Source organism: Quercus lobata, chromosome 1, assembly GCF_001633185.2.
Source record: "Quercus lobata isolate SW786 chromosome 1, ValleyOak3.0 Primary Assembly, whole genome shotgun sequence".
In the NCBI taxonomy this organism is placed as follows: Eukaryota; Viridiplantae; Streptophyta; class Magnoliopsida; order Fagales; family Fagaceae; genus Quercus; species Quercus lobata.
The window spans coordinates 3363479-3435567 of NC_044904.1; the positions used below are offsets into that span (position 1 = coordinate 3363479).

At 34.3% G+C, this 72089-nt stretch overlaps 4 protein-coding genes and 1 long non-coding RNA gene across 7 annotated transcripts; 3 read left to right on the plus strand and 2 right to left on the minus strand.

The window, feature by feature from the left end:
- Positions 1-5000: 5000 nt before the first annotated feature.
- LOC115974822 lies at positions 5001-7672 on the plus strand. Its single transcript, XR_004088016.1, has 3 exons — positions 5001-5174; positions 6160-6246; positions 7361-7672. It is a non-coding gene; the product is annotated as an uncharacterized LOC115974822 (long non-coding RNA).
- Positions 7673-16559: 8887 nt separating this feature from the next.
- On the plus strand, positions 16560-19421 carry LOC115993707 (putative two-component response regulator-like APRR6). Its single transcript, XM_031117665.1, has 3 exons — positions 16560-16695; positions 18502-18651; positions 18754-19421. The coding sequence occupies exons 1-3, from the start codon at positions 16560-16562 to the stop codon at positions 19419-19421; spliced, it is 954 nt and encodes a 317-aa protein (XP_030973525.1).
- Positions 19422-21522: 2101 nt separating this feature from the next.
- On the plus strand, positions 21523-23442 carry LOC115993717. Its single transcript, XM_031117676.1, has 2 exons — positions 21523-23127; positions 23279-23442. Exon 1 carries the CDS (start codon positions 21523-21525, stop codon positions 23107-23109), a length of 1587 nt encoding a protein of 528 aa, XP_030973536.1. The 3' UTR covers positions 23110-23127; positions 23279-23442.
- Positions 23443-24007: 565 nt separating this feature from the next.
- On the minus strand, positions 24008-41380 carry LOC115974828 (amino-acid permease BAT1 homolog). Of its 2 annotated transcripts, none has more exons than XM_031095360.1 (8): positions 41142-41380; positions 40399-40659; positions 27173-27191; positions 26825-27044; positions 26542-26723; positions 25810-26099; positions 25590-25719; positions 24008-24467 (listed from the first exon to the last, which is right to left on the minus strand). In XM_031095360.1, the coding sequence occupies exons 1-8, from the start codon at positions 41279-41281 to the stop codon at positions 24120-24122; spliced, it is 1590 nt and encodes a 529-aa protein (XP_030951220.1). In that variant the 5' UTR covers positions 41282-41380; the 3' UTR covers positions 24008-24119. The 2 variants fall into 2 exon arrangements, with proteins under 2 accessions (XP_030951220.1, XP_030951228.1); XM_031095368.1 differs by lacking the exons at positions 40399-40659; positions 41142-41380 and adding exons at positions 28381-28641; positions 28771-29334.
- Positions 41381-48329: 6949 nt separating this feature from the next.
- Positions 48330-53665, minus strand: LOC115974839 (amino-acid permease BAT1 homolog). Of its 2 annotated transcripts, XM_031095382.1 has the most exons (8): positions 53230-53665; positions 52840-53100; positions 51558-51576; positions 51212-51431; positions 50943-51124; positions 50212-50501; positions 49994-50123; positions 48330-48739 (listed from the first exon to the last, which is right to left on the minus strand). In XM_031095382.1, exons 1-8 carry the CDS (start codon positions 53325-53327, stop codon positions 48392-48394), a joined length of 1548 nt encoding a protein of 515 aa, XP_030951242.1. In that variant the 5' UTR covers positions 53328-53665; the 3' UTR covers positions 48330-48391. The 2 variants fall into 2 exon arrangements, with proteins under 2 accessions (XP_030951242.1, XP_030951249.1); XM_031095389.1 differs by lacking the exon at positions 53230-53665 and having other exon boundaries at positions 52207-52926.
- Positions 53666-72089: the final 18424 nt, after the last annotated feature.

A 72089-nucleotide genomic window follows, 5' to 3' on the forward strand; every position in this document is an offset into this window, starting at 1 on the left:
CTTGTATTTGAGTAGATCTAGGATGTGTTTAATACTTCAAGAAACATTGTTTCAAGATCAAGTGATAAAATCATGCAAGTCTGTCCAAGATTCAAGCTGAAAAGTGCCTGTAATTAAAGTTTGACAACTAACATCTATTGAGACCTGTAGAGCTGTTCCAGTCAGTGGCTAGACAGCAGCTCGACAGATAGGTATCTGTCGAGGTTTATGAAATTTAGTTTTTCAGGACTGTTTTTCATTCAATCTGTGATTATGTGTTAGGGCTTTCCTTTCTCACAACCCTAGATATATAAAATGATTATTTTAAGGGCCGTTAAAAGTGGAACAAGTTGCACAAGTATTGAGCAAAAGTTTGTTCAAGCAAATTGTGACCGAATACAGAATTTGCCCTAATTCATCTTTCTTGTAAAGAAGCTGCTGTATTTGTGCACCGTAGGGTTTTGTAACCAAGGAACTTCTCAATATGCATCGTGTGATGAACTGAAGAACTTTGCAGCCACAACCTTCTTTAGTTGATGATTGAAATCGCATACTGGGATCCGCGTAATTGGTTAGTCATGTACTGTGCATTACAATGAGAGATTGTCACTACAGAACAAGTTCAATTGGGTATTGGGGTAAGGGTTCAACTGTAAGTTGGTATAAAGTACTGAGATTCCTTTACTTGTAACCGCTTATTGTGATAATAGTGGATTCTTGGGAGTGGTGACCTTAAAATCACCCAGTGGAGTTTTTGCTGTGTTGGTTTTCCCCATTTGTAAACAAGTCACCGTGTCAATTTATTTTCCGCTGCATACTTAATTTCTTGGTGATTTGTTTGTGTTACCACGCGTTTGCATGTCAATTTGATTAATTAAAAACTTGGCTAATTAATCAATTAATTTATCACAATGGGTCAATTCATTTTTTTGGCCTATCAAGTGGCTTTTAATACTCTGCCAATATGGCAACACAATTTGTATTAGTCAGATCAATACTAGAACTTGTGAGGATATGATATATAATTAAATAGTACTGAAAAGCTCCTCCTTAAAGCGCACCTTTTGTAGCTTGTACTTAAACTCTGCATTCTTGAACGATCTCCAAAGATCCACTAGGTTTGCAACATCTTTGTGAAGCAACTCTAAATAGATTTCTTCTTCATCCATACAATTTGTAAAGCTTTGCAATATGATATTTATGTTGCCTGCAGCTGAGGTATCATTGGCTCCTTGTGAAGTAGAAGGCAACATCATCGACTTGAGGTTGATAGGTATCAATTGTTTTCTTCTTCTTCTTGGAAGCATCATCATTGACATCTTTGGTGGAAGCATTATTAGTTTTGTTCGGATTTTTGGTATTGGATTGAGATTCAAGCTTATAACTAGTATTCAAAGGAGTGTCAGCATGAGCAACAGTCTAGTTCTTTTTCTGATTGAAATGAGTCGAAAAGAGGTCTTTTAAGCTCCTTAGGCCTTAGCCGATTATGTCATTTAAGTTGGGGATTCTTTGCTGCTTGAAGCTTGAAGGCCTCTTACTTGACTTTGCCAATTGAGTTAAAGATTCTTTACTGTTTGTTTATGAAGAGATGTAAAGTAAAGAGTTGTTTTGAGCAGTGAGTACACTTATTGACAATAAAAGCTTCTACCTTTTCTTTTCTTATAGCATTTTCTTAAAGGAGAAACACTATGAAAGCCTATGACCAATAAAATCTAATAAGTAATAAATATCCCAAAAGACTTAAGTGAAATTGCCGACCAAATCTTCTATGTCAGCTACTCTCTCTCTTCCTCCCTTCTCTCTCTTCCCGTTCACTCTAATTTTTAATCCCAAAACATTAAGGTATCTACTTTACAAATGCATACGCTTTTAGAAAATAGGTCCTTCTTATATGTTAATTGTACAAACAACTATAGGAAAAATTAAGAACTGAAAATCATCATCAGTCAAGAATCAGCGTGAATGGGAAGAAAGAGTAAGGAGGAAGAGAGAAAGTATCTAACATAAATATTTGGCCAGCAATTTCGCTTGAGTCTTTTGACATAGGCTCTCATAGTGTTTCTCCTTCAAGAAAAGGCTATAAGAAAAGAAAAGGGAAAATACTTTATTGTCAATTAGTGTACACATTGCTCAAAACAATTCTTTCTTCCCAAAAAAAAAAACTTTTTACACATCTCTTCACAAATAAATAACAAAGAATCCTTAACTCAAATGGTAGAGTCAGGTAAGAGGCCTTCAAGCAACAAATAATCCCCAACTCAAATAACATAGTTAGTTAAGAGGTTGACACAAGGGAGTTGATTTTGTATCATACTGGTTGATACGGCCGAAAAATTTCACACCGACACCTACATCAGTATAGAAATACAGTTGATTCGTGCTGCTTTAAATATCGAGATCTACTTGGTCATTTCGACAGTATCGGGGAACATATCAGAGTTCAGTCGAAAAAAAAGTGATTTGGCCAGTAACAGAAAAAGAAGTCATATGAAAAAAAAGAAAAGAAATATAGCACACATCACACTCATCATTGCCACATTTCCAGAAGAAGCCCCATTTTTTTAATCGTCCCTTCCTTCTTCTTCTTCTTCTTCTCTTCGTGTTGCTTCGCTCAGACACTAAACTCTATTGGTTTTAATTTTGTGTAGGAGAAAATAGATTGAACTTTTGGGTTTCCTTTTAACTTTGTTTTTAGTGTGTTGTTTTGTTAAATGTGCCTACACCTAATTGACACACCATGTGAATTGATTGTAATTCAAATTTTTGCACATTACGAATGCTATAGCATTTGTCAAATATTGAAATAAGTGCTTTTTCAATAATAATAATTATAATTGTACATTAGCTTTTGTTGATAATATTGAAATATATAAATTGTTGTAGTAATTTACTAATTTTCAAAGTTGTTAACGAGTTATGTAGGTTTTGACTAATAAACATATATGTATATATATATACACACATAAGTAAATATTTACATATAAAATTAGCAATAATTCCAAAATGATACATCAGTATTAACCAGTACTGAAATATATCATTTCTTTCAGTATAACTAAAACGTTTTTCGGTACAATATTGGCTTCCTTGGGTTGACGTTTATCGACTCATTTCAATCCCCAAGAAGAAGAACCAGATTGTTGCTCATGCTAATGCTCCGTTGAATACTAGTTATGAGCCTAAATCTCAATCCCATGCCAAAACTCCGAACAAAACTAGTAATGCTTCCAAGTTCTAAGATGTCAATGTTGATACTTCTAAAAGGAAGAAGAAGAAAACAATTGATACCCATCAACCTCAAGCGGATGATGTTGCCTTCTGCTTCACAGGGCGCCAATGATATCCCAACTACTAGCAACATAGATATCATATTACAAAACTTTGCAGATCGTATGAAAAATGAATCTATTTAGAGTTATGTTATTGCAAACCTAGTGGAGATCTGGAGATCGTCCAAGGATGCATGGTTTAAGTGCAAGCTACAAAAGGTGTGCTAGCTTCAGGGAGCAGCTTCTCAATGCTACTGAGATTTCTTTGACCTACACTAGTTAGCTCCATATCATGTTTACCTCATTTATTGTTGACACGTGTCTATCAAATTTTTTGACTACATAGGAAATAAGAAAGGGTGAGGGGTTACACGAAATCTAAATCTTCCAAAATAATCTATTGATAATAATTTATCAATTTTTTTCTATCAAAAAATATTATTCTATTGATGACTCATTCTCTAATGGAAAACAAGTAGGACTTTCATTTGACTGAAGCATAAAAAAGGAAGAATTGTTTTTGCTCTTTTTTTTTTTTGGTGATTATATATAAGAGCTCCTCAATTTCCCTTATATTTTTGCTACTTAAACCCCCTCCTTTTTTCCCCAATCAGGTTGACATGAAGCTATATTTAATTATGTTTCATATCCTCATGGGTTTTGGTATTGATTTGACTGATACAAATTGTGTTGTCACATTGGCAGATTATTCAAAGCCACTAATTGATTATCTACAGAACTTTGCACCTTAGTGGTCCTGGTAGGTACCATTGCTCTAACATAAGATATTTGTATTACATCTTAGTTCTACCGAACTTTTTATGAAAGAAAAAAAGTTTTTAATTCATAGGAATGGAAAAGACAAATCTCCTACTTGATTCATGTTTGAGAAATAGCAAATGAAAGGGTTATATTTCAATCAGTCCCCAACAAAGGTATGGTACAATTTAAACACACACACACACACACACACATATATATATATATATATATATGTTTTTTACTGTAGAAAGCACTGTAGTTGCATAATTTTGATAGAATATTTCATGCTTTATTTTGAAATTCATATATGTATCTTATGTTTATCAATTCTATGTGCGCTTTGATACGTGGACAAGTTCATGTCTTGATTCCTGTTTTGATCACATTTATTGTGACTTTCAAAGCTTAGGAGACCTAGTCTAGTGATTGTCCCTTCTTAAGTCTTGCCATGAGTATATGTTGTTGGCTACCTCATTTGAATTGAGGTCTTGTTTCATTTAGAGCCAATTTCAAACAATTGTTTTCTCAAAAGCCTTTAATCTTCTCTCAAGCTAAAGTTATATGTTCCTACATGGTACATTCTTTTATTTTTTTAGTGGTTGCCAAGTCTACATATTTTTTGTTGAATTTCTTCATGTTTAATAAAATTCTATTTATCATGTTGCCTCTATATCAAATGAACAACAACAATCACATTGTGGCTAACTGGAAGGTTGAAAAAAAGGGGTTGGGAAGGGGGGAGTGTAACACCCCAAATATAATATCTAAATTGGACTTTTTTTTAATTAGTGTGGTTAACTATTTTATGGATATTTGGGCATGTGATAGTATTTAGTCAATTTTGGAATGGGCTAATTTAAATATGGGAGAAACTTTAAGGGTAAAGTTGTAATTTTGATCCCAAGATATTTTGGAACAAGTGGTCCACAATGCTCCCATCAACACAACCCCTTTCTCTTATCACCATACGTATGCCCCTTCTCTCTATTGCTCTATTTTCCTATCTCACTTAGCCACCGAAGCCCACACAAATTCACACTCTAGCTCCCTCTATTTCTCTCACTCCCTCACCGGTAAACTAGCCATCCACCACCACGTTTGGCGGATTTCACCGGAGAACCCAATTAGAAACCCCATACACTCCATTCTCTCAAAGCTTTAAAGGTAAAACTCTTAATTGTTTGGTAGCTTTTCAGGTTTTTCTAAGATTTCTTTCTAATCTAAGCTACATGAGCGGTATACATGTGATTGAGTACATGGGTTTTTGAATTGGTGGATTTATTTGTTAAATGGTTAAGGGCTTTTACAAATGATGATCATTTGAGGTTTCTTCATGGTTAAAAACTTGGGTTTCCTTGGGCAAATCGTATGAGTTGATTTTGTGGAAGTTTGAGGTTGATTTTTTTTTTTTTTGGTAAGAGTGTTAATTTTGAATTTCTGAAATTGGAGTGTGAGCATGTGCTTTGTTTTTGCATACCTAGTGTTTGATAAGTTGTTTATATGAGATTTTGAGTTTGATTCCTTGTTCTTAATATGCTTTAAATCTGGTGGTTTTAATGTGGGTGAATTCTCAAATAATTTGGGCTAGTCTTACAGCTATAGCAATTTTCTAAAGCTGTCATGACAGATTTGAGTCAGCCGCAATGCATGATTTTTAATAAATTACAGAAAAATCTTTTTGGGCTAAATTTTCTATGGTACATTGTATACATATAGGGGAATGTTCTCTTAAAGTTTTGAATTAATCGGATAATTTTCATTGACCAAACAATTTTTACAAATGGCTGCCCTGTTATGTATTGAATATGAAAGTAAGACTAAAACGCTGAGAAATTGTGGAATTAATCCCATACCTCGGTTGATCTTATCTTGGCTTAAATATACTATTTAGTACTCAAAGAGATTCATGAGTATGTTATTTTATCTTATGATGCACATTTTTGCGGTAGTGAATTTAAAATGTTTTGGTTGTGTAAGCACTATGAGTTTCTTGGATGCTTGTTTGGTTCCTGCTTGGGAAGGGTACTTGTCTTAGGATGGGCAAGCTAGACTTTAGGGCATTTGGTTTGATTTTAGGGTATTGTTACGATTTATGGAGATACTTTGTGAAAGGCCTTGTTATTGATAGGACTGATCATTATGTTTCTAGGTTCCGATATTCTTGGTGATGGACCTAGTGACTGGATTAGTTGATTTTGTGGTGCCCGGTTGAGGTAAAATTGGTTGGTCTTCTGAGGTAAGTAGCTTTTCAATGGGATTTTTGGAAAATAACCATGTTTTATAAATGTTGTTTTTAGGGGTCAAACATATTTTGGAAAATTATATATGGATATATGTTTTCTTAAAAGTATTGTGTTGTGATCCTATTATATATGATTATATATGAAAATGCATCATATTTGGTATTGCATTTGGGGAAATGCATGAATTGTTGATATGGAAAAAAATGAGCATCTTTTATTTAATCTTTGATAAGGAAATCTTGGATGTTATGGTATATTAGAAAATTTAAAGATGCTTATCTTGTCTTGTCTTGTCTTGTCTTGTTATGTGGGAAATTGTTAGAAAATTTTTTGACAAAAATGAAGTTGAAAACCTTACAAACCTTGTGGAAGTTAGATTTTTTAAGGTTTTTCTGAAATTACCTGGATATGAACTATGTGTTTCAAAGTAATGTAACCTGTGAGTTGTTTTAATACCATGCCATGTGTGATTTTCCGGTGATCACCCGATTTGGTTTTCGTAGTCTTTGTGACAACGGAATCAGATCTAGGTCAGTGCCTTTTCACTTTGGATGACGCGTTCTTCCCTGCTGCCCATGGGGGGAAGAGGTTCCTTGATTGTGTGTGGGTGAGGCTGCTGCCCATGGGGCCAAGAGACCACATGCAAGAGAGGTCCTATTTGACGCGCTCTCTCTGCTGCCCATGGGGGGAGAGAAAAACCTTGAGGGTATGGATGAGGCTGTTGTCCATGGGGCCAAGAGTTTGCATACCAGAGAGGACAATTTCATGCCAGTTGTGAATGGGTGGATCCCCTGACCGGTCTATGTGCCAGTATGGTAGATTTGTGATAAAATTACCGTATGTAAATTTTATGGCTTTGGAAATTATATTGTTAGTGCTTACAGATTATAATATATAGTTTCATGGTATTATTTTGAGAAATTTTGTGTTTCATCATTTAATCATTCTTGTTACATTATTACAAAAAATGATCTTGCAATATCCAGTTAGCAATTTCCCAAACTAAAACATGTTTTGCAAACTGTTTATAATCATGAAACTTGCATTTCCCCCACCCCCATTAATTATGCTACTTACTAAGCTTTAGCTCATCCCACTCTCCAACAGTTTTTCAGATAAATTCTCTATACCTCGGGCATGGAGCTTGTTTTATTGGTGGTGATTGGAGCATTATGCTAAGTGAGAGATTTATGCTATGATTGGTTGGTGACTCAATCTTGCAAAATTCAATGAGATCATAATCAATTCGATTGGAGGTTGGATACTTCAGGTCTGTTAGCCTTGGGTGTGGTAGGCCTAGATTTTCTATTGAGGTTGCATACCTTAGAGAGGATCATGATTTTGTATTTATTTTATTTGGAACGTTGGATTGTTAAGTGTATTTGGAGACATATGATTGTAGTTTGTTTTGCTTGTAAATGTGTCATAGAGCTTTGACTTGTATTGTGGAGAGATCAATATATTTATTTATTTTATCAAATGGAAGAAAAAAAAAATCTCCTATGTTCTCACTTTTAATGGTCTTCCCTCACGCTTTGGATCCTTTTGGGTTTGGGGCGTGACAGGGAGGCATCACAGTTTCAAGCTTTTTACTTCTTCACTGCTTTGTCTATGTCTTGATGTAGATATCAATTATAAATTTGATAGAAACACAATAGTCGGTCCAAAATACTGAATATGTTAAGTTTTTTATAATTTATTTTTTAAGTTCATTCAAATGACTGACTATCTAACACAAAGGCACACCACAACTCCTTTTTCCCTCTCTCTTGTGTGTATGTGTGTGTGTTTGTTTCCGAAAAAAAAAAAAAGGGTAATTGTCTCACATTGCTTAAGAAAGTGTGTTGTGTGTAGTATAACTTGCCCCACCATCTCTTAAAAGTTATCATGACTTTTAAGTGGAGTTGTGGTGTGCTTTTGTGTTAGAACCTCTTTCCCTCTCCCTTGTGTGTGTGTGTTTGCTTTTCAAAAAAGAAAAAAGAAAAAAGAAAAAAAAGACTAACTATCATATGGCTCTTATTTAAAGATGTTGGTCTTTGGGACCCTTGAACCATCTAATAATTGGTCCCAAATTTCTATGCATGTTATGAAGTAACACTATGTCTCATGGCCACTTTGTTTTCCTTTTCTTGATCTTTTAACTTGGTATAACTTAAGTGACTGGCACTATCATTTGAATACCTGTGGAAATATTTGGCCAGACTCCTTATAAGCTCTCAAGGAGAAACAACATCTAACTATTAGAGGCTTATTCTATGCTCTTTAGTGTTGGAAAACTTGGTTTAAAAAAAGAAAAAAAAATCAAAAGTGATATATATTGTGGAATGTGATAGTCAATTTGGAATTGCTCAATTATATTTATGTTTTTATTTTGAATCAGGTTATTAAAATTTGATTAATGTAAAAGAGCGCATCCATTATTTATTTTTTTTAAAAGTAAATTCTTATTTCAGCGGTTACAAATTGTTGAAACTTATCTTAAGACAACCTTTACTTACAATTGAGTACCTATAGATAAAAGTAATAAGCATACTTTATTCTATATTATATTTATGTGTATATGTTTCAACAGTTTTTAATAATATTTCGACGTTAATAACCGTTGGTAAATGTGTAACACTTTTTTCAACTATTATATAGGTCGTAAAAAAATGTTCACGACAAAGTTTTTAGTGACGGTTCTCGATGGTCATTTCACCATCAAAAATATTTTTTTCAACGATTTTTAGTTTTTTTTTTTTTTTTTTCAATGGTTTCAGCGTTGAAAATAGCCAAATATCTTGTAGTGTATGTAAATAACATTGATGCATAACAAACTATGACTAGCCCCTATTCTAAATTTTAAAAAAAGTAACAAAATGAGTAAGTATGTCATTTTCTTTAGAATGCAAATGTATTTATATTTGAGACTTTGACGGTTATGAAATGTGTGACCTTTTCCATAATGCTAGGAATAATTTGAAGTGTACAGTGTAAACTCTCTAATTGTTTTATCTCGTTATTTCATTTTCCTGCTTAAGGAATTTTAGCCATGTCACTAGTCACATGTATAAACTATGTACTAGTTCTCTTATCCTGCACACACCAGGTAATTATTGAGAAGAATTCTTTAGGGGTGGCCCCAAGATACTGTCTAAAAAAATGAAAAGATTTACAACCACAGGAAAAATATAAGCGAGAGAGAGAGAGAGAGAGAGAGAGCAATCTGTTCTCCATTATCATTAAAGCCGTAAGAAGGCAATTGTTTTCAAACTATAGTTTTTTGTAGTATTAAAGGGAGTGGAGCATTGCTTGTGAAAAAAAATGCTAATCTTCCTCTCGATGTTTGCATGAGGAACCAATATTTTCAACTTCAAACCTGACTGACAGTTTACACATCTGGAACTATCAAGTTAAACAATCAGCTTTCCAAATTAGAGAGTCCTGACTTTAGGGACAAACCTCATTGTATAGTAAAGTTTGCAAAAGAAGGGATTCAATGGAGAGACCAAATAAGATTACATAGTACTAATGTATTGCTGGAAGTAACACCAGGGAAGGCTGGGAGATATGGTAGTTTAGAAGAATTAACCATTATGATTCAGCAAAAAAAAAAAAAAATCATGAATGATTACAAAAATAATAAGAAAGGCACAACAAGAAACAAAGGAAGTTTGAAAAGAAAATTGAAAATATTGTTCAACACTATGAGAGTAGATGCAGTAGTCTAAGATTATAACTATATACAGCCTTACCTCCAATTTTTTAGAGAGGTTGCTTCCTGGACTTGAACCCAATCTATCACTATGATGGAAGACACTTGCCAAAAAAGGAGAGATATCAAAACTACAATGCATGCATTTGAATCACACCTAAAGATTTACAAGGTAGGGTTCAAAAATCTATTAAATCAAGATTAGGCGATGAATATTACCCAGATCATGGCCCCGAAAGTCAGAAGGGGAAAAAAAAAAGATTTTGTACTTAAGCAGTAGTAGTTGAACGATATTTTGTCTTTCATATTTAGCTTTCTGGTCAATCATCAAAAAGCCCAAAATCTGAACCAAAAATACTATTTGAAATTTGAAGGGTATGTGTGAGTGCACACACTTATCACTTTAATAGAGGAAGTGCTAGAATATATGCACACAAAAAAGGAATTTAAACATTAGCAATAGATCATTCGAAAGAAAAACTGCCAGATTCTAGTAAACTATGGGCAAAAGTTAAAATTTTTTTCCCTGATATGTAAACAAAATTGAAAACAACTAGGAAAAATATGATTCACCAATGCCTAATAAACAAATTGAGTTATATGCAAAAATTACATACCCTTGATAGAGCCAAGACATTCCGCCATCCAATTTAATCAAAATATCTTTAACATAATAACCAGTCCATAAGGGAAAGCTTAATAGCCCCTTTTTGGTTGCCCAGGCCTAAAGTAAGCCCTACTTCCAAGCCTTCAACCTTACCCAGGAGCAGCACCCATCAAATTCCCTTTGTTCATGGGCACATGAGAAATGAGCAAATAAATACAAAAGTCAAACCAGACAGGCTAAGAGTCCTATTAAGCACCTTTTTTTTTTTTTTTTTTTTTTTAAATTTCACAAACCAGTCCTACTGTCCTAGATAAATGAGGATTGTGGTAGGTTGACTCTCAAACATGAACCCAAAGATAAAATCCCTAAGATAACCGAATTCAGGGAAAAAGAAAGCAAGTACATCAATATTGTCAATATCTTTCAAATTCATAAGACAATTTTTTTATAGGTAGATAGTGGGAAGAGGGAACGTAAGGTTAGAACCACAGATATGAGGTGCCACGAAGGATATCATTACTGTAGGACAAATTCATAGGCAACTTTTATAACCCAAAGTTCTAGGGGAAAACTTTCGAATTCATAGCCATAGAAGGCATTTCCTATGTTGAAACTCAAAGAGAACCATCCAATTACTCTAGGAACAACAATTATTCATCCTCAGATTCCAGGTAATTGCTACTCAATATAAAGGGTAACTAGCTAATGCTGGTAAGTGGCATTATCATCGCGATGATAACCAATTTGAAAGTTCCCAATAATTCCAACTATATAACACACAATAAAGCAACTAAGTTCCCTTCCAAGTACATTTAACGAATTAAACCATGTGTGATGTTGTAAAAGATTTGCATGAAATTAATCTATAAGGAAAAAAGATCTGATATAAACCCAAGCCAACTAATAAATTACAAGAAAAAACCAGCCAAACAATTACCATATACCAAAACAGAAGCACAACCTACTGATACCAAATCATGCAAAATAGTGTTCCAATCAATTTTGAATTTTCTAAGTTTAATAGATCACATATCACCCATTAAACATATACAATAAGATTTAGCCATGGATATTAGGTTCTCGATCCAAACTGGCCATTTGGTTCTTGATCAAATACAGAGATTCTAAAATTGAAAAAAAAAAAAAAAATATATATATATATATATATATATGAATAGCACCAAGCTCCAACAATGATAGAATAAAGATGAGAAAATGAGATCACAAGCTAATGAAGAGAGAAAGAGAGAGAAATTGCTTTGTAAGCTTCAAAAATTCTGAGTCCAAGACAAATTGATCAAAATAAGTTTTTGAATCAATCAAATAGATGAGAAAGCGAAAGAAATTGCATGGAATTCAGTAACATTTTCCATTAATAAAATATCTAATTTATTTTCTCCACGTTCATTAACCGTTGAAATAAAAATTTTCCAACATAAGCATTTTTTCAACCCCTTTTTTTTACATTACTGAGTAAAAATAAAGTAAAATCTTAGGAGAAAAAAACACCTTATCTCAACACTTATTCCTTACTTTTACTCCACAGTTGAGTACAATTGTAAAAATTGAAGGCTTCTATCAATGTTTTTTAGTGATTGTATAGATAAAAAAATGTTGAAAAAACTCAAGTTATTTGTGGTCCTTGAATCTTATCAATATTTATTGCACCTCATCGATGGTCCTTTTATGGTGTCACAACATAACATTTCAAAATAATGAAGTCCTCTTTGTTGAGTTATATATAGACCAGAAACCTATTGAAACAAAATCAAATTAGTATATTTGACACTCATCGATTTCAATCAATTGATTTGAGGTTAAGATGCAATAACGAGGTATAACCCTAGATGAAATTCTAAACACGTACGTGCAATCACAAATGCAGCATGAATGGTTAAATGGAACAAGAATATCTAACATACGAATAAGTAGCAATTATTTTTGAAAATAAATTACGGAAGTTGACTATATGAATGCAGCCCCAAAAAAAAAAAAAGTTTGACTTACCTCCTGTACTTTTTTAACTGGATATGTCATTTTATTTTAAATATACTATGGCAAGTGGTAGTAAGTAATGTAGCAATCTCTCATTTAAACAAAATGAGATTTATTTTAAAAAAGTATTGGTGGTAAGTCACACCCAACAAATATTATGAGGGAGATGGATTGATGGGGTACACAAAGTCCATGAGATACCTAATTAATTAAGTGACTAACTACTTTGACTCATTAATTCCAAGAGAATATTATCCTTTTTAAGGAATATAATTAAGCATATATGTAAGGTTATTAATTATGGGAAATGCTAACGAGTGCCCTTAGGGCACTGGTTAAGAATTCAGTTAAAAAAAGTTTTTATGGGAAAAGAAAAAAAAACAATTAATGTTTTGATAGTTTTTTTCATTTCCCATAAAAGTGATGTCAAAATTTTTTTTAAATGAATTGTTAATGAGTGCCCTTAGGGCACTTGTTAGTAGGGCCCATTAATTATTTGTCCTAGGTTTCTATTAGCTTCTATAGCCATTTTGGGAATGACAACAAGAACACGTATCAAATTAAGAATGGTCATTTTTAACATTTTATCTGTATCTACTGCTAATGATTGTAATGAAGCAGTTAATGTTTTTTTAACCAAAAAATAAAAACTTTTATTTTGGCTGAATTACTAATGTTAGTTAATCAAGACCAAAATCCTTATTTATTAAATTTTAATTTGGGTATCTATATATAATAGATTTGGGGTTCATTCCTCACCTACACCAAAAATTGATCGATGCCTTGACCTGATGATAAAGAGCTATTATCAACAGCAGATATTATAGGTTGAAATTCTTTCCAAAAAAAAAATAAAATTGAGTACCTATATACAAAAAAAAAATAGGTTATTCATTAACCAAAAGACATCAATACTAGTTGATACAAGGATAGGAAACAAATTGAAAAAGACTATAAAACAAATTAAGTGCAAAAATTCAAAAAGTATATAGTTATAACATATACCATATCTGAGAGAACTTATGTGCTTCATATATAACAGAATTTAATTTTAAATATTGTTAACCATCTTGTTCACCCCTTGCTTTTAATTTTCAAGAACATCTTAAAGTTTTTGGGGGTTAATTTTACCTTTTCATTATAATATTACACAAATAAAAATGCCTGCATTAAAACGTTATTGCCATTTTTTTAAAAGTTATTTAGTATAACTGTATAAGTATGATGTTTGTTAATAATCTACCTCAAAACTGAGTTGTCCTTCTAAACTCAATCAATTATATGCAATCATTAAGTTACTAATAATTGTAGGGATGAAGGGCCCATATATAGGTATTGGGTTGTGGGTCGTGCCTAAGGATGTCAAATAGCCCAAGGACAGGTAAATATTAACGAATGCATACAGATTAATGAGCCATGGAAAAAGTCTGGTCATAAGGAGCTGGGGACATTGTCTGAGAAGAAGCACCTCCTCGGCAAAGCAGAGTAGAGGTCAAATGGTCTGACCATCCATCAAGAACAGAGTAATGAGCAACCGTGCTTGAAAGGATAAACGCCAGAGAGGGATGAGACAAAAGAGAGTTGGGAAATATCTGAGAAGAAAGTTGTTACTATCACATTGAATGCTCTGCATCTAACCCCTTGATTGCATTAATGTGAAGGTGATACCTGAACAGTAACTTTCAACCTTACAGCTACCTCCAAAGATTTCAGGAAGGTGCTGATAGAACAAATATCAAAGAAATTAGCAATCAAGCCCACATGTGGAAGGCTGAGATAAGAGAAATGGAGGGAATATAAAAGAGAAGAACCCCATTAGAAAGGGGATCATCAGAAAATCTAAGAAAAAAATCACTATACACTCAAGAACTATAATTTTGTATAAGTCTAAGAGAAATATATAAAAACATACAATTCTCGGAATTGGTCGATGAAAACTTTTCTTACTCAAAACTGTTGGTTTTATTCTTTCCAGCAACAACTAATCTACCAAGATCCTTGCCCATTTAACTGATTGAAAGTTCATCTTTTCAAGCTCACTCTCTAACAAATTCATTGTTTTGTGCTCTTTAGGCCATTGACCCACCATTTGGGTTTTGGGAGAAAAACGTATCCTTACAATAATAATAATAATAATAATAAGAGGGTTGAACATTGATATTTAGTATAAGTATAATGTTTGTAAATAATCTACGTCAAAACCGAGTTGTCCTTCTAAGCTCAATCAATTATATGAAATCATTGCCAAATGTTTTGTAGCTGAATTAACACCTTCTCATGCACAAAGTGCTCGGGGGTCTAGGGGGGAAAATGTTCGAACTGCGGGGTTAGCAGCATGTTGTAATTATCTCTAAAAAAAAAATTATATGAAATCATTAAGTTACATAATAATAATAATCATTATAAGAGGGTTGAACATTGTTATTTAGTATATGTATATTGTTTGTAAATAATCTACCTCAAAACTGAGTTGTCCTTCTAAAGTCTGAACTCAACCAATTATATGAAGTTATTAAGTTAATAATAATAATAATTATTAGAGGGCTGAACATTGTTTGACTATGTATATATTTATCTTGCCTTACCTACTAAATAGATGAAGTTGATATTACCTTTGACAATAGCTACCATATATAAATATGTGCCTGTTTGGTTACTACGTTTTGTGCAAAAAATTATGTTTGCAATTCTAAAATGTGATTTAATGTGTTTGATAAATTTACAAATTATATTTTTCGGGTCCTATAACATAATTTTTCTACTTTTTCGCATTGGACCAAATGAATAGCAAAAGTAAAAAGATATTTTTTTGTGTGCATAATTTCACAATTTTGAACCAAATTCATCCTATATACATCTCTGCCTCAGTCAATACTGGTCAACTTGTATGGCCAAAGTCATAATTTTTATTTCAAAAATTAAGACCTAAAATTTAATACCTTCCATCTTAAAAGAACAATTGGGAAAATAAATTTAAAACTTAGTCTTGAAGAATTTAGACTACTTTATAGTCTTTATTTGGTTAAAATTAAAATGCATGGAAGGTGAAACAATATTCCCAATATCATGGTCAAACAATTCAAATAGTAAGTTTATCAATCGCATAATGATCTATTCCTATCATGTACTAAACAGATATGAAATTATAAATCATGAGCAAACAATTTTTTCCTTGTTTAGAAATTAGAATATTGGGATGAATTGCATTTTATTTATTTATTTATTTATTTTTGGCTTTGTTTAAAGTGCTAAAACCCACGTTGTAGGAAATGTACGCAAAAAACAGTGAACTGTTTGCATGTAGCTTTTTCCGTATACTATGGGCAAGGCTGGTTTTTCAACTGTCAACAGTTCTCAAATCTTTGACTCTTCTCTCTAACACACACGAGTGGTGAAAAATAAATATTGTTTCCCTTTTTACCCTCAAAGTCTTAATCTCAGTGATGGCGTGTCACAAACCCAATTGGCTGTCGGAGTGTGGCCCACAAAGGCATTTCCTTTTTTAACTACCCTCGAATTTTTCTTAACTTTTGGGCCCCAATAAAATGTTGCATAGTGATCCATACTGATTCTCCATTTAAACCAAGTTTTGAGAGCTCCAATTCTACAATCTACACCTCTTTGAGTCTTTCTCTCTCTCTGGTTAAGCTTTCTTGGTCTAATATATCATTTTCTAGTTGTTCTTGTTCTTTGTTTTGTTGTGAGCTTGAGCTTCATTCTTAGTCTGAACTCTAAACAAACCTGTTTGGTGTTCAAAGTTTCTCAATTCCCAGTCTTGAATTGGCCACCTTCACCTTGTTGTGAGAGCACCATTTCTACAATCTACACCTCTTTGAGTCTCTCTCTGGTTGAGCTTTCTTGGTCTAATATATCGTTTTGTAGTTGTTCTTGTTCTTAGTTTTGTTGTGAGCTTGAGCTTCATTCTTGGTCTAAACAAATCTGTTTGGTGTTCAAGTTTCTCAATTCTCAGTCTTGAATTGACCACCTTCACCTTATTGTTGCTTTTGAAAATGGATGGAATGGGTAGTGATGAACTGATTAGTTCTGTCCCTAACTTTGCTCGCGGTCTAGATATTCTTTTGGTGGATCATGAAACTGCTTCTCTGATGTACCTTGCATCACTGCTTGAACAATATACATTCAAGGGTATAAGTAAAAATATATTAATTCATCCTATATTTAATTTGCTTCAATCAGAGTTGTTATTCTTATTTATTTTATGTATATTCATTAGCAAAAATAAATAAATAAATCAAAGTCATGGCTTTATTTTTCATGTTCTTTTTGTCTGTTATCCTCCTGATTTTGGTTTTTCAATCGGTTTTAATATTTTATGCTTCATTTCTGAATTCTGATTTAGAGGCCAGAACTTTATCTTCATTTTCTATTGCAAAATACAAGAGTGATAAGTTAACCACACCTATCATATACATAAAAATCATAGAGGGTGGCCTTTGTATGAAATGTTTGAGTGTGTATTTGTATAAATATAAATATTCATATGTTGGTGCACGCGCGAACACATAAACATAGAGACATGTATATGACAATTAATAATTTTTTATTCTATATATTAAATTAATAAGACAAATCTTAGCCCAACTCTTTTCCCCCCATTTTAAAAAAAAAAATTTATCTAAAGATTAAGGCTATCTACAACAAAAAATCTCAAAAAAAGTGAAAATTTTGACTAATTTTAGAAAGAATTCTTCATTGCAGGTAAAAATGCTCAGGCATAGATGGATTCATTGACGACCTGGTTATTTAAAAAACTTAGTTCTCTCACCTTGTTAACCTTTATTCCCCCAAGCCTTGTCAAAATTAGTTAAAGGTTTAAATTATGTTTACGTTTTAGCCTAGTAGTTTAAAATTTCTCTGTAAAAATAGTGTCCTAGTTTATTGCTGACTGTTACAGTTAATTTGATGTTTTAACCCTATAGCTTTATAATTTGTTTGTAATTCTTTCTCCAAATTTGATTTCTTTTTCCTATTCTAGTTTTTCTATAGGAAGATGGCCATAATCTACTGTCTACATTGAACATCAAATATATTTGATTTAATTGCTATTTCAATTTTACATAATTCTTCATATCATTTTTTTTATCAGCACAATGTAGGGAATTAACACGAAATCCCAATCTGTACGTGAGAAACAAAAATAGAGAAAACATACGCCAAAGAAAAATAATCACACGCACAAGATAGTATTTACGTTATTCGGTAATTTGTTTACGTCCACGAAATTGTGGAGATTTTATTATTATCAGGGAAAAAAATACAAGTGCTGCAGTACAGTTTTTTTCTCTCTAAAAAATTACAACAACAAACTCTAATCACCAAAACTGCATTTTCTACATTCTATGCACAAGATTCACAATGAGCTACAAAATGGGCCAAAAATTTTTCCCGAGGGCAAGCTTGGGTCTGTTAGCCCAAGCTTTTGCTCCATGGACTAAGTCTCAGAAAATCTTCCATTAAAAACCACGTAACATTATTTCAGATCAGGTCGGGTTGTCAATTGAATCAAACACAACTAGGCTTCACAAAGCCCAACACACAATTCTTTGTATCATTGATCTTAGTACTTTTACATTAAAAATTAGCCTACAGGTTTATTATGATTTAGTTGGAGAAAAGTAATTTGAGTCTTTGTCAAGCATATAAAGAGGTCATGCAAATACCTTACCTAAGAGAGAAAATGAAAAATAAAAGCTTCAACATACATTTATCCTCATTTCATTTTGTTATATATTCATATGTACATAATTTGTTTATGTAAACGTTACATCTTAAAATTTTTCTTAGTCTTACATAGACAGAATGAGGATAATTTATATTTTGTGCTTGGAATGTATTTTTATTCTTACAATTTTCTAGAAAATTTATTATAATGAATATTCATTGTCACTTTGTTAATCTAAATGTCGTCAATATATTTTGTTGTACTTTCAGTTACCACCACTGAAGTAGCAGCCGTTGCATTGTCTATGATTCATGAAGACGAGCATCGATTCAGACTTGTCATAGCAAACATGAAAATGCCAGATATGGATCGTCTTTCTTTTCTGGACGTACTACTTAAGAAGAAAATTCCTATCATTTGTAAGTTTTTCATCTTATTAAACTTCCTTCTTTGGTTTTTAATGTTTTAAGAAAAAATTATTTTTTATTTATCAGTACTTATATGAATTGATCATCATGCAGTGATGTCTTCTGAAAAAAGATTTAGTGTAGCACAGAGAGCCCTAGCTGAAGGAGCATGGTATTTCCTTGAGACACCAGTTCTTTTGGAAGATCTAAAATACATATGGCAACATGCGTATCGCAAGAGAAAAGATTTGAGGAAAGAATTCCAAAAAGAAAACATTGAAGGAGAGGTGAACCATATAAGTTCAAAGGATCAATCCCCTCAAGGTATTGAAATGAAAGAGGCAGGTTGTGTCACTAGCCCTCCCAATGGAAATGCCTCATGTGACATTAACCAACATGTAGAAGCTAGTATGTTTGAGGAAAACTATGTAAGAGAACCTCAACATGAAGCTAATTTTGTTGAGGAAAACCAAGTAAGAGAACCTCAATGTAATTGCAATGATAGGATGAAGATCTCAGAGGGCCATCAACAAGGAGGAACCAATATTTTGAGATCATATTCTAACATTGAAGACAAACAGCAAGAGAGGAGAACTAAGTTTAGCTCAGAACAAACAAATTTCTTTACTATCAAAACCCCTGAGGAGCAAGAGACACAAAGGAAAGATAGCAACTATAGATCATCAAAAAAGGCACGTTTTCTTTGGACCACAGAGCTACATCTCAAGTTCACAGCAGCCCTTAGCCTGCTAGGCGATAAACGTAAAACCACACTCTTATAAAACAGTCTAATATATTTATTTGTCGTTTCCAAATTGATTCTGTTTGTACCTCATTCTACAAGCTATTTTGTTTGCATTGTGCTTAACCTCAAAAAAAATTAGTAAATTTCTTGTTCTCTTTTTGGATACAGAGGCTCGTCCGAAAACAATACTAAAGTTGATGAAGGTGCCTAATTTGACCATACGCCAAGTTGCAAGCCATCTGCAGGTTCTCTATCAACTTTTGAAAATTAATGGAATTTTTTTTTTTTTTTTGGTATAAGTTTGTCTCTAAATTAAATTTTATGCATTACAGTATATTAAGTGAGGTGATTGTTGAATTATAGTAAAGCTAAATTAGTCCACTACTTTATACCGGCATTTAATTTGGGACTTGAATTTATTAATCTATATGTGATTTGAATTTCAAAACACAGATTAGTCCAGGATTAGAAACCCCTTTGCATTGTTTAAAGTCTTGGTGAATATTGGGTCTGGATTTGGGCCTCACATCCAAATCCTCTTCCCTTAAAACCTCAATTGAAAATGCTACACAGCATAAATTATTTTGGCAGATAATGCATTTCTTCTTCTCACTAAACAAGATATTGTGCACAATTATTACTATTATCATCATCATTAATAGCAGTGTTGTTGTTGCTGTTGTTGTTATTTTTATTTGAGAAATGATATGTCTATAACATTTTTATAACATTTTTACAACAAATCCTAAGTGACAGGTTGTTACTGATTGTTATTATTAGCGCAAAAAAATAATTTTAGTGTTAGTTTCAAATTTGAACCAATAACAACTAACTACCTGTAATTTGTTGTAAAAGTGTTGTAAAAATATTGTAGACGTAGCATCTCTCTTTTTATTTTTAGTCATTATTTCATGTAAAAAGTAAACTTGTTTATCACAATATACCTCCTTTCCATAACCTCTTTTCATTTCTTTCTTTCCTTCTTTTTTAAGATACCATCATTCTGTATGGTATACCGAAACAGCAGCCAGGATCTCCCCCTGAAAAGCAATAAATCCCACTTTTCTAGTAACACTGGCAATTGAAACATTAATTTAACTCTTAAAATTTATCGAATGAACTTTACTAAAGATTAAAATTAAAGCTTGTTATTAACTTGTCCAGTTTTTCCTGATTATTTAATCTTGAAAATGGAGAGTAAATATTTAGGGCTATAAAGCGATACTATTGACAGGGGACATAAAGGGAATAGACTATAAAAAGTCAGCAATCATATAATTGTTCGTGTCTTATATTTAGACAGACAAGAAAATAGGAAGGTGCTCAAGCTCTCTGGCTGTCTGGCAGCTTCAATCTAAGTCCAATTCAAAACTTTCCCCATGCAAAAAAGAAAAAAGAAAAAGGGCTAGTATATAAAATAAAAGAAACTTGTACATGCAGTCATTTTTATAATGACTGAGATCAATCACAAGAAGTCTAGTCAACCGTGTTAAAATAACTTAAGTTACTATAACTTTGAATCATATACAAGCAGCAGATAGAAGGAACATGAAAGATTTAGATCTCCTATCTGCATAAAATCTTTGAATCAATTTTTTTTTTTTTACAGATTTTAGTGGAAGAGGCTTTTTGTAATAGCATGAAATTGTTCAATCCTTTTTGTTGTAACATTGCGTACTCTCTTTTTTTTCGCTGAAAGTAACATTGCATACTCAAGTATTAATTGTTTTCCTTCCTTTTTCCTGTTTTCCTTCCTATTTGGATTCTGAAGTGGCTTACAACTATTCTTATCACGATGCTTTTCTTCCCAATATCATTGGAAGAAAGGAGCATGCCATATAAGTTGTGAAATTAAAGCTTTAATAGATTTTTCAAAGGAAACTGATCACAATGGCACTACTCATTTTGTCTATATTTTCTTTTCTTTTGAACTTGATATTGGTTTAAAAGATTAAGAGTTCTTATCCATATTCTTTTCTTTGTGATTTTTTTGGTGGAAGCACTGATTTCCCCCTCTCCCCTCCCTTTTTTTCTCTTTTCCTTTCTCTCAGAAATACAAAGCTCAAGTACAACGTATCAATGAGGTTGGTACAATTAATTTACCTTCTGTGAGTAAATCATACCATGACAGAACTGGAATGGCACAATCACTTGAGAAGCAGAGTTCTTTTCCATCCCAGTTGGGATATGGAAGTTCTTATTTCAGAAGTGGAGGTAATACAACACAATTTGCCCCAAACATTTTGCCTAATCATGGACCTTATGCTGGAAATTTTGTCAATCATGACCTTAGAAATCCCAACCAGTATTTTGGATACACGGGCCTTTCTGGCAATTCAAATCCATATCAGTTCACTCATACCAATGGAGTTCAGACACAAAATAATCCGAATTCATATCTGTCCACTGCCACCAATGGATTTCAGACACAGACTAATTCGAACTCATATATGTCCACTGCCACCAATGGAGTTCAGACACAGACCAATCCGAACTCATATCTGTCCACTGCCACCAATGGAGTTCAGACACAAACTAATTTGAACTCATATCTGTCCACTACCACCAAAGAAGTTCAGACACAAACTAATCCGACTTCATATCTGGCCACAGCCACCAGAGTTCAGAAACAAACTAATCCGACTTCATATCTGTCCACTGCCACCAATGGAGTTCAGGCACAAATTTATCCAAATTCATACCTGTCCACTGCCACCAATGGATTTCAGACACAAACTAATCCAAATTCATATCTGTCCACTGCCACCTATGGAGTTCAGACACAAACTAATCCAAATTCATATCTGTCCAGTGCCACCAATGGAGTTCAGACAAAAACTAATGCAGAATTTCAAAGGCTGAACCAGATAAGGGAAGCAAATAATTTTCCTTACGATGTTAGCATGAATGGAAATGAAAAGGGGAAACAGCCTCTTGAGTTTGAAAATGGCAGTGTTCAAGTATCTAATTTGGACTCACAAAATTTGAGTTACATGAATCTAGATGCACCTTATACCTACATTTCAGAAGATATGTTTCAGTTCTCAAATGTGACTCCAGAATTAAGTCAAATGTTAGATTTTACTCAAGAATTGGATGCTCTTTTAAGTTCACCAAATCAGAACCAGTTTTCAATGGATTATACTGTGACAGCCAAAGAGCTGGAATGTGTGCCAGGGCAGATAACTTCAGGTGATGCAAACATTCAAGGCAATTTTCCAGCAGATTTCACCAATGAGAGTCAACAGCTGGAAGTTACAGTTGGTCATGTTCCTCAAGCCTCTTCATCAGTTCAGAATCATTCCTGGCAGATGACTTCAGGCGATGCAAACATTCAAGGCATTTTTCCAACAGATTTCACCAATGAGCTGGAAGCTACAGTTGGTCATGTTCCTAAAGCCTCTTCATCAGTTCAGAATCATTCCTGGCAGATAACTTCAGGTGATAACATTCAAGGCAATTTTCCAACAGATTTCAACAATGGGAGTCAACAGCTGGAAGTTACAGTTGGTCCTGTTCCTCAAGCCTCTTCATCAGTTCAGAATCATTCCCAGACTGAGTATTCTGATCTGTTGAGAGTGCTTGAAGAAGATGCAGAAGAGTTTAATGCTTTTGGAAGTGAACCAGATCTGGGTGAGGTTGATCGATACTGTGAATGGCTAAGGAACACTATGTGTGGAAACACCACAGGCCCAGAACAGCTTGATGAGCGTTGCAACTCATGAAGAAGTTTTCATCAAAAGGTCTGTCCCCTAATCAAATCTACAGTGATGCAAGACCTAATTGAAAATTGTAATTCAAATATATGTTCTCATACATTATATGCTGATAATTTCGTTCAGCATTTTAAAAATGACTCATATTCTGAGTATTTCTGAATGTTTTTTATTTTAGGGGTGCGTATCCACCAGATGGAGCTTAATTTTTGATCCAGGCCTCATAACCAGGAGTAGATAAAGACCATTTTCTCATGCAAACTGGATGGGGAAACCTTATAGTTGATAATCTATAGCTAGTGCAGTTAAACTGTAGCTGGAGTAAGCTTAACTTGATATGCAGTGTAGGGAACTTTAAAAGGCTTGGAGAACTCTTTTTTCCTTGATTGTTCTCAGCTATGTTTCAGAAACTTCATATGTTATGAAATCTTCAAAAGCCTCTTTATCATTACAGTCTTCTTTATAATTGGATTTGGCTGTGTTGGGAAGCAGTCAAGTTCAATCTATTACTAAGTGGGACTTCCTTTTTAGTGATAGAATTTTTATGATCATTATTTCATTAAGTTTGCTGTAGTGGCTTTTCAGTGGAAGCATTCCAGATTTTATGTGCAGGATGATTCATAGCAGAAACCCCCCATATGATCAATATTTTGGGGGGGGGGGGGGGGGGGTTAATTCACTCTTGGCGGTTTAGGCTTCCTCTAAGGCAACAAAAATAGTATGAACAGGATGCTTTCAGTAGCAGAGACATGGAGGCAACAAGGACATGCAGCTGATTTGGATTTCTATAAGATTACATGCATATTATTCTATAAGCAACTCTGCAGTGTCCTTTTAAACGTGTTAGGCCCATATCATTAAGATTAAGAATATAACCGAAAAGCTGAAAACTACAGAATATATATAGTCATAACTCATCAACATTTGATAGAGTGGAAAAATTCCAAGAGTTGAATTAAAAAGATTATCACATTTTATTCCTGTTTGTAAGATATCCAATACTTTGTACGTACATGACTTCAGGCATCTATATTGGTTATGGGACCTCTAAACCAGTGACGAGCACCGAAAATCCAAGAAGTAATGACAAGAATAAACAAACAGCCAACCGCTACAGGAGTGTAGTTGAGTGTCTCATTAGTAATGGGATAGGATACAGGCAATGAGAAGAGGACTGAGATGGTTGCCACCCAGAGAACGGCAATCCAACCAACAAGGATCCCATAGCGGCCCAAGTTGAAAGGTCCGGGGATAAAGGACTTGCGTGCCAAAGTCACTCTAAAGAAGATGGGTAGGGCATAAGCAATGTACAGTCCAATAGTTGCTATAGATACCATAGCCTGAAATGCCACTGAGCTTCCAAGAGACTGCAAAACATTTAAAATGAACAAGTATACAATTATCAGTTGAATAACAGAAATAAAAGCTTTTGCATGAGGGTATTAAGGGCTAAGTGCAATAGTGTGTATTGGCCAATATATAAAATGACATAACTTGGGACTTAACCAAGTTCAAGCCATATTTCCAACGTTGTATATTGTAAAACTGTAATGATAAATCTACCCTTAGAACTGTCATTTAGTAAACTAAACAAACAAACATAAAATAAATAAATAAAAGGTTCATCACCAATTATATATCTAACCTTTTACTTCTTTTTGTTACAAATTCAACTCATGCAAATCACATAGCCCATATTCCTTTTGTTTGACGTTATTTAGACAGATCCACTCCTAAGAAGGGTACTTGTACCAAACACAATCAATCTGTCATATCTCCCCCACCACCCCCCCCCCCTTTTTTTTTTCTTCAACTCATGCATGCTGGGAAAGTCCAGGGAAATAAACATTTCATGCATGTTTACAATGAAGAATGGATTTGGAAAAAGGACACATATACAATACAATGTGTATGTGCCATCTTTGGGTCAATTGGCACCTCCTGTGTTTCAAACTAAGACATCCAAGATTCATACCTTCCCTCACCCATTTGAATTGTATAGTAGAATACTTAACTTACTCATGCAGGCATCACTAGTTTATGCGTTAGTCATAATGTATGTCATAAACCCTTCAATAGTTTTACTTGCAATTCTTTCCTAGTCTTTACTTAAAGAGGTCTTCTCCTAGTGCTTGAGGTGTTTCCAATACTTATAAATCAGTAGCTTAAATGTATCAGATACAATGTCAAAATTTTATATGCCAATGAAGTATTGGATTGATAGGAAGTATTTGAAAAGTATTATCTCTGATTAGATAGATTTGGATATGATACAAATATAATTCCCTTGAAGATTTTCCCAGCTACATAGCCAGCAATTCCCATTGTTATTCACTAAAAGAGAGACAAATTTTCCTGCACTGTAGTGGCAACTCCAGTGCATACCATAAGCAACAAAGAACTATTATATAATGTTATAATGTCTATGACAATTAGAAGAGCAATTCATCTAAAACACGAAAGGAGGGGGGTGGGGGGAATATGCATACCGTCAGAGCCATGCAAAATGATATAAGGGCAGAGAGCCACACGGCATTTATGGGGACCTCCTGATTGTTCACTTTATGCCAAACTGATGAAAATGGCATGGCTCCATCTCTAGAGAAGGCATAAGCCATCCTGAAAATGAATATTATGCAGTAAATAGTTAAGGGATCAAAAAGTGAGTCCTATCTCTCATGTTATTAAGTCAAAGAAATGTATGCTTACCTTGAGTTGCTAGTAACAGAACTCATACCACAGAAAAATATGGCAACAGCAACCACTCCCAAGCAAATAATTCCTCCAACACCAGTGCCGTATCGACTCTTAAATACTTGGTAAAATATTTCAGCAATGGCATAACCACCAGCATCATTGTTTTCATCTAAAAGGTCTGATATGTTAGTTACTGCAAAGGTGATCCCAAGTATGTATCCCCATCCAACAATAACAGATATCCCAATGGAACTGATTATTCCTCTTGGTCCATTCTTATCAGCACTCTTGGTTTCCTCTGTCTAGAATTAGAAATTCACAGGAAACAGTAGGATTTAGTTACAGTTATATGAATAAATGCTAAGTCATCAGCAGAAAGAAAAGTGCCAAAACTCAAAGAATTGGGACTAAGAATGGCATAAATTCCAGATACCTTGTTTAAGATTCTGTTTATCTGAAATAAATTAACTGAAATAGTTTATAAGCAAGTAGAACTGAAAATAAGCACCTGATTTCATGAGTTTGGATTTGCATTACAAGAATGACTAGCCATACTTGAAAAACTAAAAACATCTGATTCCAGAGATTTTGTTATTAACAAACTGTTCATTTTATTGAGTAGGGTCATGTGGTCACCTAATAAAAGTTTTGAAACTTCTCAGACATGTCAAGATCGACACTTTTCTTTCTGCTTCTGAAGGCAGTGATTTTATTTGAAGGGATGAAGAGAACAGTGCAATTTACCATATGAGCAGAGGCATCATACCCGGTTAGGGTATATTGACTCATTAGAAGTCCCAGAACAAATATGTATACTTTACTGTTGATTCCCTCACCATTATCAGTGTTGAAGTGAGTGAAAACAAACTTGGCACTAGCCCTCTCCGTTGCGACAGAGGGAATGAGAATCATAAGAACGAAGACACCTGAGGATGCCAAGAAGCATTAGAGATCCAAGAAGGAGATTTCCATGAGCAATACCATGGGAAAACTTGAAAAGGAGAAATGGTAAGGAAACTCTTCATACCTACTAGGTTCCATGCAGCAGCTACTTGCCCAAATAAAGATAACCACGTGATAGGAAGACTGTTGATAATAGCATGTAGGAGTAAAATTGCCCCATGAAATCCAATAACAGCATATTTGGATGCCTCATATCCCCCTCCATTGTTTCCACCTGTGCTAAGTAGAATTATCACTGAAATCAGCTGTGCAAGTGAGTAATCTATACTTGTTGTGACAGCCCACTGCAAATGAAAAGGTATCCAAATCAGTTAAGAGTTCATAACAGATTATATCACATCCAAGACAAGCTTGACCTCCTAGTGGATTTTGAAGAACTTGAAACTCCAGGACAAACGATGCTCAGTAATACCTGACCAACAATGTTGAACCTGCATAAACATAAAAATCATTTACTGTGCATCAGAAGATGTGATTGCAGCAATTCCAAATTCCCTGTATCTTATGATTGGCTTGACCAGCTGGTTCAACAATATACCTAAAATTTTAGGCTTAGTGGCAACAAGAAAACAACACTGACCATCTCTTTTTTTTAAAAATGTATGACACTTACTAATGACTTTTCACTCATTGTTAAAAATAAATAACAACTTATGACAGACAGTGCATATTGTAACAAGCACTATAATTACAGGTTGTGAAAAAAAGAGAAATAGCAAACAACTAGTGTTGAGCACATTTTAAAGTTGGCTCAATCACCTTAGATCAATTTAGTTTCTTTCATTAGAAATTAAATTCCCTGCATGGGAAGTTGGCACCTTTTTCACAGCCCGAAGGAAAAAAACTAGAGTGGCAACCAAAGAAGAAAAACCCAGCATATTTTAAGAAATTGGGAAGTTATGAAGGACAAAGACTTTAAGCTCATATGGGAATTAATGCCGTGGTCTACTATGATTGAAGCTTTAGAATTGACAGCCCCTAGGAATTGATTCCCTGATAATTGAACTAAACGCCCCTTGAGGTTATAATCAGAATCAGATGCCTGTTTCTTAAGACAGCTAATGCAAATCAAATCCTGAGAATGCTTGCTGATGATTGCAGGTGGTTTACGATGACCTTCCGCCCAGAGACTTGCATCATGCTTACCGGGAGTGTAACAAATATGCACACCTGTTGACAAAGAAAGGGAGTCTACACTCTAAAGATAGAGCCTTTTGTGGTTTACCATTTCCCCATGAGGACAATAGGCCATTGTTGGCTTCTCACATTTCAAATATGTACCCCAATTGTACATTCTTTCATTGATCTAATCCTAGATCCTTTTCTACCCACTTCCTCTAAAACCCCAATAAAAAGTCAACCACTACCTTATTCTAAGTATTGCAGATCTCATGAATTCCAAGCACAACTTGAATTCCTCAACAAACATAGAAATATACAGCAGCAACAACAACAACAATTATACTAAAGCTTAGTCCGAAATCAAAACACTTATTATGTCAACTAAACAGTGGTGAACAAAGCAATTAAGGTGTCAAACCAATTTATCTTTTTTCATTCTTCTTATGATTACTGCAATTCAAACCAGCAAAGTAAGTAACTTTCTAAGAAAATGATTACCAGCCAGTTATCCATGAGGCAAAGGGTGCCCATCCTGGGCCAGCAAGCTTTGCACTCCAATAGTAGAGACCACCAGAGGTTGGGTAAGAGGAACAAATCTCACTCATAGACAACCCAACAATCATGGTGAACGCACCAGCTATTAACCATCCATAAGCTAAAGAAACTGGCCCACCATAGGTTAGCCCAGTGTTGTAAAGTGTGGTTACACCAGTAAGCACAGAGATTATAGAAAATGAAAACGCAAAGTTCGAAACCACCCTGCAATTCCCAATAACCAAACCCATAAACCTCAATGACCCACTTCAAGTTTTGCTATGAATTGAGTATCAAAGAGCAAAACAAAGCAAAAGAATGAGAAACAAGAAATGGGTTGTTGAGAAAATTTACGATAGATCACGCTTGAGCTCTTGTTTGTAGCCAAGCTCATGAAGCCTGGCATGTCCTGAATCAACAGAAACGCTGCCGTTTTCAATACCAGAAACCATCTTCTCACAGCAGAGAAGAGAAGAGTCAGATATAGAAAGAGGAAGCAAAAGATTGAGTTTTTGGTTGTTTCAGCCAAATATTCAATCTCTTTCCTTCCTTCTTGGAGTCTCTCTTTCTCTCTCTCAATCTGTATCTGATAGACTGATACTACAACTCTGATCTTTTTGTACTAATTTCAATGGTGTGTGAGAGAGAAGCAAAATCAAACGTGTGGAATAAAGAAATGTATATATATATATATATATATATATATATGGCACTGTAGCGACTATAAGCACAATTCAATGGTCAAACAGAGCCGCCAATAATATACTCAAAGTTGGAATCTTTGATTCAGCAAAAAAAAAGGTTGGAATCTTTGATAGCTGGAGAAGAAGGTGGTGGTGACTGGTGAATGACTATATACGTGCTTTGCTTTGCTTTGAACTTCGCAAATGTATTTTGATGATTTCCTGAATTTTCGTATCTAAATTTAAATGTAGGCATATTGACCTTTCTTAATTATTATAGTATATATATATATATATATATATTTTTTTTTTTTGAGAAACAATTATTATAGTATATAAATGTACAGCTAGTTCTCCTATATAACCGTTAATAATACCAGATTGTTTCATAGGCTTCATACTATATTCTATGGATGAGATTCTAACTCTTTTTTATGTCTTAACAGCTAGTAGATCCCAAAGGACGACAAACACTTTTAAGTAGTGTCATAAACACACATGCTAAAAAAATAATGGATATTCGATTATGTGTATACCCTTTTTTTTTTTTTTAATTTGTAGGCATAATTCATTTTGATTATATACCCGTTTGGTTTCGGCGTTTACTGGTTTCAACGTTTGCGTTTTGGGCATGGGACATGCCCATGCTACAGTTGCACGCAATAAACACGTCCTTCCTCTTTTTTTTTTTTTTTTTTTTTAGCTATTAACGTTGACTTTTTTTGTAAACAGTGCACCCGTATACTGTTCATGGGTTCCACAAACTTCATTTTTCAGTAATTTTTTTATTAAAAATGGGTCCTACGGTATTATTCATACATTTAAAAATTATTTTGTTACAGTGTTTTCAGTTTTAGTTTTCAGTTTCAGTAAAAATAAACTCAATCAAAACAGATCCTAGGTGTGATTTTCTTGTTTTTTTGGATACAGTTTGATTTAATATATATATAAACACACACACAAAGACATCATTTAATGGGAATTGAATGAATTGTGTGGACATTTCAATGACATGTCTTTTTTGGCCTGATTGCAAAAACACATGATAATAAGATAATTTATTGCTTTGACGTCCGACTTGAGTGGGTACACTGCGATAAAAGGACCACATGCAAACCCTTTCTTCTTAATATTAAAAGAAAGAAAAAAAAAAGGGATACTTTGGGCTTTGTCCGACCTCATCAAGTAAAGTACAAGATTCACAAAGACACACGGTATATACTTCTAGACTTATAGAGGATTCTGGTGTTGTCCCATTTGATAAAGCAGTAATATCTTTTACCTAAATTAGAACAACAAATCTAGTGGCAAAATATTTGACAAATTTTTTTCACAATCGATAATAGCTGAATCTTCACCGTAGAATAAACTTTCTCTGTTAATAGATTTGCTTTAAGGACAAATTTCAGTTACAAAATTAGTTGTAGTTTTAGACTATAACCTTACTCTATAAAATAAATATTATTACATATTTTGAAAATCTAATTATTAAATTGTTTGTTCTTTATGCTCTTAATACACCTGTCAAATTTTATGTTAATCGAATATTATTTACTATATAATCTATACATTTATATTTTATACTTAATTTTAAACTACAAAAACTTGCAATTTAAACAATTTATTATGATATAGCTATTGATATTTAAATTTCTAGAAATTTTTCACCTTTAGTAAAAAGATATTAAGTAATGTTGTAATCTTAGGTTATAACCAATTTTGTAACTAAACAAATTATCATTGACAATAACATCACTTGTATTGCAATGACTGATATAATACAAAGACAAAAATATTATCTTCTCTCAAGAGCAATTAAATTAAACTATATAATGATTTATTGGCCAATACAACTATACGATTGACTAAAGTAGAAAATCTAAGGAAAATGAATTCTATCAGAGTTGTCCTAAAAATATATTTGGAGTAGTCCTTTTACTATGAATGGAGCCCTACTATTTCATTAGGCATCCAAAACACCAAAACAGTGATGGACATGGTTGATGATGGTCCCAAAAAGTCACAGGATTGCTTGTATATTGTGGATCATGGATGAGAGAGAGAGAGAGAGAGAGAGAATTAATTAGCACGTTCACCAGGTGGATTTATGACAGCACATTGCATAGAAATTTCATGTATGAAAGGTAGAAAAATTGTAAAAATTGACTTGCATACGTTTCAATTTGTATGCAATAAGTTGAATTTTCATTTCCATTTTTCAATGGAGTTATCATTTTCTTCACGTTGATATATTTTGAGACACAATGAAAATGGAAACTGAATCTTTGACAAGATAATCATATACAGTGTGCAATGAAGTATGAAACCATTTTAAGTAACTTTACCATTCTCCTAAGCCGTTAAAAGTTTTAACTTTAATAAACCTTTGCCCCTTCAAATTGCAAAGTCAAATCCAACATCTTTAACTAGAATGTAGGCATGTAATGGGTACAGAATTGTAGGAGGACCTTTTGGTGTGGTGTGTAACTGTTCTCATCTGCTAAACTAATTTTTTTATTAACTTAAATATGGCTTTCTTTAGATAAACTCTAATTAAATTATGTTTAATCTTCTATAATATCTAATGAATGAAACTCCAAATCAGATTCTTGCACAATTCTACTCTTGAAGTTGAGATTCATCGAATCCCTAAACTTAGGCACAACTCACATGCTTCTTTTTCTCCCTCATTGACACTTGACAGCTTAGCTTACACGAATGTGGATTTATTTACACACCACTCTGCTTATTAAATTGCGATTTTATTGTCTATCTTTGGTACCTACCAAATATTAATGCACATGTTTGGATCACGTAATAATAGAGAGCACGAAAGAAAAGAACACACACACACTTTCTCCTTCCCTCTAATTGAAGGACTATTAACTTTCTCATTGGATTATGGCTGTTACAGTAATTTGCATCATACAATTGATGTGATGAGTTCTTAATTTTCCTTGTAATGTGTACAAAATTTAGATAATGAGTTGTTCTTTTCTAAGATAAAGTTGATGAACAAAGCAATAATGAGTGTTTTTTATTATATATTATTCAATAATTTTAAAGAAGAAATTGAGCTCTCGGAATATAATTTTAGATCAAATTAATTTAGATCTAAAAAATTTATCACTTGAATACGTCTTAAAGACATGATTTTGCACCACAAGTGTGAGAGGACCTACCATTCTAGACGTAGACTTACCATTCATGTAAAAGGAATGAACACTTTAACTTGTAAACAAATTCAAACAATAATAGATTATTACCTATTAATCAAACTATTGATTTTCCATCATTAAGAGAATATCACACATTTTTCCATCCTTATGAGATATGCCACACTTGTTCTTTAAAATCCATAAACCTTGTACGATTGGATGATCCAAAACAAATTGGGCTTGGGCCAGATGGAATAGAATAGCTAGTTTCAACCATAGGGTTAAGACCTATTCAGTACTTAAGGCACTTCTTGGGTCATGATCCCAATTATCTATTGGGATCATAGACCACCATCATAATTGGGCTATGGTCTTAATTGGGCCATGGACCAACATCTATATGAATTTCTAGTTATGGCATTGACACAATAGTTCAGGACACCAGCTTTTCAACTTCAACTAGGGGTGTCTAGTGACCCGAACCAACTGACCTGCCCGCCTGAACTTGCCTGAACCGAAGGTCCACGGATGACTTTGAATCTAGTCTGTGGTTAGTCACGGGTAGGCAAGTGAAATAACCGAATAATTCGGTCCGGATCTGGGTTTAAAAAAATTTCATTCAATCAACCCGAATTGATTGAATTATTATACCAATATATATATATATATATATGATTTGATATTTTGATTGACATACCAGTAGCCAGGAGGAGCAACCTAACAGTGCCAGCCAGCCCACGCGTAAACCAAAACAAAAGTTAACTTTTTCTCACACAAATTCCCAATACCCATATCAACCGTTAACTCCAATTAAAATTCAAATCAATGGTTTTGATGAGAGTAAAAACTGAGCACTCCACTCAATGATATGACTGAACACTGAAGACTAATTTCAGTGGCAGTGTGGGCCATGTGGCACAAATACAATAACCCAAAATTGAATCAACGATTATAAACTTATAATCCAAAAATATCAAGACCCAATCTAACAGTGACAATTACACTCTATAGATTAGAATATCTCTCCATATCTCTAATGGCTCTCTTGACTCTCTTCAGTTTTCACTTCGGACTCAGTCTCAGAGGTTAGATTGAATGCTCCGTGGTCATGGGCCTCATGGCTTCACCTTCACGCTTCCTCACCTCTTCACTTCTTCAATCTCAGTTCTCTACTTGGCTCTCTCAAACTCTCACAGTCTCACTTCTCTATTTGGTATTTTGGTTCACTCTTCAACAATCCTCAAACCGATTCTCCAAATCCAAAAATTGTCAAAAATTCTGGCCCAATCTGAGGCCCAGACCCGATAAACCAACAACTCCGACTTGGTCATTCGATTACCCAAAACGTCGGATCCGACTTGAATATTCGGTCGAATACGGGTTCAAAATTTAGCAACTTGATCCAATTGGGTCTAGTTCGGTTGGGCCCTAAACCAACCCGGCTCGACCCGTGGACAGGCCTAACTTCAACAAATCTGAATTGTAAATGCTACGTAAGAGCTTGGCATTGTTTAGATTAGATATTTTTCTTTATCCTCAAGTCTTAAAACCTATATTCAGAGACTCAAAAAAGATCACTTGGTAAACTATATTATTTCTAGGCATTGAAAAAGATAGATTTACCTCCCAATTTTTCCTAGAATTGTAATGCTAGTAAGAACGTCGTAACCCAACCCAATCCCAAACAGTTAGCCCAATGATTATGGGTTTGGAAATTTAATAACTAACTGCCCAACCCCAAAGGCCAAGACAGAATATGAACCGAGACTCAAGAGTATATAAACTAAAAACTCCACAAAAATACATAGGAAAGGTAAAACTTTTAAAAATTATATGTAAATCAAATAAAATAATTAACTGAATTTCTAACAGGCCCAACATGTGATTTCAAAATTCTAACTTACTTAGAGTTTTAATTTTAAGTATTTAATAATTCATTTATTTTTCAATCTTAAATTATATACAATAACACCAAAAGGCACATGCTGCTAGACAACAAGGGAGACAAAAAAAAAAAAATCAACGAATAGCTATAATTTATTAACTCATATATCATAGTTACGCAAGGTTTATGTCATCTCTAATAACGTATATGATACAATTGATTCTAGCATTTCTCACATAGTCAAATCATATTGAAAGGTATTGTTTTGGATTGTATAGTAGTTAGTTAATCAACTCACAAACAGTTTCTCTGTACCACGAGTGTAGACTTGCCTCTAAACTCTTGATACTGTAGAATTGTCGTATCCTTGGAGAGAGGAAGGTGTGTCCCTTCAGTAACACTGTTACTTGGAGGCTTGTGGGTTTTTTTCTTCAGGGAATTGGGAAACACTGAGTGGTAAGGAAAATGGAAACACTAGTCAAGAAATGGGGTAACATGTCTTTAGATGATAGAGAAGGTGGTGAAGTGAAATTGACCGCGACTGAGAGTTCGAAGAACATCACCATAGCTGCAAAATTTTTGACCAAACGATCTTTGAATACAGAAGCGGTTATACGGACTTTTAACCCAATTTGGCGACCAAAGAATGGGTTCAAGGTGCGGAACGTGGGAAACCATACCATGTTATTCATCTTTGATAATGAGGAAGAGGTAGAGAAAATTTTGGAGGGAGAACCATGGAGCTTTGATAAGCACTTGGTGATGATCAAGCGGTATGATTATAGCATTCCAGTTCAGGATTTAGTCTTTGAGCATGTCACAATGTGGGTGCAAGTGCATGACATTCCAACAAAGTATTTAAGTCGTGAAGTAGCTGAGAAGCTCTGTGAAGCAGCAGGGAAAGTCAACACAGAACCAACTTTAGCAGAGGTAGACCGAGGCAATGTAATGCGGATTAGAGTTAAAGTTAACACAACCCTCCCTCTCTGCAGGGGACGAGTCTTTACACTTGACGATGGGTCGAAGGGATGGGCATCTTTTAAATATGAGCGTCTCCTGAATGTATGCTACTGGTGTGGACGATTGGATCATTTTGACAGAGACTGTGATCGGTGGATACAGAGTAGTGGCACTTTAACCAAACAGGATCAAGAGTATGGGTCCTGGATACGTGCAGCTTCATTACCGGTATTCAACAACTCGCTGGTAGTGGTGCCGGGTTACTATGAAGCGAGAAAAAAGGACATTGAGAACAGAGGAAATCGGAGGAAGAGCAATAACACGGCAGGGGAGAAGGTGGCAGAGGAAGGCGGTCCGGTGGAAGTCAGGTCTGGTGCAATTAATGATCTAATAAGTAGAGAAGAAGACGTTATGAACGTTACAAAACAAAGAGGTCCAGCGGATAAAAATCTGGAATCGATACAGATGGTAAATGCCGAGGATAAAAATCTGGAACCGATACAGATGGTAAATGCCGAGAATCAAGGGGATTATTTTGAGAAGAAAATAAAGGAAATTGATTTGGAGTTAAGGAAATTTGAATTGAAGAAGGACACAGGCAGTGGAGGTGCAGTAAATGCGGAATCTGTTGTTGACTTGGAGATGGAAACCGAAAATATTGGAGCTGAGAAGATCCTTTCCAAAAGTGGAGTGGAGGCGTGTGGCCAAATTAATGAAATGCATAACCACGTGCATAAGGACGTGGGAAACCCTAAAGTGAAAGTGACTCACGTGCTAGCTAAAACACAAAGGCCATTGGCAAGCAGCAGCCCCACCTGGAAAAGAATAGAGAGAAAAGAAGCAAGTGTTACCCGTGTAGCTAGTCCTTTGCAATCTTTGAAGCGGGTAGGTGATGAACTCCTTGAATCCGAGTTACCTAGGAAGAAATTTCAGGTTTCTCGGGATGATCAAGAACCAACAATTGAAGTGGCGAGGGCTGAAAATCAGCCCCGCCAAGAGCCATGAATATCCTATGTTGGAACTGTCGTGGGCTTGGGAACCCACAAACAGAGCAAGAGCTTGGAGATGTGATCCGGGCACAAGATCCCTTAGTCGTGTTCCTAGCCGAAACATGGCTTGACAAAGCTAGGCTGGAGGAAATAAAGGTACGGCTCAAATTTGATGGTTTGATTGAAGTTTCGAGAGTAGGCAGAGGAGGTGGAGTGGCTATCTTATGGAAGAAGGAGTGTGACTTCTCTATTGATACCTACTCCCCTAACCATATGGATGGAGTAGTGAATAAGGGGAAGGAAGATGAATGGAGATTTACCGGTTTTTATGGTGAGCCAGACACAAAACACCGTCATGAATCCTGGGCAAAGTTGAGAAGATTAAGAAGTAAATACACTCTCCCTTGGCTGTGTGCGGGAGACTTTAATGAAATCACGAGAATAGATGAAAAGTTGGGAGGTAGGTTCAGACCAAGAAGCCAAATGGAAGCTTTTAGGAATGTGCTTGATGAATGTGAATTCAAAGATTTGGGTTTTGTGGGAGGGAAGTACACTTGGTATAGAGGGTCAGGAAGAGGTAACACTATTTGGGAAAGACTCGATCGGGCAGTTGCTACAACGGATTGGCTAGATATGTTTCCGGCAACAAAGGTGGTACATTTGGAATGTGGGTCCTCGGATCATAAGCCCTTGATTATTAGGCTAAAAGGAATTCAGATAAAACAAAGAAGACCATGGAGATTTGAGCAAATGTGGCTTGAGGATACAAGATGTAGTGAAGTTGTGGACTTGGCGTGGAGAAGACATTTTTCAAGTAATCCGGTGGTTCAAGTAGAGGGAAAAATAAAGGAGTGTCAAGAAAAACTGAAGCAGTGGAGCCGTGTGTCTTTTGGGAGTATTACTCGGTCCTTAAAGGAAAAAAAACAACAATTGAGGCAAGCAGAACAAAGGGCCATTAGAGGGGGGACAATGGATGCAGTTAATCAATTGAAGTGGGACATAAATGGGTTGTTAATCAAGGAGGAGAAGATGTGGAAGCAAAGATCAAGAGCTTTGTGGCTTAAGGAGGGGGACCAGAACACAAAATTTTTTCACAATCGAGCTTCTCATAGATATAAGAGGAATAGGATTGAGGAGTTGAAAAATGAAGCAGGGGTGGTATGCACAAATGAAGAGGAGATTTCTGATATTTTGGTGGACTACTACCACCAATTATTTACAACGGCCTCATCAACAAACATGGAGGAAGTTCTAAGGGTAGTTCCTTCTATCATCACAGAGGAACAAAATGCCATGCTAGCTGCTGAATATGTTAGGGCTGAAATTGATGAGGCACTTCAACAAATGGGGCCACTAAAGGCACCAGGACCCGATGGCTTACCCCCTTTGTTTTATCAAAAGTTCTGGAACTCTATTGGAGATGATGTCTCAGCAGCTATCCTAAATTGTCTTAACTCAGGTTCTATTCCTCCATCTATTAATCACACGTTCATTACTTTAATCCCCAAAGTAAAAAGTCCTACTGTTGTTTCTGAATTTCGCCCCATATCCCTTTGCAATGTCATATACAAGTTAGCTTCAAAGGTTATTGCAAATAGACTTAAAAAAGTCCTGCCACATTTGATCTCTGAGTCGCAAAGTGCATTCCAATCAAATAAGGCTATTTCAGATAATATTTTGGTGGCCTTTGAGTTGTTACATCATATGAAGACACAGAAGTCAAAGAAAGCAGATTTCATGACCTTAAAGTTAGATATGAGTAAAGCATATGATAGAGTGGAGTGGGGTTTTTTGATTGAAATTATGAAAAAAATGGGTTTTTGTGATGCTTGGGTGAACCTCATATATGAATGTATTAGCACAGTGTCTTATTCAATCTTAGTTAATGGGGAACCCAAAGGCGAAATCTCTCCGTCTAGGGGAATTCGTCAGGGGGACCCATTATCACCATACCTTTTCTTGCTGTGCTCGGAGGGGTTGAATAGATTGATCCAACATGCTGCAAGGGACAATGCTATTCGGGGTTTTTCCCTATGTAAAAATGGACCAAAAATTACTAACCTATTTTTTGCAGATGACACTTTGTTGTTTTGCTGAGCAAGGATGGAGGAGTTGCAAGCCATTCAACACATCTTATCTCTTTATGAAGGGGCATCAGGTCAACAAATAAACCGGGAGAAGACAACCCTTTTCTTCAGCAAAGCGGTGTCTGAAGAAATGAAGAGAGACATCATAAGCTTCCTAGGAGTTCCAGAAATCAAGGAATATGAAAAATACCTTGGATTGCCCGTTGTGGTTGGTAGAAATAAAAAGGCAAGTCTCACTTATATTAAAGAGAGGGTGTGGGCAAAGCTTCAAGGCTGGAAGGAAAAGCTTCTATCTCAAGCGGGGAGAGAGATTTTGCTCAAGGCGGTGGTGCAAGCTATCCCTACATTTGCAATGAGTTGTTTCAAGTTGCCGATGGGTTTGTGCAGGGAGATTGAAATGCAAATCAGAAAATTTTGGTGGGGTGAACGTGGTAGTCAAAGAAAAATTCATTGGAAGAGTTGGGAGGTGTTATGCAAACCGAAAGAGGAGGGGGGTATGGGTTTCAAGGATTTGGTGAGATTCAATGAGGCTATGCTTGCCAAACAAATTTGGAGACTACAAACGGATAGAAATTCACTTCTATTTAAGGTTTTCAGCACAAAATATTTTCCCACGGGTTCGGTAATGGAGGCAAAAAGCAAGAAAGGCTCCTATGCATGGCAAAGTATCCTTAAAGCAAGGCATGTCATTGAAAAGGGGATGTTATGGAGGGTTGGTGATGGATCACAGATTAGGGTGTTTGAAGACAGATGGATTCCGGGCTGCCTTCCAACTAAAGCAGTACCACGCATGCTGGAATTTATGGATGATTCCACGGTTAGCTCACTAATTGACCAAACAACTATGGAGTGGAATGGCCAATTGATTGACCAGAAAATTTCTCCATATCTGGCTCAAAGAATTAAGGCTATCCCATTGTGCAGAACACCACAGGATGATTGCACCGTTTGGCCACGTAGCAGGGATGGAAACTACTCTGTAAAGACGGGGTACCAACTGTTAGAAGAACTGGAAAACAGAGATGCTGCATCAGGATCAAACACTGATGATTCAAGGAAATTCTGGAAGTGGATGTGGAGTTTGAAAATCCCAAACAAGGTTAAACACTTTGGCTGGCGAGCATGCACCGAATCACTCCCAACGTTGGCAAATTTGCACCGGCGGAAGGTTGTGCAGTCACCGTTATGCAGCAGCTGTAACAGAGCACAAGAAACGGTCCAACATGCTCTTTGGGACTGTGATCAGGTGCTGGGCTGTTGGGGGTACGGGTTCACGAACCTTAGAAACTCAGAACAGGGGACGAGAGTGTTTGCAGACCTGGTATTCTCGGCTAGGCAGCAGGACGCAAATATGGAGCTGTTTATGGTGACTGCGTGGATGATCTGGTACAGGCGTAATAAGAAGCACTTCAATGAGCAGCATCAACCGCCTGAGAAGATCATTGAAGCGGCAGCGGCATTGCTAACTGAGTTTCATGGAAATTATGCTGGCAGGTCCGACAGGAAACTGATCCATTCACAGCGTTGGGTACCACCAGATGAAGGAATGTATAAGGTAAATTATGATGGGGCCTGCTTTGTGGATGAAGAGAAAGCAGGCATTGGTGTTGTGGTGCGGAATGATCGGGGCCAAGTCATGGGATCTCTAGCAGAGAAAATTGAGATGCCGTCGACGGTGGAAGTCTTGGAGGCAATGGCAGCAAGGAGAGCGATGATATTCATGGAGGAGTTGGGCTTGAGAAAGGCAGTAGTTGAGGGAGATTCCGAGATTGTGTTTAAAGCACTTGTTGGCCATTGTCCAGACCGGTCTAATATCGGTCATATTATTAAAGATTGTAAAGCCTTAAGGGGTGTGTTCCAAACTTGTTCTTTTTCTCATGTTAGGCGGCAAGGCAACGGGGTTGCACATGCTTTAGCTAGGAGAGCTAGAATGTCATATCCGTTATCTGTTTGGATGGAATCAGTTCCAGCCGACATAACCTATCTAGTTTACGTTGATGTAACTTCATAATTTTTACATGCATGAATAGAGTGGTTCCTTTTTCTTCTCAAAAAAAAAAAAAAAAAACTCACAAACAAAAACAAATAAATTCAAGAAGTAAAAATTAAAAAAAGAAAGAAAAGAAAAGTCAACAATTGTTTTTTGGCACTGACTATTAAGTATCATTACTACGTGTGATACGAATACAATTTTACAAAAGGATAGGAAGTAAACCGTACCAGCCAGTGATCCAAGAAGCAAAAGGGCCCCAATCGTTGCCACAAAGCTTGGCACTCCAAAAGTAGAGCCCACCAGAAGTTGGAAAAGCAGAGCAAATCTCAGCCATAGCTATACCCACAATCAGAGTCAACACTCCCACTATGGGCCATCCATACACCATTGTTAAAGGCCCACCATAGGTGAGGCCTGTATTATACATTGTGGTCAGGCCTGTGAGTACTGATATGATTGAGAAAGTTACTGAGAAGTTTGCTATTGCTCTGCACAATGCAACAACAAACAAAGTAACAAAACCCATTACTACATTTGGTTCCATTGCTTCTATTTTAGATTCCACACTACATTTTAAACCTTGTACATAGCTTTTTTTGATAAATCCCCAAAAGGGTATGAAATAAAGTGGGGCTCTAATAGTCTAATTAACTTGAAGTTACTCTATGACCAAAAACCATTACAAAATGTATTTTTTCATTTTCTAAAGTTTTGTTCGGAACCATATATCTTGTGTATCTAATGTAAGGTTTGCACGCTGTAAAAGATAAAATGTATATACCCAATGAATGAGATAGAGTTATAATCAGGTTTTTATTTTATGAAAATTGAAGTAACTATGCATGAGAGATTTCTCACATAAACTAATATAACAAATTTGGGTGCTGAATTAAAAAAAAAAAAATATATATATATATATATATATATATATATATAAAAGAGAAGAGAAAAGAAAAGAAAGCAAGCATACGAGAGGCCACGAGTGAGTTCTTGCTTGTAACCGAGCTGTTTCAAGCGCACATCATCGGAAGAAATGGTGTCTCCATCAGCAAGAGGGTGATAGGAATAGGGTCCTCCTTCTTCTGCAATTCCAATTCTGCTGCTATCCATTTTTTGGTTTTGCCTTGAGAGTCTCTGATTGATTCTCGGCTCTGTGATTTTGATTTTTGTATATATATAGCTACCTCTGAAGTCTGAAGTAATGGTTTGGTGAAAAACAATATAATATATATATCTAATCTAACAGTCAAATTTTGTAGCGTAAAGATTTCAAAGAATGGGAGATCTTTGACAAGTTGGTTCGAAATTTTTAGATGTGGGACCAAATTTATATATAAAATAAGATTCAATCTCCCTCTATTATTCTTTGTCAGATTGGCGGTATGCCGGTAACATAATTTATCTATCAACTGCTTTTGTGGTCGCAGTTTCTCTGTATTTAGTATATTTACCAACTGCGAAGTATACTCGTAAAAAATATTTAATGCCCACATATTTTGGTTTGATTTTTTTAAAAAAAATTATCTAATTCTCCTTAAATTTTGATAGTTTCAATACTTTGGATCTCGAAAAGTTTTAATTAAAAATTAATTAAATTACGTCTAAAACTTATGCAGCATTAAGAAAACCTGTCATATGTATTACAAAAAGGATGACATCTCCATTTAATTGTTTGTGTTTTATTTTTAAATTTTTTAGTTATTTTATAAGCTTTCTTTCTTTCTTTCTTTCATTATTATTATTATTATTATTTATGTTTAAAAAAAATAAAATTACCACATGTAGTATTTAATTACAACCCTGCCGCGTCTGTTATTTTTAGTTGACAAACAAGTGAGTTTTGAACTTTGGATTGGCTTATTATTGATTGCTTATTTTCCCAAAATGGGTAAAAGTATAAGGATTTGTATATGTACTTACAAAAACCAAAACTTTAAAAAATTGTATGTAAACAAATAAATAAGTTTAAGAAAATAAAACTCAGTTCATCCTAATATATGCTTGATGTGAGATTCATCATACACCCACACATAACACACAATCAATCAAATTGGGAAATCACAATATATCTCCACTAAAACAAACCTCTATATGCTTAATATATGGATTCTTTGAATTGCTCCAATACTTGAAAGGATCCATCACTAGAAAAGTTTCACTAATCTTTCATGAAAGAAGTGTTTTGGTGCTAAATAACACGACTTTTATATTATTGAGAAGTAGAGAAAGTCTAACCATTAACAAACTTCTTTAAAATGTCCTTCAAATATCCAAAATTAGAACTTATTTATCTTTTTTGTATTTGGCTTATCATGATAAAAAGATAAAGTTTCTTATCTTGTTGAAGAAAATGTTACCATACCCTATAAAATGGGTGGGGACTTGTGGTAGCGTGATGAAGTGCCCTTTTGTTCAAGCAAGTCTAACCATCTGCTTCAAAATGGGTGGAGACCGTGATAAAATTCTCTTGTTCAACTAAAACTTTTCATTTTTTTGAAAATGGATGAATATCCTTGTTTACTTGGAGGACCACCATTTGACTCCATACAACCATTCTAAAAATAGACCTACGAGTGCAATGTCAAATATCATAAAAAATTTAAGTTTGTTTTTCTTATTGTAAAGTGGTGGGCTATGCTAGTAGTGTTGGGTTGCTTCCTGCTACACTAGGCCCAAGTTTTCTAGATAAGGGAGTTGGGACCGGTCCAGCTGCAACTTAATTTGGTCCAGCTTGTGCGCAAACTATGCCTGGTTTGCCAGGAACGTGCTTATGGTAGGCAGAGCCGTTTCAGACAAGTTGTGGTAGACATAATAATAATAATAATAATAATAATAATAATAAATAAAATATCTGGCTACTTAGTAGGAAATGACCAAATGATCCCCAAACACAATCACAGTAATAATAGTCACTTTTATAGAAAGAAAAAGAACAGAATGAAAGGGAGCAAATGGTAATATGTATGGGTTAATCAGAAGATGAAGGAATCAACTAAAATTTGGTCCGCAGGAGCAAAACCAGAGAGGAAAGAACGTTTCTTCTCAATGCAATTAATCTCTCAGGAAAAGTCCTATTGTGGAGATTAACTACCCTGAGAGAAACGGACCTGAATAGCTGATGCATAGAGGCTCCTTTTGGGGTGGGCTGTGCTAGTAGTGTTGGGCTGCTTCCTGCTACAATAGGCCCAAGTTTTCTGGATAAGGGAGTTGGGACCGATCCAGCTGCAACTTAATTTGGTCCAGTTTGTGCGCAAACTATGCCTGGTTTGCTAGGAACGTGCTTGTGGCAGGCAGAGCTGTTTCAGACAAGTTGTGACAGACATAATAATAATAATAATAATAATAATAATAATAAATAAATAAATAAATAAATAAAATAAAATATCTGGCTACTTAGTAGGAAATGACCAAATGATCCTCAAATACAATCACAGTAATAATAGTCACTTTTACAGAAAGAAAAAGAACAGAATGAAAGGGAACAAATGGTAATATGTATGGGTTAATCAGAAGATGAAGGAATCAACTAAAATCTGGTCCGCAGGAGCAAAACCAGAGATGAAAGAACGTTTCTTCTCAACGCAATTAATCTCTCAGGAAAAGTCCTATCGTGGAGATTAACTGCCCTGAGAGAAACAGACATAAATGGTTTATGCACAAAGGCCCCTTTTGGTTTTAACAGAGAGCAGGATTTCGTGAGGGAGAGAGGGAATCAATCTACCGGTGCATGCCTGCCGTTCTAATTCTCACTTTATTTTTATTTTTTTTTTCTGGTTGTTTTCTTTCTTCCCTCCCACTTGTTTCTTTTCTATTTCTTGGTATCCCTTTTCGAATTCCTCTTTCTTAGTTATGGTTCCCATTGTTGCTCTGTTTTTTGTTTATGGCAAGATCCTCCTTTTATAGTACTTGCCGTGACTGGATTTTACTGTTTTAACCCTTAACCTCCTTTATCTGGTCTGGGTGTACTAGCTGACCACCACTGGTTCGTCTGTGTGCCACCCCCCCATCACTAGACAAAGAAGGGTATTTTGTTTGTTTGTCTGCCGTGACACTCTTTCCTGCTATGGTTTGGGTTCTTTCTCTCTCTCTATCCCTCATGGCATGCACCTAGTGGTTCTAACTCAGCTTGCTTCTTTTGGGTAGTAAGTCATCCTAACAGGACACTTCCCCGAAAGAACCTGAGCTGGAACCTCAAAAATAAATATTTCCCCTCTCCCCACCACCAAACCATGCCCTCTGAATCTTTGACTCTCGACCTCACTATGCTCTGTATTGATTGGGTACAGGCTGGTGGTGTCTAGGCCTTGTGCATGCCTTCCTTCCATATATGTCCAAAATCTGCTTGCTGGTCATTCGTCTGCCGTGGTCTGGAGGCTTGCCTGCATAGCCTGCCGTTTGTTTTCTTTGACCTTCTATGTGAGCTGCTTTTTGATTTCCCGCTCCCCTAAGGAGTTGGGCTTTATTTGATATTGGGTTTTACATTTCTTTTGGCCCATTTTTTTATTACCCTCATTTCCTGCCATATTACTCTGTCACTCCTGCTGTAATGACTTAATCTTGCTTAGCTTCTTTGGTCCAGCCGTTTACTCTTTCCCCCAGTGGCTTGGTATGACCATTAATTTTCCTACTTATGGGCTTCTGTGTCCCTTTGGGCATCTTTGGCCCACTTGCTTTCTTTGGGTTTCATTGTCCCTTTTACTAACTTTACATTCCTATTGGCTTTTACTAACTTCATTGGGCTTCACTGGCCCAATTACCTTATTCTCATCCTTGGGATTCATGGGCCTGCCATTAACCCCTTACTTTTTTTGTTTGCATTACTTTGGGTCTGCAGTGGTCCTTTCTCACTTTTCTACATCATATACTACCCATGGGTATGCTATTTCTCTATTTTCGGGCTTTTTTAAGTCCACTTGCATCTTCTAGGTCCATTTGTTTAATTCATGGGCCTGTGATCCATTATTCCTGCTGCTTGGGCCTAACGGTTTTGCCATCTGTTTGCCAATTCTTTGCTACCCTTATCGTTGAGCTTTCTTCTTCTTACTTGGATTCTCACAAATGACCCTCAACACTTATCACCAATTGATTTTGAGGTGAATTGACATAGCTCACAGTTCGATAACATTTTTTTTTTTAAATTCTTATATAATAACAATTGTTTACCACCTTCCCAAATAAGAGGAATATTGTCATAAGAGTTGTTTTATTGCTTGTGATTGTTCAAAGTGGTTGAGTAGTTATTGCACTAAAGTTACATAGTTTGATAATTTTATTTTTATTTTTATTAAATGTGAATTTTGACAAATTTATCTTTAAATTGTATTTTTTTTTCTCATTCTCTTTATGCTTGCGAAGTTGAAAATGATCTAAGAACGATAATCATCTATAAAAGATATATATAAAGTGTTGGTGTTGTATAATTATCTTATCCTCTCTTTTTTTCATGGGTAGCCTTTCTTTTATAGACAAAAAAGTAATTATTTCTGGCCAATAATTACCCTCAATAAGACAAGGGAGTATTTATTTATGGCAAAAATGCACTTTTGGTCCCTAAATTGATTTCACTCCTAGGTCAATCCCTAATTTCAGAAAATTGTTTTTATTTTGATCCTTGCCGTCAACTCAATAACAGAAAATGCATACATGACAAACGGAATGCACTATTTGCTGACGTAGCTAATAAAAAAAAAATTATATTTAACATTTTTTAAATGCCACGTCAGCATTTAAATTAATAAAAAAAGCCAACTCAGGAATTTTTTTAAAAAAAATAAATTAAATTAAAAAAAAACCTTAAATCTATTTTAAACTAAAATCATTTCTTAAAAAATAAAAAATCATTATCTTTTTAGTTCTTTAACCTCATCAGCTAAAAAAAAAAAAAAAATCCCTACACTGTGAATGACTAATCTCAAATTCTCTCTCTCTTCACGCTCAATGGATAGAATCTCTCACTCTCCACTGTCCATGGCCGGAGCTCACTTAGCCTTCTTTCTCCACCACGCGCCGGAGCTCACAAGCAAACCAACGGTGAGTAGATCAAGCTTCTTCTCCCTCTCTCTTTCTACAAAAATCTGGTTTGAAGCTCTCTCTCTCTCTCTCTTTTGGCTCTCTCTTTGGGATTAGGGTTTGATCTGGCTTTAGAGAGAGATGGGCCGAGATCGATGGTAGTTGATGTTGATACAACGGAACCCCCACCGGAGGAGATTGAGACAACGACGGAGGATGTTGAACCTGAATCGGAATTGGAGTCGAAGTCGGCTTCTTAATCGTCACATTAGATCCGATCAAAGAATCAAGACGATGGAAGAAAGTCCATGACGAAGTTAGGGTTCCATTAGAGAAACGGAGATTCCCAGGCGTCCATGAGCATCGACGTGGCTTCCTCTCTCCAACAATCTTCGTGGACAGGTAACGGATGCGAGGATTGCGGAGTAGCAGCGTTAGGTGTAGTTAAAGCTAGGGTTGGAAGCGGAGGAGTCGTTGACAGCATCAAAGTGTCCGCTAAGTCACCTATGGTGGTGGTGGTAGCGAGATATGTGGATGAATCTATGTTGGTGGTGGTGGTGGTGTGTACGGGGTTTTTGTGGTATTGAGGAGAAAAAGGAGAAAAGAGAAGAAGGAGAGATAAGTATTGATGCGGCGATGAGGTGCAATTAGTGTTTGGTTTGAAAGAAAATCTTGACTTTCTGGGGAAAATGTTGATGATTTTCTGGGTTTGTGTGTATTTGTTTCATAAGAAAATTTCTGGTTTTGGGTGGAAAGAAAATGTTGTGATGAAAATCTTAGGCATCGGCTTTTTAGATGTGAATTTTTTCAATGTTTGGTGAAATTTTCTGGGAAAGATGTTGAATGCCCAGGAATTTTGTGTTCTTGAGTTCTTGTGATCTGGGATCATTTTCTTGAGCTCTTGTGTATTCACGTTCAAACCTGAAACTATGTATTTTTATGTTTTTAATTTTGTTTTTATGTTTTTATAATTTTTTTCAAATTGATAAATTATTTAAAAAAAAAATTAAACGATGACATGGCATGCTGATGTGGTTTTTTTATTTTATTTTATTAGTCATGTCAGCAAACAGTGCATTCCGTTTGTCACGTATGCATTTTCTGTTACTGGGTTGACCGCAGAGACCAAAATAAAAACAATTTTCTGAAATCAGGACTGACCTAGGAGTGAAATCAATTTAGGGACCAAATTGAGAACCGACCCAAAATGTAGGGACCAAAAATACATTTTCGCCAATATTTATTTTGAAAGTCTTTCCATGAATGACATGTGACATTTATACCACATGTAACCTCTATTAAAGACAAAGAGTTAGGGTTTAACTTCTGCTAACCACTCTCTTTAATATTCACATTAATTGCATTATTGCTAAAATTTACACTTAAGCATAATTACTATAGGTCAATTTAAAATTACTGACACCATATCTTGAGATCAGTAGGTGACCATTCTAAAAACTTTACAAACTCATCTCTTTGATTTTATTCCTTAGACCCACTTGTATCCTAGTGGGTGCATGGAAATGCCCATGTGTTGGTGTTGCCATCTTGATCCACTTATTAGGTGCATGGCAATACATGTGCTACTATAGTAGCTCTTATATAACCATTGCATGCTTTTTAATAATATTTTTTATCCTCATAATTTTGATGTTAAGACTTAAGACCAAATTGAGTTTATTTTCGTAATATATATTATTTTTATTGTGATTACCTCATACAATTTTTATAATTTTGGATAATTACCCAGTGTGTTAGATGAAAAAAACTGCACACCCCTTAGTTAGATGCTTACGAATCCTAAATATTTGCATTAGAAAAAGAAAAGAAAAGAAATTCCTTTATTGAAGTCCTAAATATATATATATATATATATATATATATTTTGTAACCACCTCATACAAATTTTTTTTTTTTTAAGTCCTCCCAAACGGTTCATTAGTTACCATTTATTTATTTATTTATTTTTTAAAAAATATGGTTGCATCAGATTGAATTCGCATATTCATTTCTTGGTGTAGACTATAAATGTTTTAGTACTTTTTATGTATTTTAATATGGATAAAGTTTAGCCACAAAATTCTCATAAAAAAAAAATTACTTACAAAATTAGTTGTAGTTTAAAGCTATAACTTTAGTTGTAACTTATGATTACAACAAATTTTGTAACTAAATTTTGTCGTCTGGATATATTTCTTCCTTTTTATTTCTTCAGGCATCTATATTGGTTATAGGACCCCTAAACCAGTGACGAGCACTGAAAACCCAAGACGCAATGACAAGAATAAACAAACAGCCAACCGCTACAGGAGTGTAGTTGAGTGTCTCATTAGTAATGGGATAGGATACAGGCAATGAGAAGAGGACTGAGATGGTTGCCACCCAGAGAACGGCAATCCAACCAACAAGGATCCCATAGCGGCCCAAGTTGAAAGGTCCGGGGATAAAGGACTTGCGTGCCAAAGTCACTCTAAAGAAGATGGGTAGGGCATAAGCAATGTACAGTCCAATAGTTGCTATAGATACCATAGCCTGAAATGCCACTGTGCTTCCCAGAGACTGCAAAACATTTAAAATGAACAAGTATACAGTTCTCAGCTGAATAACAGAAATAAAAGCTTTTGCATGAGGGTATTAAGGGCTAAGTGCAATAGTGTACGTGCATTGGCCAACATATAAAATGACATAACTTGGGACTTAACCAAGATCAAGCCATATTTCCAATGTTGTATTTTGTAAATCTGTATCGATAAATCTACCCTTAGAACTGTCATTTAAACTCTATTTGGGATCTGTTTATTTTGCTGAAAATGAAATTTTTTTTGTTGAAAGTACTATAGATAAAGATAAAATTTAGTTAAAATAATACAGTGAGACTCATGAATAGTACCAAAAAATACAGTGAAGCTCATGAATTGTAACAAAAATAAGCTGAATAGTAAAATAAATTGGTAAAAATAAATTTTTCCAAACACACACTTAGTAAACTAAACAAACAAACATAAAAAAAAAAAATTAAAAAAAATTAAAATTTTTTTTAAAAAAAAAAAAAAGGTCCATCACCAATTATATATCTAACCTTCCCCCCACCCCACCCCCCCTTTTCATTTTTATTTTCTTCAATTCATGCATGCTGGAAAAGTCCAGGGAAATAAATATTTCATGCATGTTACTATGAAGAATGGATTTGGAAAAAGGACACATATACAATACAATGTGTATGTGCCATCTTTGGGTCAATTGGCACCTCCTGTGTTTCAAACTAAGGCATCCAAGATTCATACCTTCCCTCATCCATTTCAAATGTATAGTAGAATACTTGACTTACTCATGCAGGCATCACTAGTTTATGCGTTAGTCATAATGTATGTCATAAACCCTTCAATAGTTTTACTTGCAATTCTTTCCTAGTCTTTACTTAAAGAGGTCTTCTCCTAGTGCTCGAGGTGTTTCCAATACTTATAAATCAGTAGCTTAAATGTATCAGATACAATGTCAAAATTTTATATGCCAATGAAGTATTGGATTGATATATAGGAAGTATTTGAAAAGTATTATCTCTGATTAGATAGATTTGGATATGATACAAATATAATTCCCTTGAAGAATTTTCCAGCTACATAGCCAACAATTCTCATTGTTATCCACTAAAAGAGAGACAAATTTTAATGCACTGTAGTGGCAACTCCAGTGCAGTGCATAACTATAACAACGAAGAACTCTATATATAATGATATAATGTCTATGACAATTAGAAGAGCAATTCATCTAAAACACAATAGAAGGGGAGGGGGGGGGGGGGGATTTGCATACCGTCAGAGCCATGCAAAATGATATAAAGGCAGAGAGCCACACAGCATTTATGGGGACCTCCTGATTGTTCACTTTATGCCAAACTGATGAAAATGGCATGGCTCCATCTCTAGAGAAGGCATAAGCCATCCTGAAAATGAATATTATGCAGTAAATAGTTAAGGGATCAAAAAGTGAGTCCTATCTCATGTTATTAAGTCAAAGAAATGTATGCTTACCTTGAGTTGCTAGTAACAGAACTCATACCACAGAAAAATATGGCAACAGCAACCACTCCCAAGCAAATAATTCCTCCAACGCCAGTGCCGTATCGACTCTTAAATACTTGGTAAAATATTTCAGCAATGGCATAACCACCAGCATCATTGTTTTCATCTAAAAGGTCTGATATGTTAGTTACTGCAAAGGTGATCCCAAGTATGTATCCCCATCCAACAATAATAGATATCCCAATGGAACTGATTATTCCTCTTGGTCCATTCTTATCAGCACTCTTGGTTTCCTCTGTCTAGAATTAGAAATTCACAGGAAACAGTAGGATTTAGTTACAGTTATATGAATAAATGCTAAGTCATCAGCAGAAAGAAAAGTGCCAAACTCAAAGAATTGGGACTAAGAATGGCATAAATTCCAGATACCTAGTTTAAGATTCTGTTTATCTGAAATAAATTAACTGAAATATTTTGTAAGCAAGTAGAACTGAAAATAAGCACCTGATTTTATGAGCTTGGATTCGCATTTCAAGAATGACTAGCCATACTTGAAAAACTGAAAAGATCTGATTCCAGAGATTTTGTTATTAACAAACTTTTCATTTTATTGAGTAGTGTCATGGGGTCACCTAATAAAAGTTTTGAAACTTCTCAGACATGTCAAGATCGACACTTTTCTTTCTGCTTCTGAAGGCAGTGGTTTTATTTGAAGGGATGAAGAGAACAGTGCAATTTACCATATGAGCAGAGGCATCGTACCCGACTAGGGTATATTGACTCATTAGAAGTCCCAGAACAAATATGTATACTTTACTATTGATTCCCTCACCATTATCGGTGTTGAAGTGAGTGAAAACAAACTTGGCACTAGCCCTCTCTGTTGCGACAGTGGGAATGAGAATCATAAGAATGAAGACACCTGAGGATGCCAAGAGGCATTAGAGATCCAAGAAGCAATACCATGGGAAAACTTGAAGAGGAGAAATGGAAAGGAAAATCTTCATACCTACTAGGTTCCATGCAGCAGCTAATTGTCCAAAGAAAGATAACAACGTGATAGGAAGACTGTTGATGATAGCATGTAGGAGTAAAATTGCCCCATGGAAACCAATAACAACATATTTGGATGCCTCATATCCCCCTCCATTTTTTCCACCTGTGCTAAGTAGAATTATCACTGAAATCACCTGTGCAAGTGAGTAATCTACACTTGTTGTGACAGCCCACTGCATGAAAATGTATCCAAATCAGTTAAGAGTTCATAACAGATTGTATCACATCCAAGACAAGCTTGACCTCCTAGTGGATTTTGAATAACTTGAAACTCCAGGACAAATGATGCTCAGTAATACCTGACCAACAATGTTGAACCTGCATAAACATAAAAATAATTTACTGTGCATCAGAAGATGTGATTGCAGCAATTCCAAATTCCCTGTATCTTATGATTGGCTTGACCAGCTGGTTCAACAAAATACCTAAGATTTTAGGCTTAGTGGCAACAAGCCAACAATAAAACAAAACTGACTCTCTTTTTTTAAAAGATATATGACACTGACTAATGACTTTTCACTCATTGTTCAACTTATGACAGACAGTGCATATTGTAACAAGCACTATAATTACAGGTTGTGAAAAAAAGAGAAATAGCAAACAACGTGTGTTGAGCACATTTTAAAGTTGGCTCAATCACCTTAGTTTCTTTCATTAGAAATTAAATTCCCTGCATGGGAAGTTGGCACCTTTTTCACAGCCCCAAAGGAACAAAACTAGAGTGGCAACCAAAGAAGAAAAACCCAGCATATTTTAAGAAATTGGGAAGTTTACGAAGGACAAAGACTTTAAGCTCATATGGGAATTAATGCCATGGTCTACTATGATTGAAGCTTTAGCATTGAGAACCCCTAGGAATTGATTCCCTGATAATTGAACTAAACGCCCCTTGAGGTCATAATCAGAGTCAGATGCCTGTTTCTTAAGACAGCTAATGCAAATCAAATCCTGAGAATGCTTGCTGATGATTGCAGGTGGTTGATGATGACGTTCCGCCCAGAGACTTGCATCATGCTTACCGGAAGTGTAACAAATAGGCAGACCTGTTGACAAAGAAAGGAAGTCTACACTCTAAAGATGAAGCCTTTTGTGGTTTACCATTTCCCCATGAGGACAATAGGCCATCGTTGGCTTCTCACATTTCAAATATGTACCCCAATTGTACATTCTTTCATTGATCTAATCCTAGATCCTTTTCTACCCACTTCCTCTAAAACCCCAATAAAAATTCGACCACCACCTTACTAAGTATTGCAGATCTCATGATTCATGAATTCCAAGCACAACTTGAATTCCTCAAAAAGCACAGAAATATACAGCAACAACAACAACAGCAATTATACTAAAGCTTAGTCCAAAATTTTGGGGTTAGTTATGGATTCTCAACAGTCTAGCTAGGGTCGGGTACATTTATAATTAAAGAACTTTATAAATGTTAGATCAAAGCACTCATTGTGTCAACTAACCAGTGGTGATAAAAGCTATTAAGGGGCCAAACCAATTTATCTTTTTTCATTCTTCCTATGATTAATACTGCAATTCAAACCAACATAGTAAGTAACTTTCTAAGAAAATGATTACCAGCCAGTTATCCATGAGGCAAAGGGTGCCCATCCTGGGCCAGCAAGCTTTGCACTCCAATAGTAGAGACCACCAGAGGTTGGGTAAGAGGAACATATCTCACTCATAGACAACCCAACAAACATGGTGAACGCACCAGCTATTAACCATCCATAAGCAAAAGAAACTGGCCCACCATAGGTTAGCCCAGTGTTGTAAAGTGTGGTTAAACCAGTAAGCACAGAGATTACAGAAAATGTAAACGCAAAGTTCGAAACCAACCTGCAATTCCCAATAACAAAACCCATAAACCTCAATGACCCACTTCAAGTTTTGCTATGAATTGAGGATCAAAGAGCAAAACAAAGCAAAAGAATGAGAAACAAGAAAAGGGTTGTTGAGAAAATTTACGATAGATCACGCTTGAGCTCTTGTTTGTAGCCAAGCTCATGAAGCCTGGCATGTCCTGAATCAACAGAAACGCTGCCGTTTTCAATACCAGAAACCATCTTCTCACAGCAGAGAAGAGTCGGAAAGAGAAAAAGAGGAAGCAAAAGATTTGAGTTTTTTGTTGTTTCAACCACATATTCAATCTCTTTCCTTCCTTCCTGGAGTCTCTCTTTTTCTCTCTCAATAGTGTATAACTGAGAGACTGATACTATTACTCTGATCTTTTTATACTAATTTCAATAGTGTGTGAGGGAGAAGCAAAATCAAACGTGTGGAATAAAGAATTGTATATACTATATTTTTTTTGGCAATATAGCAACTATAAGCACAACTCAATGATCAAACAGAGCCGCCAATAATATACACAAAGTTGGAATCTTTGATAGCTGGAGAAGAAGGTGGTGGTGACTGGTGAATGACTATACGTGATTTGCCTTGCTTTGTACTTTGCAAATGTATTTTGATGATTTCCAGAATTTTCGTAGCTAATCCGCAACATCTTTGCATGTGATTAGTTGTTTTTGGTTGAAATTTGAATTTATTAACGGAATTACTTTTTAAAAAAAATAAATAAATAATAACCAGTAACAAATTGATACTTAAGATTTGTTGTGGAAAGAGAATTTCTCGAGTTTAAATAAGACATGTTGAACTTTCTTAATTATTATAGTATAAATGTTCAGCTAGTTCTCCTATATAACCGTTAATACTAGATTGTTTCATAGGCTTGATACTATATTCTACAGATGAGATTCTAACTCTTTTTTAAGTCTTAACAGCTAGTAGATCCTATGAGCATACATAATAGTGAAGTTAAAAATTTAGCTATTTGGCACTATAAAAAGTTATTTTACCTACATATGCTACAGCAGTAGATCTATTTTAACTTTCAACACAATAAAATAATATAAATATTACAATAAAATAAGATATTTACTACAATAAAATAATACATCCACTACACACAACTATTAAACACAACCATCAGAGAGAGGTGAGAAAACACTGTAAATAAAATACCCCCAAAAATTTCATCAATAGAGAAAGAAAATGCAAGATAGCAGAGAGAGGGTGGAGCTTGGAGGTTCGGCCTTTGAGGTGGAGATCTAGAGAGAGAAAATGTGAGATAGAGTGGCCGGCGCTGGGCAAGGGCTTGGTCGGCGACAACGGGCAGAAATGAAGAGGGTGAGGACTGAGTAGAGAGGAGCAACGGGCAAAAATGGAAAAGAGGAGAGAAGAAAAGAAAAAAATAATATTAAAATATTCTGATTAGTGTGAACGTAACATAAATTTTGTTTTCCCCTTCCTTTGAGCTACAGTGCACAGCCATAGATAGCTGTGCACTGTTGCAATGAAGCTAAAAAAAATAGCTTTAGCTCCACTGCTGTATGATTATTTTTGTATTTTGGTGGAGCTAAAATAGCTATATAGTTTTTTAGCTCTACTACTACAAGTGCTCTTAAGGACAACAAACACTTTTAAGTGGTGTCATAAAGACACGTGCTAAAAACTAATGGATATTCAATTATGAGTTGTATACCCTTTTTTTTTTTTTTTTAATAATTTTAATTGTAGGCATATTTCATTTTGATTGTGTGCGAATTTCTTTTTATTTGGATAAAGTTTGAATATATATATATATATATATATATATATATATACACACACATACAAACACACACAAAGACACCATTTAATGGAAATTGAATGAATTATGTGGACATTTAGGGTCTGTTTGAGATTCGCTTATTTTGCTATAATTGAAACTTTTTGTTAAAAGTACTGTAATTAAATGTAAAAGTTAGTTGAAATAGTACAGTGAGACATATAAATAGTATCAAAAAGTGCAGTAGAGTTCATGAATAGTAACAAAAATAATTAAATAGTAAAATAAGTTAGCTTTTTAATTTGGAGTCAAACACACCTTCAATGACATGTCTTTTTTGGCCTGATTGGCTGATTGCAAAAATACATAATAATAAGATAATTATTGCTTTGACAACCGACTTGAGTGAGAACTTTAATAAAAGGACCACAAACACTTTCTTCCATTAAAAAAAAAGAAAGAAATGTTAACAATGTCCTTATAATATTAGTTTAGGAGTTATTTTTTGGGGGTAAAGTTTGAGTTTAGTGTCTAGTTGCAGTAGATCTATTGAGATTATAACATGTGTCTATTTTTGAACACATGTCACTATTTTAACAAGTCCAGTACACTACATGCACTGGACTTAAACCTCACCCTATATTTAGAAGCAATTTTTTAGGAAAATAATAAATCAATAATTGTTATTAGCTGTTTTTATATATTTCTCATTAAAATAGTATCAAAACTTTTTAATGATTTATTAACAATTGTTCTAAGAGCATCCACGCGACCAAAAAAAAAAAAAAAAAAAATACCACAAACACTTTGGACTTTGTAGTTTGTACGACCTCTTCAAGTAAGATTCACAAAGACGCAAACTGTATAGACTTCTAGACTTTATAGAGGATTCTGGTGTTGTAACATTTGACATAGCAGTAATAATATCTTTTACCTACAATAGAACAACAAATCTAGTGGCAAAATATTTGACAATTTTTGTTTCACAATTCATAATAGCTAAATCTTCACCATAGAATAAGCTTTATCTGTTAATAGATTTACTTTAAAATATTGTTAAGGATCCTCACTGGATGATTCAAACAAATCATCAAAGATAATAACACTTGTATTGCATTGACTAATATAATACAAAGTCATTATCTTCTTTCAAGGATAATAAAATTCAACTATATAATTGGTTCTTAAAAAAAAAATCAACAATATGATTTATTGGCCAATATAACCATATAATTTACTAAAATAGGAAATGTAAGGAATGAATTCTATAAAAATTTTGTCCTAAATATATGAGAGAGAGAGAGAGAGAGAGAGAGAGGGGGGGGGGGGGAGGACAGTAGCACGTTCACCAGGTGGATTTATGACAGCACATTGCATAGAAATTTCATATATGAAAGGTACGTAGAAAAAAAAAATGTAAAAATTGACTTGCTTGCATTTCAACTTGTATGCAATAAGTTGAATTTTCATTTCCATTTTTCAATGAAGTTTCTTCATGTTGATTTATTTTCTTGCGTTGTGTCTTTAATCTCTACGAAAATGGAAGGTTAATCTTTGTCCGGATAATTATATATACGGCGATGAATTATGAAACCATTTCAAGCAACTTTTCCAATCTCTTAAGCCGTTACTTAACCAAAGTAAAATCCAACCCTCTTTTTTGCCCCTTCAAACTACAAAGTCAAATCCAACCCTCTTTCCCCCACTCTTTCCCCCTTGTTTTTTTTTTTTTTTTTTTTTTTTTTTTTTTTTTTTTTTTGAGATAATTACAATATGTTGCTAACCCTATAGTTCAGACCCTTTTCCCCCTAGACCTCCAAGCACTTTGTGCACAGGGAGGTGCCAATTCAGCTACAAATTCTTTGGCCCTCTTGGTTTTTTTATTGGAACTAACAACTATATTTTATTTGTTCTTATGGAGTGGAAGGGATAAGGGTCAGGGTTCAAGTTTTCAAAAAAGGATTTCACATACATATAAACTTATATTAAGTGAGTGTAAAATTTCTATATTCTTTTTTAAAAGCGATATTGTATTTATTATCAACTTGCTAATCAATCTAATCATGCTAGGTCTTAAAGCATCCAACCCACTTTTGACCTTGGGTATGCAAGTTATCAACCAATTTGACAAGGTAGTCGGATCGGTTCAACCTGCAAATTCTCTCGTTGATAGTGGCGTTACAATGATTTGGTGACCAAAATCTACATGGAGATTTTAACATCTCCATTAATTCTCTCTCAAGCTAAGATTGAGTAGGAAAAGGAAGATTTTAATAACTCTAATTTGTACACATTAATATTTCGAGGTACATAACTATGCAGATTCTATAGAACACTAACTTAGTACACGTTGATTGAAACTAAATCAAACTTTTATATATATATATATATATATATATGACCAAAAAGTCCAAAACTAAATAAAATTTTATTAAATCTCTTTTGTCTTTCTTTGGATAAACTCTATTTAAATTATGTTTCATATTTTATAATATCCAATGAATGAAACTCCCTCAGCTTAGGCACAACAACTCACATGCTTGTTTTCCTCCCTTTTGACACTTGACAGCTTAGCTTACACGAATGTGGATTTGTTTACACCACTCTGCTTATTAAATTGCGATTTTATTGTCTATCTTTTGTTACCACTCAAGTGCAATGAACCTACCAAATATTAATGCACATGTGTGGATCACGTAATAATAGAGAGCACGAAAGAAAAGAACACACACAACACACTTTCTCCTTCCCTCTAATTGGGTTACGAGAAAGTATTAAACGTCTATTATAAACGAAAAACAATCACAAAAAAAAGGAGAATAACACAAAAAATGTTTCCATAAAACTGTCACGCACCAAAATTATGTTATTTAAGGACTATTAACTTTCTCATTGGATTATGGCTGTTACAGTAATTTGCATCATACAATTGATGTGATGAGTTTTTAATTTTACTTGTAATGTGTTCATAATTTAGCTAATGAGCTGTTCTTTACTAAGATAAAGTTGATGAACAAATAAATACCGAGTTTTTATATATTATTCAATAGTTTTAAAGGAGAAATTGAACTCTCGGAATATAATTTTAGATCAAATTAATTTAGATTTGAGAAATTTATCTCTTAAATATGTCTTATAAAGATATGATTTTGCACCATAAGTATGAGATGACCTAGCATTCTGGACATAGATTTATCATTCATGTGAAAGGGATAAGCGCTTTTACTTATAAACAAATTCAAACAATAACAAATTACTACCTAATAATCAAAATATTAATTTTCGATCATTAAGAGAATATCGCACAATTTCCATCATTAATGAGATAGGCTACGCTTGTCCTTTACAATCAACAAACCTTGTATGATTGGATGATCCAAAATAAACTGGGCTTGGGCTAGATGGAATAGAATAGCTAGTTTCAGCCATAGGGTCAAGAGTCAAGACCTATTTAGTAATTATGGCACTTCTTAGGTCATGATCCCAATTATCTATTGGGATCATAGACCGCCATCATAATTGGGCTCTGGTCCTAATTGGGCCATGGAACAACAACAATATAAACTTCTGGTTATGGCATTGACACAATGGTTCAAGACTCTAGCTTTTCAATTTCAAGAGGACTATATTATAAATGCTATATATGTAAGAGCTAAACATTGTTCAGATTAGATATTTGATAATAGCTTAATTTTGCATATTTATATCATTATTAGAAAGTATTATCATACTTATTTTGAGTTAAATCATGCATTTTATAGTTGGTTTTACAACAATGTTGAATACTCAATTTTGTGCTTAATTGAATTTTCATGCGTGAATTTGTCTTTTGTAAGATAATGAAATTAAATAAGTGGATTTGTGCAAAGAAGAAAGCTAATGGACTTTACTTTTACAAGGTCCATGATGAAGTCAAAGAAGGCCAACCCAATTAAATTCAAATCCAAATGGAGCAAGAAATCAAAGGAAATTTGTACCAAATCTAAATCCAATTTGGATTAGAATTCCAACCTGCACACCAGTTAGTATTTAGAGTATAACTTTCAGCTCAGATGTCCGATCGAGATGATTCAAATTGGGCTGGAAAGTTAACTTAAAGGTCTACAACTTTTTAGTTTACTAAAAGTCCGAATTATGAAGTTAAGTAGGCCGAAAACGTCAGTAAAATGAAACCTAAAAACCTAGGATTTTTTCCAAACGGGAGTTCAACTTGTAATACGATTTCTTGACCTATTTAAAGGCTCTCTAGGGCGAAATTCAGAAGAGAGCTGCTGTAGAATGTAATTTAGGTTTTCTTAGAGTTTCGTTATAGTTTTTAGAGTTTTATTTTGTGTTATGGCTTGTTAGAAGCCTTGCTAAGGCAAGGGGTGAAACTCAACCGTTTATTAGTATGTTCTTAACAATTATTTTATGGTTTTAATGCTTATGTTATTATGTTTTTGATTGATTTACTCATCTAGAAAAGTTTTTAGTTTTGTATAATTATTTGATTTATTGTAGACTCCGGGCATGCCTAGTATTCCCTGCAAACTAATTTTCTAGTTTTGTTTTGACTAAAATCAATTAATTTTATGAAACTATCTTAGACAATTAATTCTCAAGTTTTTATTGTTAAATCATCCGACTAAGATCATCCTTCGTAAGAATTTTAGTTGAGTCATAAAATAAGTTTTGACTACCAATAGATGTGTTGTGTGTGGATCCCTAAACCTTAGCATCTTAATATATTGTTATTTTCTTTCAATTTAAATTAACTTTACTAAACCATCAAAAATCTCTTCAATTAAATTTTATTATTTTAGTTTTATTCTCTTGTGGTTTGCTAATCAATTCTCTTTTCCCTGTGGATTCAACCTTGGACTTATTGAGTTATTATTTCGCAACAATCCTACACTTGACAGCATTATTTAAGTCACAGCAAGTTTTTAGCGCCGTTGCCGGGGATTAGGTGATTAGAGAAGCATTCCACTTCATTTGGAGAGGTTTTCAGCATTAAATTTATTCACATATTTGGTAACATCTCTCCAACTCTTTTCTTTTTTTAATAGTTTTCCTTTAGAGTTTTTCTTTTATTTTTACTTCTTTTTATTGTTAAAGGTATTTGTTTTGTATTCTTTTTCTTTCTTGCTTTCCTATTGCATGCGTGTTTGGTGTCGTGATAGTGATAATCGCTTGGTTAGAATTGAGTCTAATAATTTGCTTGGCAATTTATCTAATTCTTTCACACATTCTCACACACTTGATATCATGGCAGACATAGAGAGTAATCATGGTGATGAGAATTCTTTAAATAATGAAAAGTTTCATGCTCACCAACCCATTAGAACTCTCAGGGTTTATTTGCAACCTATTAGAAGTAATTCACCATCATGCATCATTTTTCCAACTAATGCAAATAATTTTAATTTTAAGCCCGGTATGATTTCATTACTTCCTAAATTTCATAGCTTAGATTCTGAAAATCCTTACCTACACTTTAAGGAATTTGAGGAGGTATGTTCTACCTTCAAGATAATCTAAGAATGATAATCATCTATATATATATATATATATATATCGTGTCCTCTTCTCTTTTTATTTTTTATTATGGGTAGCCTTTCTTTTATAGACAAAAAAAAAAGTACTTATTTCTAGCCAATAACTACCCCCAATAAGACAAGGGAGCATTTCTATATTTTGAAAGTCTTTCTACATGAATCATGAATGACATGTGACATTTATACCACATGTAACCTCTACTTAAAGAGTTAGGGTTTAACTTCTGCTAACCACTCTCTTTAATATTCACATTAATTGCATTATTGCTAAAATTTACACTTAAGCATAATTTCTAGGTCAAACCATATTTTGAGATCAATAGGTGACCATTCTAAAATCTATACAAACGCATTTCTTTGATTTTAATCCTTAGACCCACGTGTATCCTAGTGGGTGCATGGAAATGCCCATGTGTTGGTGTTGCCATCTTGATCCACTTATTAGGTGCATGGCAATACATGTGCTACTATAGTAGCTTTAACATAACCATTGCATGCCTTTTAATAATTTATTTTATCCTCATAATTTTGATGGTTAAGACTTAAAGACCAAATTGAGTTTATTTTCGTGGTATATATTATATATATTTTGACCCCCTCATACAATTTTTTATTTTTGGATAATTATCCGGTGTGTGAGACGAAAAAACTGCTCACCCCTTAGTCAGATACTTACGAATTCTAAATATTTGCATTAGGAAAAGAAAAAAAAAAAAAAATTCTATATTCATTAGATACTCTTTTTTAAGTCCTCCTCTCAAACTGTTCATTAGATACCATTTAAAAATATAAAAAAAAAAAATCGTTACATTGCATCAAATTGAATTCACATATTCACTTCCTGGTATAGATCGATTGTAAATGCTTTGGCACTTTCTGTTTATTTCGATATGAACAAAGATTAGCTATAAAATTTCCATAAAAAAAATTTAGCTATAAAATTAGTTGTAGTTTAAGGCTATAATCTTACTTAATAAAATAAATATTACTGTATATTTTGAAATTCTAACTGTTGAATTGCATGTTCTTTATGTTCTGAGTACACACATAAAATTTTATGTCAATCAGATATTATTTACTATATAATCTATAAACTTATATTTTATACATAATTTTAAACTACAAAAATTTGTAATTTTAACAATTTATTGATGACATAACTATTAACCTTTAATTTTCTAGAAATTTTGCAAGCATGGAGGTTATAAAAAGAAGATGTAATCCAATTGTGGAATTGTGGATTTGTCAAAATTTGTCTCTAATAAAAAGACATTGAGTAAGGTTGTAGCTTAAGCCTACAACCAATTTAATTTGTAACTAAATTTTGTACTTTGGATATATTTCTTCTTTTTTATTTTTTATTTTTTATTTATTTACAGAAAATTCAAATTAAAAAGAAAAATCTATATGCTTTAAAAAAAAAGTTTCACTTCGCAACTTTGATTTACAAACTTACAATTCACAAATAGCCACTAGAAGAAGAGATAAACTTCTCAAATTTCCCAAACTCACAAAGAAAAGTACAAACACAGCTGTGAACAAAAAAGAGAAAAACAGTATACAATATTTTTTAGATCGAGTTGATGGCTAGGATTTAAACAATGCTAACTCCATGATAATTATTTTTTATCATTAGATCAAGAAATCAATTGATATTTAGACTAAGCTCGACTCGATAATAAAAAGTTTTATCAGTTAAAATTTGCATCATCAAAACCCATTATTTCTCGAGTAGAGGCTATCCTCTTATAGACTTCCAAAACAAATCTACTATCAACTTCCTCAACACTAGAAACCATTGAAATCTGTCTGCCTTTTAGGGACCCCTCTTACCTCCAAACATACTCACTGCTTTTAGGTTCCCCCCGTTGCTCGCCAACAGAATCATCATGTATGCATCATGAAACTTTGCCAAAACCTTAGTTAGTGAAACAGTGTTAAATAAAAGTTTTGGGGTTGTTCTTCTTAACCCGTGAGCAGTACCCCCAGACCTTGCAATCATGAGCTTTTTATTGCTATCTGCACCATTTAGCATTAGGTATCTTCTCCTCCTCCGATACCTTTCCAAGTTTTCATAATATGTAGAAGGAACAATCTCCATTTAGTAGTATAGATATGAGAGACAAATGTTAACTAGAAAGATATGTATGTGTGAGAGATGTTGAAAGAGGCTAGTGAGTGAGTGCTTTTATAGAAGGGAAGCATATTCAAATGGGGTTTGAATATAATAAAGGATTATGAATTTTTGGATAGTTGTCATCATGGACGGAGCCATGGTTGGACTTGGGGGGCAATGGCCCCCCCAAATGTTTTAAAAAAATATATTATCATATGTATGGGTATTAATTTTAGCAATTATTTTATTTTATTTTATAAAATTACATTTTTGTCTCCTTAACAATATCATTGATTCTTTTAAAAGTATTGTTATAGCCACAAATTTTTTTACAACATTTTTATAAACGGTTAAAATAGCAAATTCTTATTGATTTTCCTTTGAGCTCACCATTTACATTATTTTTTTATTTACCAATAACCACTCATTACATCAATAATTTGTAAAAAAGTTTGTAACCCTAGCATTTTTCTCATTTAAAGACCAAATTTAAAACAAAATACACAAGCCCAAAATAAAAATTAGTCCAACAACGAAATTACTAATGGTAAAACTTAAAAAAATTAAGCAGGTCAACCAATTATACCCAAAACAAACAATTTGACCCTTCAAAAAATTTTAAACAACTAGAGCTAAGCGGCTAAGCAGTAGCAAAGTCGCAGGTCGAAATCACTACACACAACCAGCAACAAAATTGCCTCCTCTAACTCTAAGTTCTGGTTCTGTCCCTGATTGTCAATGTATAATCCGTGAAGGAACATGGCAGATATAAGGGACAGGCAAGTCTTCTTAATACTTGGTCAATATATATACCTTTTTGACCAGGCAGGGGTTATTAACTTGTTACAAAAGTTTATTTTTTTATTTTAGAATATTAGTTCATGGCATCCGCTCTTGATAATAACTCTTTATTATCATACCAAGACACCAATCAGTTTGTGTAGGCGAGAATTAAATCTCAAATCTTTTTCCTTTATACTTTTATTCATTGTGTGGGATTTAATTATAGGGATGACTTTTTGATTAAAAAGATTATATCAAAAAGTCATGGTTATATATATATATAAAATAAAATAAGGATATTTCTATTGATTGGTCACAAATCAAATGGTTCTATTTCTCAATATTTTTGACTTGCTCTTGCGGAACCAACAATTATTCTAATAATTACATATCTGATTTGACCTATGGACGAATACAGATATTTCTTGCTCATTATTAGACAATCACTTATTCACAAACCTCACGTTTCATGCTTGTTTGAGTAATAGTAATGAGATTCCCCAATATATATATATATATATATATATATATATATATATAACAAGGGTATTTCTATTGATTGGTAACAAATCAGATGGTTCTATTTCTCAATCTTTTTGACTTGCTCTTGCGGAACAAACAATTATTCTAATAATTACATATCTGATTTGACATATGGACGAATACAAATATTTCTTGCTCATTATTAGACAATCACTTATTCACAAACCTCATGTTTCATGCTTGTTTGAGTAATAACAATGAGATTCCCCAATATCATGCTAAGAATAGTAGTAAATAATATTTAATTAATACAAAATTTGATATGTGTATTAAGAGCATAAAAAGTATATAATCCAATAGTTAGATTTCCAAACATGTAATAATATTAATGATATTGAATAAGGTTGTAACTAGGGGTGTGCGCAGGTCGGATTGGGCGGGTAATGGCTAATATTTCTATCCAACTCGTCACTAGTAGGTTGGGAAAATTCTAATCCGCCACTGACCCACCAAAGTCTAAATCTAGTGGATTGGTTACAAATTTTGGCAGTTTCAACTAGGCAAGTTAGGCGGGTTCAACGGGTTGGCATTAACAATGTTCTTTTAAAAAAGAATTATCACAAACTATAATTTGTTATTGAATAATCTCAAAATATAAATAATGCACACAAAAAATTAAAGGTAGATTTCATTTAAAAATGTCAATTCCAACACAAACATAGGGTCAATGAAAAAGAGATATATCATCTTTAATAGACCTTGTCTCCACACCACAACAACAACAACAACAACAAAAACCAATAGGTTGCTGCCTTACAATTGAGGGAAATTCAATCAACAAACCCAAAATCATAACATTCCCAAAGTCGCATCAATGATTCAAAATAATAACATACCAACATAACAAATAAATTTCAAAATGGAATGCATGTTCTTAAAAACAATTATCACAAACTACAATTAGTTACTAAATACATAGTATATATATACTTTTGATAAACTATAGAGTATTTATAACCAACCTTGGTGCCTAAACTTACCGCACTACAAACTATAAGAACCACTAAGAGTATTACACATACACAACAATATAATTAACTCTATTATTAGAAACTAAATGACCTCTAGCTTTTCAAAAAAGTTAAGGAAGAAAAAGATAAAACAACAAGAAAGAGGGAGGCAGAGGAAGCAGAGTGTACTATATGGTTGAAGTGAGTTTAAGGTCTCAATGTTGATTTTTTATATTTTGTTTAAAGAATTGATTATTGATTAGCTATAAAAATTGATTAACTTTAAATAAGGAATTTACGGTTGAACAATCTGAACTAATATATATATATATATATATATATATTATTTATGTATAATTATGTGGGTGGGTTGGGTTGTAGTGGGTTGGCAATTTTTCAATCCGTTTCCCAACCCAATCTACTATTTTACGGGTCTAACCCATCCAACCCAAACTACCTACCTTAATGACCCGTACGGGACAGGCGGGTTAATGGGTCAAGCAGATATTTTGCACACCCCTAGTTGTAACCTTAGGCTACAACCAATTTTGTAACTAAGTTTTGTCTATATATATATATATATATATATATGAAAATGTTGATTGTAGAATATTATTTGGAGTAGAATTTAAAATTTTAAAACTTAGATGACAAAGTTTTTATCATATCCCTTAGTCAAGAGTTTTGTAACTTAATATCCTAATAATATATTAATTTAATAAGATGCAACTTGAGGAATGAAAAAAACAAAAACAAAAACGTGAATTGTGTGGGATTTAAATTTAGAAAATTTTGATGATAGAATTTTAGTTTTATTTAAATTAAATAGCTATTAAATGTTATCCCTTAATTTGAGAAAATATATCATAACAAATAATATAGAATTAATTTACTAATTAGTAGTTCTTAAAATGTTGATAATAGAATTTAGTTGGAGAAGAAGTCAAAAGGTTGTTTAAAAAAAAAAAAAAAAAAAAAAAAAAAAAAAAAAAAAACCTACATTATACCACCCTAAACTATGCACTAGATTACACTTTGCACCTTAAACTCTCCAAATACACACTTTGCACCTGGGTGTTACTTTTGCTATTGTATTTGACAATTGACAGAATTCTATTACATGTGACAAACACATGTTTCATGCTTAAGTTGAACAAATTTAAATTACTAAAACATTCTGATGTGCATTGATAATAGCTTAGTTTTGCATATTTATATCATTGTTAGAAAGCATTATCATACTTATTTTGAGTTAATTCATGCATTTTATATTTGGTTTTAGAATAATGCTGAATAATCAATTTTGTGCTTAACTGAATTTTATTGCATGAATTTGTCTTTTTGTAAAAGAATGAAATGAAATAAGTGGATTTGTGCAGAGAAGAAAGTTAATGGACTTTACTTTTACAAGGGCCATGATGAAGTTAAAGAATGCTAACCCAATTAAATTTAAGTCTAATTGGGGCAGAGAATCAAAGGAAATTTGCACCAAATCCAAGTCCAATTTGGATTAGGATTCTAGCTTGCATATCAATTAGTATTTTTGGCATAACTTTCGGCTCAAATGTCCAATCGAGATGATTCAAGTTGGGCTGGAACTTAAAGGGCTACAACTTTGTAGTTTACCAAAAGTCCGAATTTTGACATTAAATGGGCCAAAATCGTCGGTAAGTAAAGCCTAAAAATCTGGGATTTTCTCCAAATGAGAATTCAACTTGTAATAAGATTCCTTGACCTATTTAAAGGCTCTTTAGGGTAAAATTTAGGAAGGTTAGTGCTAGGACTGGGACGCAAAACAGAAAATTTGAGCAAGAGGTAGTGCCATATGTGGCTTCTCTGTAACTATTCTTCATGATAGCATTGTGACTATTTCTTTCTCTATTTTATTTGTCTAGTTTAATGTTTAGTATTTTATTTTTGTGTTTTCTTTCAATTATCATGAATAGCTAAATTTATAATTAAGGTTGAGGATGAAACCTTGTTAAGGATTATCAGTAATATTTATGTGATTTGATTTTTCCCATAATAGTTGTTTTTTAATAATTTAAATTGTTCTTACTTCATAACAATTGACTAAAATGAGATTCTAGATATGAGTTTAATCATGTTTTTTTCATGATTTATGATTTGTCTTAATTAATTGAATGCTTGGTTTTTTATTTTTTGATTTTAAAATTGGATATCTCTTGTGATTTGTTTGGCTACGGATACAATTGATGATTTGATTTATACCTAGGAAGTGAAGAAGAGCATACTTTAAATATTTAAATAGAAGTTTTAATAATAATATTTTCCATGGTAGCAAGATTGATTTCTAGATTATCATGCAGTGGTTGAGAAAAATTAATGATCATAATATATGCTGATATGAATTAATAAAGCAGATTCCAAAACCTTAATTCCTTTTTCTAGATTGTTTACATCTCTTTACAACTTTATATTATATCTTTGCTTAGTTTAATTATTTGCTTAGTATATTTAATTTCAAACAACCAATTTTTATTAAATTAGATTAGGATTAATTTGGTTAAGATTTGATTAATTTTCCTACATTTATTCAAGTTCTTGTGGGTTCAACCTCGTTCTTGTCAAACTATACTCCGGTACAGTTCATACACTTGCAAGTACTTTAAAATTTCACAACACATTCTTCTTTAAAATCAATTAAAACAAAAGCCAATTTTTTCCACATCTTTCTGTCTCGCATGTGTGCCTCTCCCCAAATTTAGATTCTTCTCAAAAGGAAATGTCATCAACCGCTATGTGCTCTAGGGGAGCTTTCTTATTAGGTATGGCTAACTTAACTGCATTTTGTGCTATTCAAGTTCTTTCCTTTACTCTTGAAATTGGGATCTGAGAGGCTTTTTCGGAAACTGATGTGTAACAAGTGCTGAAAGCTCTGCATATGCCCAAACTAAATTCGTCAAGTTTAGTTATATACAGTACATTTTGTGCTTATTTGATATGGGAGTAAATTAGAATTAAATTCATTTTGTGGATCCAATCACATTGATGGTGGGATTTAATAAAAAATTTGGAGTAGTTTTAATTCTGAAAACATAAATTAAACTAAAAAGTGAACTAAAAAGAAAATTTGAGTTTTTTTCTCTCTTTGGACGATGGGTGAGGTGGGTGGGACTTGAGGTTTTGAGAAGAATATGAATTTGGGGGATAGGCATACACATGAGACAGAGAGATGTGGAAAAAATTAGCTTTTGTTTTAATTGATTTTGAAGAAAGGTGTTTTAGCATTTTAAGTTTATTCCACCTTGTAAGGTTGAATTTAATCAACCATGTGTTAGCTTTATTTCGTAACAACTTTACTTGTAATACAGCACTTAGAAACCCTGTATTTAGGTGGGAATCATGTAAGGGTAGTGTATGAGAGAGTGTGAAGAAATGCTCAAGACTGTGCAGTGAAGCAGGGACTCACGGCTTGATCTCGCGGGAGGCTCGCGGCTTGCAAGCCGCCAAAAGTTGCACACGCGCAGAGCATGCAGGGGAGCTAAACAGTCATGCCACCTGGAGCATTACAAGACAAAAATCCAGACTGACCATTAAGTTAGCTCGCGGCTTGAACTCGCGACTCAGTCAAGTCGCCAGCCAGCCCTGTTTTTGGAAAAATTGACTCTTCGTATTTCATTCTCACACTAGTATAAATACCCCTCATTCCCACAAAATATGTATGGTTATTCAGAAAGAAAAACCCTAGGAGAGGTTTCTTCAAAACACCCACCTAGTTAGAGAGAGCTACTCATTCTTAGAGAGAAATCTTTGTAGTCTCTTCTCATTCCCTCTCTCATTGTCATACCTATTGAGAGGAGATTTCTATCCAAACACTACCCACACTCATTTAGAGTGTTGAGTGTTTTTGAAACTTTGAGAAGCAGTGGAAGATGCCAAGGATGGCGGATGCTATGGATTATAGCGGAATCCAGTAAGCTAGAAAAGAAAAAGGTTCGGCGCAACCTCGTTGGAGCAAGAAGCTTGGAGGGCTTAGGTACATCGGGTAGATTATGCTTGGAGGGTTTATTGTTGTTGATGTATCTCAACTACATTTTCTAGTGGATTATTGATCACTTGGAGGGCGGCGGAGAGGTTTTACGCCGAGGGCTTCGGTTTCCTCTTCGATAACCATCGTGTGTTATCCTTGTGTTTGCATCTCTCTTCCCTTTATCTTTGCCTTTTATTTTTTGCTGTAGATGTGATTTATAATTGGCTTGGATTGATTTCCAATTCTGTTTATAGCTTATGTTCATTTTCCGCACACTAGTTGTTTGTCATAAAACTTGAATTGGTTATTTTGTTTTTGAGGGTCTAAACGTTCAAGGGTGTTTTATACACATATTTGAACTTTCAATTGGTATCAGAGCAGGTACACTTATTTTGGTTTTATTACCTAAGTGTGATCCTTGACCCCTTGTGTTTATTTGCCATGGATTGTGCTTTGTATGCCTCTTTGCATGATTTGGTTGGTGATGAATGTAACATGCCACGTGTTTGTGAAAATGCCTCTATGAGTGTTAATCCTCATAAGTGTGATGACATGTTATTTGAATCTATGGGCATTGTTGACAAACTCTTGAAGAAAAATGCTAAGAAATTTCAAAAGAATTTGAGCAAGTTATTTTGTGAAAATGATGATTTGATTGCTAAACTCAATGAATCCAACAAATTGGTTGAGAAATATAAAAAACTTGCTGAAATTTCTCTTGAAAAGCTGAAAGAATTTGAATGTTTGAATATGGACTTGGATGCTAAACTTGTTTTGTCTAACAAACTTGTTGATGATCTTAAATATGAAAATGAATCTCTTAAGATGCATGCCAAGTGTTTGATTGCTGAACCTATTGTTAAAAAGGATGAAAATATTTGTTGCAATCATGTTGTGGTACCCGATTTTGTGCCTTGTGTGTGTTCTACCTTAAAGGACAAATCGGTGTACATTCCTCCACATAAAAGAAATCAAAAGGTGGAGAGAAAGACTGTTAAGTCAAAGCCTTCGTTTAGGTCTCAACCTAAGATTTTGAATGGATCTAAGTTTGTTCCAACTTGCCACCATTGCGGTGTGATTGGTCATATAAGACCTCAATGTCATAAGTTGAAGAGGGAACAAAACCATGTTGCTAGATCCCTTCCCAAAAAGCCTAGTTGACCTAAACACATTGTTTGTCATCATTGTGGTGCCTTTGGTCATCTAAGACCTCAATGCTCTAAGTTTCATGCTTTTAAAAGAATCAAAAGAAAAGAAAAACTTGAGCTGTTTGAAAGTTGTGCTAAAAAGAGTAAACCGGTTTTGAGTGAAAATAGCATGTTGTTAAAGAAAATGTTTAATGCTCTTAACTCCTTGACTATGTGCATCTCCGGTTCTCATTCTTCCAACCCTCGTCTTACTTCTCTTGAGACACTCATTTCAAATAATCGTTCCGTTTGGATGAGGAAGGGTTCCTATGGTTGAGCTTTTACTCTTTTGGTCCTTGATCTAATTCTTTCGATCTTTGTAGGACCCTTCATGCATTAAATGTCATATCTTCATGCATTTTGTGCATCTTGCATTTATTTATATGCATTGTTTTGTTTTTTATCTTACTTTTATATTTTAGTTTTGTGTGAGTAAAAAATCCAAAACCACATAAAAAGTGAAAAATTCAAAAAGTTTGATCGTATATGTTTGAGCACATATCACATGTGAGTTTGGCCTTGTACCTTTGTACAAATGGCTTTGTGCATTTACGAGCTTAGCTTGTTATTTTTGCACTTATATCTTTGTGGGAAAAATCTTGACATCTTTGTGTGATTGTTGTAAATCGATCTTCAAGCTTGTCATGAATGATTAGTCAATAGTCATGTTGGTTTTGATACATGCGTAGACTTGTGTTTATATCTCTTCCCACTCTTTTATTTTTATTGCTTAAAGAGCTCAATAAATGCAAATCTCAAAATGAAAAGAGATAATGAGCTGCAAAAGCCGTCGCATATACTAGTATTTGACTAGGAAAAAGGGAAAGCGACTTGTATTGAAAATGTTTGATGCCCAAAAGTCAAAGGCTTGTTCATCAAATTGAAATATCAAAAATTTCAGGCATCAATCTTTAAAATGAGATGTATTGCTCAAAATGAGTTGTATTGATTCAAAATGATCAAATGATATGAATTGTAAGATGCCAAATGAAAAGCTTCAATTTTATGTAATCATTTTCTTGTGGGAGGTCATATATGTTCATTTCTATAATTGAGATAGACCACTTGACTTAGTACTAGTTGTGTATGACTTGATTGAATTAATCATTGAAGTTTCACTCTAGACTAAGGACAATTCCACATTTGATACACACACACAACACACATGCCTAATGTTCAATGAATGTCTTATTCATTTGTTAGAGTGTACTTGTCTAAATGTGATGTGTGTGTGCTCAATCATATATGGTTCAATCCAAAAAAATTTTTAATCATTTTATATGTTTTTGGAAGTGATTTTTATCACTCTTTGTGTTCATGTTTAGTGTTTACTTTGTTTTTCATTATTTAAACATGTTCTGTATTGAAAAACAGGTGTCAGAGTTTTTCGCGGCTCAGCTGGCGACTTGCTAGTCGCGAAACCCCAGTCGCGAGTTCATCCAGAAGCTTTTGGCGACTCACTCGTGACTCGCGAAAATTTTCGCGATTAAACCTCGCGACTCGCGGCTTGCTCGTGACTCACTCGCGACTCGCGAAAATTTTCGCGACTGAACCTCGCGACTCGCCAGTCGCGAAACACCTAGAAATAGCTTTTTAAAGGGTTTTTTTTGTGGGAAACTTGTTTTAAACCTCTCCTATCCTCTCTTAAACCCCTCTTTTACTATTTTTTCATCAAAACCCAATCAATTTGAATGATTTTTCATTCCTTTAACATCTCTAAGGTAATTATAAACTCTTTTCATTATTTTTGATCCTTAGATTATGTTTTGGAGAGTTTTTGTGCTCTTGGTTGGGATTTTCATCATAGGGGTTGGGAAAACTTAATTTTTGTCATATTTCTTCATGGGTTTGGTTTCTTTTGCTGATTTGCATTGGATGTTGGCCCCTTGTGGCAGATAGAACATGTATTAAGGGTGGATTTCATGATGTTCATGCATTGTTTCACATTATTGTTCATAGTGTGCATGCTAGGTGTTTGATAAAATGCCTCTTAGACATTTTCTCGCTTGTATGGACTTCGATGAGTACCAAACTTTGAGGTTTCTCATGTCTCCTCATTTGGAACATGTTTGGTTCATTGGTTATGTATTTAACACACCTTGCCT

Bases quoted from the DNA above. Each gene is read 5' to 3' on its own strand.
- LOC115974839 (XM_031095382.1), bottom strand. From the start codon at position 53,327: ATGGTTTCTGGTATTGAAAACGGCAGCGTTTCTGTTGATTCAGGACAT. The intron at 53,101-53,229 runs GTAAATTTTCTC...TGGGAATTGCAG, and splicing joins GAGCTCAAGCGTGATCTATC to GTTGGTTTCGAACTTTGCGT. The intron at 50,502-50,942 runs GTAAATTGCACT...TTCTAATTCTAG, and splicing joins ACGATGCCTCTGCTCATATG to ACAGAGGAAACCAAGAGTGC.
- LOC115993707 (XM_031117665.1), top strand. From the start codon at position 16,560: ATGGATGGAATGGGTAGTGATGAACTGATTAGTTCTGTCCCTAACTTT. The intron at 16,696-18,501 runs GTATAAGTAAAA...TTGTACTTTCAG, and splicing joins TGAACAATATACATTCAAGG to TTACCACCACTGAAGTAGCA. The intron at 18,652-18,753 runs GTAAGTTTTTCA...ATCATCATGCAG, and splicing joins GAAGAAAATTCCTATCATTT to TGATGTCTTCTGAAAAAAGA.
- LOC115993717 (XM_031117676.1), top strand. From the start codon at position 21,523: ATGGCACAATCACTTGAGAAGCAGAGTTCTTTTCCATCCCAGTTGGGA.
- LOC115974828 (XM_031095360.1), bottom strand. From the start codon at position 41,281: ATGGATAGCAGCAGAATTGGAATTGCAGAAGAAGGAGGACCCTATTCC. The intron at 40,660-41,141 runs GTATGCTTGCTT...TGCATTGTGCAG, and splicing joins GAACTCACTCGTGGCCTCTC to AGCAATAGCAAACTTCTCAG. The intron at 26,724-26,824 runs GTATGAAGAGTT...TGGCATCCTCAG, and splicing joins TGCTGCATGGAACCTAGTAG to GTGTCTTCGTTCTTATGATT.